This window comes from Quercus robur, chromosome 6 (assembly GCF_932294415.1).
Source record: "Quercus robur chromosome 6, dhQueRobu3.1, whole genome shotgun sequence".
Lineage (NCBI taxonomy): Eukaryota > Viridiplantae > Streptophyta > Magnoliopsida > Fagales > Fagaceae > Quercus > Quercus robur.
This window is the reverse complement of record NC_065539.1, coordinates 11,739,688-11,810,376: the sequence shown is the minus strand read 5'-3', so window position 1 is coordinate 11,810,376 and position 70,689 is coordinate 11,739,688. Positions and strand designations below refer to the sequence as shown.

Below are 70,689 nucleotides of genomic sequence, written 5' to 3'. Positions count from 1 at the left end.
GACAAAAGCACATACACCAATTCTTATTGCAAATCTCTCTCTCTCTCTCTCTCATCATTTTCCTCAGGAAAGAATAAAAGTGTATAGTTTGTCTGTATTTTTTAGTGTCTCTCTTTTTCTCTCTCTACGACTATTAGTGGGCTTTTGGGTACCTCTCTTTTTTGGGTTTTCTCAAATTTTCTAGAAACCCCATCTTCTTCTGTTTTTTTGTGTGTCAGTGTGAACGGCTTCTCTCCACTTTATAAAAGTGCACCTTGTCAAAACTAAGAAGAGGAATATTATCCTTAGACTTAGTTTTGGGAAGTTATGGTATTGTTACCAATTGAAAAAATAGAACTGGTTTTGGTTCTAACTCATGGAAGCTGATCGTAGAAGCAAGCCTTGTCCCAATCCTGTTCACTTTCGTTTCTTTCCTTCTGGGTTCTATTGTTGGGATTGGGAATTCTTGACCGCTCTCTTGCTTTTTAGTTGTTAAGCCTTCATTCTTCATTTTTCTTTTTTCTTCTTTTCTTATTGTAATTAGAAATTCCAAAAAGTTAATTTCCTTTTTTATTAGATTTGATTTTTGATTTTCGATAAGGAAAAAAAAAAAAAAAAATTTAAAAGCCATTTTGGTTTGGTGAGGTGAGGTGAGGTGTAATAAGTCGGAGAGAAAGAAATGGCGCAAAGGTCAGTTCCGGCGCCTTTTCTGACGAAAACGTATCAGCTTGTGGATGATCCCATCACCGACGATGTGATATCGTGGAATGAAGATGGTTCCACTTTTGTGGTTTGGAAGACTGCCGATTTTGCCAAGGACTTGCTGCCTAACTATTTCAAGCACAACAATTTCTCAAGCTTTGTCCGCCAGCTTAACACTTACGTAAGTGTCTTATTACGTTCTCTCTTTTCATCCTCACAATTTTGTTTGAATCTACATGTTAATTCTATCACAATAACCTAGCTATCTCATACCTAGATTGAAACTAATTGAATTACCAATCTTCCCTGAATTATGTTATTTTTTTTTTAAGAGATAGTTTCGACCTCTGCACTGATGATTGCTTTTTATTAGCTGAGCAAAACACCAATTAGTTTATTGTGTAAGCAGATATCAAATTCTAAATCTGTTACCAATTTCCTCATAATTATGTTGGTTTTTTTTTTTTTTTTTTTTAAGATAGTTTAAACCTTTGCTGCTGATGATTATCTTCAGATTAAAGTACTAATTGATTTTTTGTTTAAGCAAAATAGACATTAAATCTTAAATCTCTTATTCTTCGAAGATAATACAAGGAAGTTGAGCTAATTGTAATTACGCTGATGCTTGTTCATTTGAAAGAAGAAAAAATAGCAATAAAATAAAACTAATCTAGCCATTGAGATTTGAGGGCACTCTGTGTACACCTGCATCGATTAATTAAAAATTAAAAATGGTGTCATTGTTGTTTGTTGGGTGTATGCATTTTTCTTATATGCTTCTCATAAACAAACAAAAACGATTGGTTTGATTAAATTATTTATTGGATAGCTTTCAGAAGTGAATATCATGCTGAATATTTCATGCCTTTTTTTTTTTTCTTTGACCCTTTTCTCTGTTTCTCGTGTCCATAGTTTTCTATAAGAGAAAATGAATGCCAGTCGAAAATAATATAAACTATGATACTGTTGATTATTAAATTAAACACCAGAAACTCCCTGTGATACTTTTGAAATGTCAATTCACCGGCTTGAGTTTTGCCGTGTTGAGAATGAGAAAGTAAATTATAATAGCAGAAGCTTCCGGTCCAATTAGTGGGTTATTAATTATTACTATTATAAAATTAATACAGTTTTATTCTTATATGCACAGGGTTGTTGAGGGGTATATTTGTCTTTTTAGATAATATATATAAAAGTACTGTACGTACTTCTATTCGAAACCTTCGTGACAATTTGACATGTCAAACAAATACAACTTGTGCAGCTTATATCTCAGCCGGGCCCCACTCTGTGTTACTAAGAAATTTCTGGACACATACAAAATTAACGTTGCGTATAAAACTTTATAGTATAATAAAGAGTGGGGAAAAAAAATCCATGGTCCGACTTTTTGTTTGTATTTTTCTATTAAAATCTTGAAGACTGCGCTGATTTTTGTGGCCAACACAAATCGGCATGTAGCACGTGTAGGTCTGAGATTATCTCTCAACTACTCCTTTTGAGATTTCCAACTCAGATCGTCGTTTTCCAACCTGAAAGCTGCGAAATCCACATACAAATTCTAAGAGTTACAGTTCTATAGGGCCACAATTTTCAAATTTTGTGCCAACATTTTTTATTTACTTTTGGTGATTATTTTTAAGATTCGCTTTACTGTGTTTTTAAGATGTTTGTTAAAGAATTATTTTATAATTTATTTAATAACTATTTTAGAAAAATTTTAATATTATTTTTGAAATTTTTATCTTGTGCGATAATCACTTCACAAGAATAAATGCTCTTAAGAGATGAAAACAAAAACCGAAATTCAAGTTTTCAGAAAAAGTTTCATACATACACACTTAAATTAAGTTAGAATAGAATTTTTATCTCGTATGATATATATATATATATATATATTTTTAGAGTATTTGTTTTTTTATCTAGGCTACAGTTTTTATGCATCACCAAATAGGTCAACCATATTAGAGCACATTCTCATGAGTCTGTGCAATTTTTATATATATATATATATATATTAATATAAGTATCTATTTTTTATTATAAATATTTTACATCACAACTTATCAAAAATACCCATATAAATTTATCAATTTTACCCTAACTTTTTTTTTTTGAAGGCTACCCTAACTTTTATTAAAATACTATTTCATTATTAATTTTTTATTACTCTCCCAAATCATCATCTTTCTCATGAATAGAGAAAATAAAAATAAAAATATTTGCATAATTCACGCTAGAATCTCATTTTGAATTCTCTTATGGTTGTAACTTGTAATAAAAGTTGTTACCATGAATTGTGTCTAAAGAATTTCTTAATATGTTTTATTATTATTATTATTATTTTTATAATATTATGGTTCAATAATTGAAGATTTGAATGCGTGGGAAAGTGGAAACACCAGAAATAGTAGGATTTTTATTTTTAATTAAAAACATAAAATATCCTAATTTGTCCAATCCAAAAAGTAAGAAACACAACATGCTTTATCTTTCATTTTGTAATTAATTAATTCAATTGAATCGAAATGTTGTACAGGGTTTCCGAAAGATCGTGCCGGACAAATGGGAATTCGCGAACGAGAATTTCAAGCGAGGCCAGAAAGAGCTCCTCTCAAAGGTCCGCCGCCGGAAATCCGTGACGTCAGCTCCCGCAAACACTCCAGCATCCGGGAAACCCGTCGGCGGCGGCGGCGGTGGTCCGTCGTCGTCATCAAACTCAGGCGAGGACCTGGGGTCCACTTCCACGTCATCCCCGGATTCAAAGAACCCAGGGTCGGTGGAGACAACAACGACCCCGACGGCACAAGCATCCGATTTATCGGGCGAGAACGAGAAATTGAAAAAGGACAACGAGATGCTGAGCTCGGAGCTAGCACAGACGAAGAAACAGTGCGAAGAGCTGGTAGCTTTCTTGACTGAGTATCTGAAAGTGGGTCCCGACCAGATCAATCATATCATTCGTCAAGGAGGAAGCTGTGGGTCCAGCTGTGTTGATGAAATAATCGGTGCTGGTGGGCCCATCATCGGCAAAGTTGATTCCAACGATGATGACGACGACGACGAAAACAACGTTGTCGAAGATAACGGTAACGGCAACGGCGGTGAGGGTTTGAAGCTGTTTGGGGTTTGGTTGAAAGGGAATAGAAAACGGGGCCGTGACGAGAAAATGGGGTTCAATAATGGGTCCCACACTCACCCTTTGGCAAAGGAAATGAAGGTTTGTAATTGACCAACCAGCGTGTGCCACCTGGCAACATGGGAGTGCGTAGGATAAGCATAAGCCTGGTTCACCAACTTCTTACACGCTTATTATAGAGTCCCTTTTGTTTTTAATTTAGGTGAGAGAAAATATATAATCTCTCAGCTACCGTAAGGTTTAGTATTAAAGTTTGTTTGTTTGTTTGTTTTTTTTTTTTTTTTTCCTCATTATGTGTAATTTTGTAATGACTAATAAAGGCTGCATGGTTTTGAAAATTCAAAATCTGTATGTAAAATGGAATTATTATATAGGTTGGAGGAGTAGTTGTTGTGGAAGGTGTAGGTCAAAAGGCATATGGGCCTTCCCTCTTCTAGACTCTTTGAAAGTTGATACTTTTACATATACAATTCATGTAAGACTTGCACTTTAGAGATTAATGGACAACTTGATGTTATATGATGATTATGTATATTTCTGGTCTCCATTACTTTTCTTCTTAATTACTACTCAATAGATTTTATATTTTTGGCTCGCTTGATATAAGCATGATTTGGTAGATGTGTGTGTCAAAAAGTAAGCGTATCAATTAAAAAAATGTTGGCTCAAAATCATTGCCTACTGCGAAAAATAAATTTAAAGGTTAATTACTACATTTTAGTATTTTACTCGCATGTAGTTAGTTTAGGGGGAATTTGATTTTTCAACATGTGATTCTGAAGGTTAATTCTTAAAAGTTTAATATGTTCAAAGTTTAATATGAAAAAAAAAAAGTCTAAAAAGCATGATCTCTTAATCATTAATAGAGTAGTGCTATTGCTTATCCCTTTTGGTCACAAAATTAATAGGAATTTCCATTGGGATCCTCTACAAAGAAGAAAATGGTGGCATATATTAGGATGGGAAGGAGTTTTTAAAAGTAAGAGGGGGGGAGGGGGGCTGAGGTTATATTTGATCCAGTCATCAAACCTAGAAACAAAGCCCTCTTCTCAAAACTTAATTAGAGACTCATGACCGAGAAGGAAGCCCTATAGGCTTAAGACCCTTCAAGCCATACATTGGCCTGAAGGCCCAAACCATAAGAATCCTTTTATATAACGCTCTTCAAATAATTAGAGAAGAATTTAAGGTTGGCTTTTAGCACCCTAAAAAAAGGCTTAAGATGAGTGGTAAATAATGGCAAATAAGTTAACTTTTGAAAGGACAAATCACTGGTTAGGAACCTCTAAGAGATCTCTAACCTTAGAGGAGCAAAATCTTTTAGTGATCTTTTGTTTGGTGTTCGCGTGTGAAATTTTGATAAGATTTCGATAACTATCCTTGACAATCTTGCACTAGCCCTTAAAGCTACTAATGTTTGCACCTTAGTAGGTAAGGAAGATCATCCTACCTGGAATTTGACTAATGGGAATTTTAACCTTTGGAACCAACAACCTTTTGATTGGATTTGGAGGACCAAAGCTAGCCCTAAGATCCGCTTCTTCCTATGGGAATGTTGCCATGGCTAAGTGTGGCAGTAATAGCATTCCTCATGGCTTCTTTGCGCCACTGTTAGTGAGTTACTAGGGATTGTCCAGCTGCGTCTTCTTTTTGGAATAAAGTGGGAATTCCAAATCCTTGCTCCCACTCCTTTTCTTTTCCCTTTCTTGGTTGAAATTAAACTGTTCAACTGTAACTCATCAAAATAGTCAGGTTCCACGGTAAATATTACTTTCTCCCTTGGTGTTTGGAATCTTTGGCTTAGTCGAAATAGAGTGGCATTTAATGGTAATACTCTCCTCCGTGTATTACTCCTTGGTAGATCATGCTAGGAACTGAAGGGTTACAAAGGCCATTTCTTTTGAATGGAATACTCCACCATATGCTTGGGTCAAGCTTAACATGAATGGGCAATGGTTGAGAGGCTTCTCACGGGCAAGTGGTGTCACAACAAGCCTCCAACCCGAGTTGAAGGCTCTTAAAGATGGGTTGATTCTGGCCCTAGATATGAGGATTACATGCTTAGAGATTGAACTTGACTGTAACAGCTATTGACCTAATTAATTCAGACAAGACCACTACTGTGTTTTTGAGTCTTATTGTTGAGTGCAGGTGCCTATAGAGAGGCTTGAGCAGCACAACCTACCTCACATCTACAGAGAAGCCAATGGATGCGTGAATATTCTTGCTAAAGCAGCTGTACTAGATGCTTGAGAGTTTTATGTTTATGAGATTGAACTATTAATGCATTTTATTCCTTTGTTACCAAAATAATAATAATAACAATATAACTTCATTGCAGGTGGCTCGAGTTTTTTATTGGATGATTGCATGACTCTTTGGATCCCTTACACGTAAGTTAAGCATGTGATTGCAACAAGCTTCCATCCTTTAAATTTCATCTCAACAGTATCCTCATCAACTTTGATGGCATACATTGCTCAAAATTAATACTTTTTTTTTTTTTTAACCGAATAAGTATTTCATTAACCATAAAAAGGAGAGAGAGTGAAGGGAAAGCACCCCCATCTCTAACCGGGGAAAACAAAACTTTCAACATGAATAGAGGAGAGAAATCATTCCCTCCTCATTATACAAAATAGCCATCCTACCAAATTTTGGGCTACAAAATTAAGCTCTCTAGTCTCTACAGGCATGAGATACAAAAGCTAGAGGCTTGTAACAATCTTCTAGCTTCACCAATAATAGGTTCAATTGACTGATTGGGGAGAAGATGGGGGGGGGGGGGTGGGGTTGGGTGGGTGTGGGGGGGTGGGGTTACAGTATTGAAGGGGAAATGACATTGAGAGCATCTCTTGGAAGATCCTCAGGAATAAAACCTACCCTTAGGTTTAAGGACCAAAACTAGAAGTTTTTTAATTTAAAGACCAATTGAAACCTACCCTATATTTAAAACAGACTAAAAATAGTTGAGCCAAATCAATAAAATGGATTTTACCATGTTCTAAAAAAAAGTTCCTAGTATACATAGAGAGTGTTCTCTTAAAAAAAAACTCATACATAGAGAATGAAAGCTGCAGAAATTAACGCACCTAGAAGGATTGAGATGCTTCAAGGATTGGCTGTTCAACAAGTTCCCTATATCATCCTTCCCTGCCATGATAGAGATTATATTGAACTTGAATGGTCAATGACATTCTTTTTGTTGTCGTTGGCAAGGGATTGCATCAATGCCCCACAGAACATCTAGCTCATATAAATTTTACACTGCATTTAATGTAATAAAGAAGAATCAAAAGAGAAGAATTTGAAAGCGATAACACCCTCTTTGGTTGGACCCTATGACTCCTGCCTTTTGGAATAGCGTGCCTAACAGGGCCAACTGGACTACTGTATCCAATGCATGTTTCATTTTATAGCAAGGTTTGCCAGGCACCCTGCTATGAGGATGATCCTTCTGCTTTTGCTCTCGTGTAACCCAGCTGTATTAGCTTTTGTACCAACATCTTCTCAGCCTCTGCCTAAAATGCCAAAGGAGATGGAAGAATTAGATGAATATACACATCACAAGGAGATCCAGATCAAACAGCCAAATGAAGTATTAAATTAAGTAATAAAAACATATGGTAAACTACATTTTTATACCTCAAATTTTGGGGAGAGTTTCTATTTGGTCCAACTTTTGATTTTGCCCAAGTTATGAGTTCAGGGACCAAATAGAAACTTACCCGAGTTTGAGGTGAAAAAATATAGCTTGCCCAAAAACATACTGACACTAAATCCAGAATAACAACACTGATAAACACGTGTACTTGTGTGTGTGACCATGCAAGTTTATGTTAGAGAGAGAAGAGACCTCAAGCATGGGACTATTCTTAGGAATGTTGCAAGCCAAAATTATATTGAGACCAGTCTTCAACACTGCAAGAAATATGGCACGTCAGTACAAGCACAAGATATTTGTATATAATCACAAAAACATCAAACATGATTCAGAACTTACCTAATCGTCGAGCAATGCCAGCTCCTGTATTATCAGAAGCTCCTCCAAGTATGGAAGTAACACTAATCATATCCTTCTGCTTACATCGCCAGACAGTAGAACACAAGGTTAATTTTTGAATTGTGAAAATAACAATATTAAGCGTTATGTAAATGCAATTCTCAACATTCAAGCTTCTCTTCTCAGGGTACAAGGACTAAGAACATACAGGTCGTGTAGGTGCAGCTGCATATATGCGTCCCAATTTGGCAGAGTCACAACCAATCCACACATATATCTACAATCACAATAGGTTCAACATAAATAACAAATTATAATTAATCATTCACGGCAGCACTTTTCAGAAGTCATTCTATAAGATATTATGATGAGTATAGATTGAATAATACTTGGATTGTTTATTAGAATTCAAAAGACATGTGCTCAATGGTTAAGCAAGCACTAATCCTTCATTTACTTCTATCTATTATCATTACCCAACAGCTTATAAGTTATAACATGCTAGTTACCAATAATGTCCATATGCTGCACATTTTAGTATTACATATATACGATGCAAAGGTGAAATTATTTAGTGCACCCACCTTCCTCTCACACAATGGTGTGCTTTAAATGTAGGTCTAAGTATCTTATATCAAATGATACCACATCATTTGTATCAAAATCCAATAAATGAGAGATGCGTGCAAAAATAACTACCTACTAACACGTCTTCCATTTGTTACTTACCGTTAACAACTTAACATGGTATCATTTGATACCAAATACCTTCTCTTGTACATGACACCTACATAGTGTGTGTAGACTAATTTCTTGCAAGCAAAATGTGGGTAAGAGTCTCAATTAAATGCACAAAATTTCAAGTTTCCCAATTCCCAATTTTGTGAAATTGCTACTGATCCAATCCGAACAGTTTCAAAAATACACAGGAAAATTCTAAAACAAAGTTACCTAAATGGTGAAACAAAAAGAAACAACGATAGGTTTATCAAATTAGTGAAATCAAAGGCACCCAGAAAAAAAGAAACAATGATAGACCCAAAAAAAGAAAAAAAAGGAGAGAGAGAAGAGAGTGATGGATTGAGACCTGTTTGGGAAGGCGTAGGATTTGAAAATGAAGAGTGACGTCGTTCACAACTTCACTGAAGCACGTGATCTGCACGCCACCACCGTCTTTAACTTCATCATTGGAAACGAGGGCGGAGCTTATCGCTTCGTTCAAAGCCTCCACGTCCGGTTCTTCACGAGCCATTATCAAATTCAATTACAGAACTCAAAAGCTTTCTTTCTGTAAGGGTTTAGAGAGCAAAGTTATCAATTCCGTTTTAACTCAAATACGAAGTTACACAATACCTCAACAATGGACAGGACACGATAGCTCAATAGCTCAGTTCAAACCCAAACCATTAATCACCCCTCAATAGCAAAAAATAGAAACAAGAAAAATGAAATTTACCTAAAAAAAATTGATAAAGAAACAGAGTGATATACACTTGAAGTTGAAGTTCTTCACCTCTTCGAGTCTAGCCTTCAAACTTCAAAGATGGCTGGAGAGGCGGGTGCTCTTCGCTGTTCGTCAAACCGGCGATGGGTCTTCAAATTAGAAATCGCGACAGGATGTGAGGTTTTAAGTATAGGCTCTAAATAATGAATTTCAATTAAAAAAAAATACTTAATTTTTGTTTATTTATAATCAAATTAAGTTTGAGTCTTAATTAAATGTATTAAATAAATAAGTTAAGTACAAGCAAAAAAAAAAAAAAAAAAAAAAAAAAATTTGTTCATATAAATAGGCTTATGAATATCAGGGTTAATAAAAAATCAAGCTGAGCTTAGACTTGATATAAGCTTTGACAATTAAACTCATATATTAGTAAGTCTTTAGGAATAATGAGTTAGAATTGCAAATACAAACCAAATAAGTTTGATATGGGCTTGATAAAGTCTTTGTGTTGGGTCTCAAGCTTAAAATGTTTGATATTGAGCTTTAGCTTGACTTGACTATTTAATCAAGCCGAACCAAGTCAAGCTCGGACTTTTTGACAAGTTTGAGTTTAAACATTATTTATAAGCCTAGTTCAAGCTCGATCCAAACTTGAACATATATTTTTTGTCAAACCAAGCTTGAACAATCACTTTTTTCTTTTAAATGATGTGTGTATTAAAAAAAATGAGAAAAACAAAAAGATTTCTTTTAGGACAAAGTTTAGCTACAAAATTGGTTGTAGCCTCTACAACCTTACTCAATAAAATAAATATTACTACATATTTTGGAAATATAACCATTAAATTGTATATTCTCTACGCTCTTAATACACATGTCAAATTTTGTGTCAATTGGATATTATTTACTATATGATCTATAAGCTCATATTTTATGCATAATTTTAAACTACAAAAATTTGCAATTTAAACAATTTATTGATGACATATCTATTGATCTTTAATTTTCTAGAAATTTTGCAAACATGAAGAATATAAGAAGAAAATGTGATCCAATTATGGATTTGTCAAAATTCACCTTTAATAAAAAGATATTGAATAAAATTGTAGTCTTAGGCTACAATCAATTTCAAGTTACAACAAATTTCGTAACTAAACTTTGACATTTCTTTTATCTAAAACAAAGACCGACAATGCGTTAATTCAAGCTAAAAAGGGAAAAAAAAAAAAAAAAAAGATTTTAGAATTGTAAATTGTCTAAAGTTGATAACAACAAATGAAATTTTTATGTCTGTCCAAAAGATTGATAAAGTATCCTTTGGATTATTTTCTGACTCTTTTTTTATTTCTGTGCATTATTTTGTATCTTCCACAATTTCTAAAGTATTTTATCTCTATGACTCTATCCACAATTTCTTGAAACATTATTGTTACTTTATCACAAAAAAAAAAAAAAAAAAGAAAAAATAGTTTGATATGATCAAAAAGGTTGCATATCTTGTTAAAACATTAAAGAGAAGTTGATAAGAATAAATAAATTGTTGTTTCTATCTAAAAAGTTGTTGTAATTTGGTAAAACTATTTGACTCAACTACGGCTTCTAAGTTTAATATATAGTGTATGTGATTTTTTTTTGGTGGTAAATTGACATGTTATGTTATGTAATGATGATATTAAGAATGTAACTTATTTGATTTTGAATTATAATTTGATATGATATAACTTTATGTGTTGAAAACTTAGGTACATTTATTGTCAGAGCTCTAATGCATAACAAAATTAAAACAAATGCAACCAACATTCTAAAATTTCATCTCAAATTGTTAGAGCTTTAATCCCAACAAAATAAAACATCCTAAAAATTATTTCTCTAGTAAAATAATTAAAACTATTAAAAATAATGACAATAAAATCCTCAGTTCCACATCCCCCTTTCATCCCCTTTCTTTGGGATTGGAACCCACCTTTCATCCCCTTCTTTATGGTAGGTCCTTCTTTGGAACCTAAAGGTACACTCCCTTACTAAAAAACTTACTTCTTTCTTTTTCAGATCCTCAATGGTATACTCATTTGCTAAGGAGTTACCAAAAGTGCACGATCTCCTTTTTGGGACCGTCCTTCACTAAGTACTAGCCGCAATATGACTGTTCCTTACTAATGACCAAATACAATACTAAGTTTTTAATCACGACTTGCCATAAAGTTCAAATCAATTTTCAAAGTGCTCAGAATAAATAAGTTTCACATAAAATTAAAAATATCATTTATAAGTGTAAACCACACAAATCCAATAATAATATTCAAAAATACGAAAGCTTATCCACATTTCCATATTTAAATTACCACGTATCATCTTCACACTTTTTATATAGAATATAGAAGTATAAAAAAAAAAAAAAAAAAAAATTCATAATGAAGTTATATCTCAATAACATCACCAAATGACAAACTTTACCATTATTGGTAAATAATAAAACATAAAAATTTTATTTGACTTGCAAAGATTCCGTTTGTAAATAGCTTATTTAGTTGAAACTAAAATTTTTTTGCTGAAAGTATCATAAATAAAGCTAAAAAGTAGTTAAATAGTATAGTGAGACACATGAATAGTATCAAAAAGTGCAACAGAGCCAATGAATTGTAATCTAAATAAGCTGAATAGTAGCAAAAATAAATTAAAAAGAAACTGATTTTTTAAGTCAATGCCAATACAACCAAAATACAACAGAAGACTGAACCATAAAAGAAGATAAAAAACAAAGGCACATAGATCCAAAATGAAAAGCTTAAGCGAGTGTTTTTTCAAGGCAAGCAATCTTTCATTCTCGATCTGTTGAAGAAACAAATGAGAGGAGCTCCGGATCATGTTCAAACATGGCCATGTCTTCTTCATTCATGTTTACCCACGTTTCAATTCCATAACCATCTTTGGAACTCATAATGACCACCAAGTTCTTATAAGGCCTGTTGGGACTACCCACCCAAGTGGGCTTCCCCATTCCAAAATCAATTTCATAGATAGGGAAGCTACACCAGCTAGTAAAGTTACAAAAGACCGTCTCACCTGTTGCGAGTTGATTCTTAAAGTTGTTCATAAAATTCAAGTAGTCCACTCCATCTTGTAGTTTCTTCACGTAGTCAACATTGATTTCCCTAATTGCATTCCTAAGTTGGTTCTCCCATAAACAATCGTCTTTCTCAATCTTAACCTCTGATAACGTAACCGTAACAAGATTCCCAAATGAGTTCACTGGAAGGCGTGGAGCCATTCTCTGGCGCAGGTTCACAGCATGAAGTGCTGTGAATAGCTTTGCTTTGTTTCCAGGTTTTGATTGAGCTATTGCAATGAAACGCCTGCAAATGAATGCTGAAATGGCCTCCACACGTGACGGGCCCTTGTCTTCTGGTCCAAATGCAAGAGAGGCTTCTTTTCTTAGGGTGTCTATGCTTGATTTGTCGAACACAAATCTTTTGGTCACAATCTTTTCTTTTGCAATTGTAGTACTCAGAGTGAACCCAGATATATCTCTTGGAGGAAAATGGATGGCTGCATCAAAACTGGGGCTCATGATTTCACTAGCTCCTCGAGACATACCAGCCCATGCAGTAATGAAGTTGACTGCTGATGCTCCATCAACAACCTTATGTGAGAAACAAAAGGAAATCGCTACTCCACCACAGTCAAAAATATTATATTGGACAGCCAGGAGAACTTCTTTTCCAAATTGATCGCTACAACTACGATAGGGCTCAAATGGTAGCAATTGGATCAAAGCTTGCCCGTTGTCTTTCTCTACCACTTGTGATAGCATGCATGGGACACGGGCCTGAACATAGTCTACACCCTCATCGTTACAGTTGATAGAGAAATCTTCATTAATAAGTGTTCCGGCCAATGGATAGAAGCGAGTAAGGGTTTCAGCTAAAGACTCTTTTAGCGAACCAGTTCTTTCGTAGTGATCAACATCCACATATTGCTTACACTGATAAAAGAAAATGATAGGGATATAAGTGGGAGGTGCAATTTGGTCTAAGAAGGAAAGCTTGAAGTTCCTAAGGTGATGGGGGGTTGGAGATGATGGCTTAATAATCTCCTTCGAGATTATCTCAACATTCATCAACATCTTTATTAAATTTCACTCTCTCACTCAGAATAATTACTGATCAATCTCTAAATTGAAATGGAGAGCAATCTTATTGAAATGAATGAAAGTGAATGAATGAATTACAATTTAGATACTCTTTCTTATATACGAGTAACAGAGCATGACCAAATTAAGAAAAGGAAAATAATTGAATTCTATACGCACAGTAATAACTAACTCCTTAATTCCTGGTTAGCTCTATAATCTGCGGTATACTTAACTGTTTCTAACTCTCTATCTTATATATTTGAAATTCAACATAAAAGTGACCATATTTTTTAGGCAATGTTTTAGTGGGAGTTGGAGTTGTATTTTTACTAGATTTTCCTTAATTTAGTTGTCTCAACTTGAAGGTAATGGTGTAGGGGCATCTTTAAACCAAAAAAATGAGGATCTCAAATAAGAGAAACCCCTTAAATAGTAGTACTAGCAAAAAACACCTGTGTTTTTATTTTATATATATAATTTTTATTTTGATAATCTAATTTATAAGTAGATAAAGTAATTTAAAAATTAACAGGAAGAGTAATCCTATTTTTAGGGCAATATTTTAGTGGAAGTTAAAGTTGTATTTTTACCTGATTGTCCTTTAGTTTTGTCTCAACTTAAACATAGAGGTGTAGAGGCATTTTTGAACTAAAAAAATGAAGAATCCAAACAGAGAAAGCCTCTTAAATAATAATTTTTATCTGATTGTCTTTTAGTTTTGTCTCAACTTAAACATAGAGGTGTAAAGATATTTTTGAACTAAAAAAATGAAGAATCCAAACAAAGAAAGCCTCTTAAATAATAATATAGAAGATAAATAAAGGAAAATAACTTAAATCTATGCAGTAATAACTAACTCCTTAATTTTCACTTAGCTCCATAATATGTGGTATATATATGCTTAACATGTGTTCCTAACTAACCCTTTTCCTATCCCTTGTGTGTGTGTGTGTTTATTTCTAAAAAAAAAAAAAGGTAATTGTCTCACATTGCTTAAGAGAGTGTGTTGTCTATAGTATAATTTGCCTCATCCTCCCTTAAAAGTTACCATGACTTTTGAGTGGAGTTGTAATGTGTCTTTGTGTTAGAATCTATTTTCCTCTCCCTTGTGTGTGTGTTTGTTTCTTAAAAAAAATAAAAAAAAAAACATTTGTTCCTAACTGATTTAAGTTCATCCAAGAAGTTGGCTTTTATAAACAAAACTGCAGTGTTTCTTCTCAGCTTCTTATTACGTGTTTCACTTAATGGTTTCTTATTAGAGCGACAACGTTGCAATGCCCTGCTTCCTTTCATTAAGCAAAACGTCGTTGCATGCGATGTTTTTTTCTTCTGTTTTACAGTTTTGCTATATATATATATATTGTTAAATTACCAATTGTCCCAAAAGCTTAAGTTGTTAGGAAATGATTATTAAAATAAGTGGGTGCCCAACAAGTGGGAATTTAACATTTTAAATGGGAGGTAGAGTAAAGTCAGGAATCGAACTCAGGATCTCCTACTTTGATACCATGTTAAATTACCGATTGTCCCCAAAGCTTAAGCTGTTAGGAAATGGTAAATTTAATCACTTAACCATAAGTCTAACAGGTATCAACCAACGTATAGGGAAATATTTATAAAGGAGAAAGGACTCTAGTAGCTAGGTATTGTATCACAATGCTTTTCTGTTTGCGGACATGTATAGAAACTGTAATTTGTAGACCAACTATTATATATATAATCAGGGTGTAAGGTACTGTGGGAACATTAGACATTGAATGTCCGCGCAAATTGTTTTTAAGACGTTTGAAAGATTGTTTTTTAATGGAAGAAAAGGATGAATACATTTCAAACATAGGGACATGCATCTTTTGTATGCGAGAATAAATTATAATATAATGATTATTGATGTGTAATACCCATTTGATTGTCTTGTTGATTTTTCAATATTATAGAGAATAACTGGGTTAACGGGTGCTCTTAGGACATTTGATAATAAACAATTAAAAAAAAAATTTTAATACCACTTTCATTAAAAATATAAAAAAATTGTAAAAATAAATCCGTTATTTTTATCTTTTCCCATAAAAAATTTTAAAAATATTTCATAAATCAATACTCTTAGGATATCCTTTAATTTTTCCATTCTCTAAAATGTGTTGTAATAAACTTTCACATATGCATGTTTGTGTGTGTATGCAAGCTTACACATATTTGGAGTAATTAGCATGCTATTGCTCGAATTGTCTTTGTCACATTACACCAAGTTTGGATTTTGTTAGATGAAAAAGAAGAAAGCTAAAAGGTGAAAAATTCCTTTTTCATCCCTTCATTTTGGGTCAATTCCCATTTTAATTACCACTTTTTTAGAACTTCTATTTTGGTCCCTACATTTTTGAAGTTGTTTTCAATTTAATCCCTAAATCCCTACTATAATTGTAAAGATTATCCTTGCATTTTATAATAGTAAATTTTTCATACCCTAAATCCCTACTATTCAAATAAACAAATTAATACTAGTTTATTTAAATGCATGAATATTAAGAATTTTGTTTTTATTGTGATATTATCTTATTAAATACTTGAATAATATCATTTGGTTCTTGCTAAAAATTAGTTTGATTTGATGGGATAAATTTAATTTTAATTTCAAGTATATTTATATTAATGAAACTGGTTTTATTATAAAAAAATTGTAAAAATAGTTATGGGACAAATTAACATGAAGCAGAAATTTTCTCTATCATATGGGGCAGGATGAGGATGGGGCAATTGCAAAAATTGTTGATCTTAATTGCAAAAAAAAAAAAAAAAAAAAAACACAACCACCAACCGTAGCTGATCTTAACCACAAACACCTAACCACCATCATTGCACGCACACACACACCAAAAAAAAAAAAAAAAAAAAAAAAACAAACAAACAAACCATCATCAGTCACTAATCTCAATCGTAAACACCCATAGCAAACTCAAAGTTGATCACAACCCCACCACTATAAACAATGCCAATCTCAACCACAAAAAAAATAAAATAAAATAATAATAATAATAAAATAAAAAGCCACAACTAGAGAAGAGAGGAGAGGGATTGATGACATGGCTGTGAGAGAGTGAGAGACAGAGAGACGAGAGGGTGAGAGAGGCATAGAGAAGAGAGAGTAAGAGGGGAGAGAAATATGAAATAAGAGAGAAAATAGAATAAAAAAACAAAGTAGCATTGCTAGTAGTAGTACACTGTGGCAATTTTTTTTTTCATTATTTGGTATTTAACACGATAGGCCACAAACTGAATGACCCATTGTGATAGAAATTAATTAATTAATTAGCTAAGTTATTAATTAATCAATTTATCATGCAAACGCGTGGTAGCACAAACAAATCACCAATAAACTAAATACGCAGCGGAAAATAAATAACATGGTGATTTGTTTACGAATGGAGAAAACCTAATGGCAAAAACCCCACCGGGTGATTTTCAGGTCACCACTCCCGAAACTCCACTATTATCACAACAAGCGGTTACAAGTAAAGGAATCCCAGTACCTTACCAACCTACAGTTGAACCCTTACCCCAATACCCAATTGGACTTGTTCTGTAGTGACAGTTCCCCTTTCAGATGCACGACTCCCAGTACGTGACTAACCAATTGCGCGGATCCCAGTACACGACTTCAATCACCAATTAAGAAGGTTGTTGGTTGCAAAGTTCTTCAGTTCATCCAAACGATGAAGATCAAGAAGATGCTTGGTCACAAAACCCTACGGTGCACATACACAACAACTTCTTCAAGAGAGAGAGATGAACTAGGGCAAGAACTTCGTCTTCGGTCACAATTTACTTGAAAAGAGTTTGTTCAAAACTTGTGCAACTTGTGAACACTTTGACGGCCTTTAAATTGATCCTTTTATATATCTAGGTTTAGGAGGAAAGAAGGCCCAAAAACACATTCACAGATCCCAAGAAAATCATATTGAAATTCTGAAAATCTTAAATCTCGACAGATAGTAGGTGTAGAGCAAGTGTCGAGCACACTGAATGAAGAACAGCTTCCTTAAGCTCGATAGATGCAGTTGTCGAGCCAACTGTCGAGCTTTAATGATTTTGCACTCTGAACTTGTTTTCTTGAACAAACTTAAAAGTTTCAATACTTGATCTTGAAACAGGGTTTCTTGAAGTATTTAAAACATCCTAAATCTACCCAAATACAAGTAAAGTGCATTTTGTCAAAAGATAGGCCAATTACATAAAATCATGACATATGTTCTTAACAAGTGAAACACATATGTCCTAACATAACATATACAATAGAGGTCATTTTTTGGTGTTCGGTTTTTTTAAATGCTAAAATTTAGGGCTCATTTGGTAGAGGAGTTTGAATAATGTTGTTTGTAGTTTTTTGAAATACGTGTGGGTGAAAATGTGTGTGAAAATGTGTAATATTGTTTAAAAACTGAAAATATGTTGTTTAGCTACTCTACCAAACAAGGCCTAATATCTCTCACTCTCTCTATATATAGCATTTTCCATATGGACTTGGTTTAGAAGAATATAGAAGAAAAAGTAAATTCAGTGTACAATTTGTAAGATTTCAAGAAAACTTTATGTGGCCCACATTTAAGTGATAAATGAAAATTCATGTCTTAAAGATTTTATTTGTAAAAGATGTTATGGTGAATAACAATTTTTAAGTAACTCTCATTTGGTATAACTCCTTTGGTTACTAAACACCTTGAAGTTACTAGTTTTAAACTCCTTGATGGAAGGAGGGTTATGAAACAAATCTTAATTTAAAACGATCCATAGTCTAGCCTCTATATATAGCCTGTCTCCATCAAAGGAAATATGTAAAGTAAAAGTCATAGACTAGAAGACACCTTTTATAAACACTATTATCGTATAGTGAGTCTTCTTTTTCTCTAAACACTTAAATAACTATGGTTGAAGGTATGTTTATGTTGTTTTGTTTCCGCTGCACTCTGAATTTTGTCTTACATTTGGTATCAAAGCCATCTTTCATGCTATGTTGTTTAGTGATCTTAGTTTAAGAAATTTCTATTATTTCCAATCATAGTATATTTGTACCATCTACGGTAAAAGTTTGTATGCACTAATTTAAGTTGTCTTGAATGCAAATATAGAGCATGTGTACTCTAAATCCTAGAGAACAAGTTTTGTTTTGCATCTTTATTGGTATATGTGTAACGAATTACCATTGAGGTTTGAGATTGGAAGTATTAATTTGGAATCCACGTGATTATTATCTATATAGAACTAGACATGTTCAATGGTAGTTACGTTGTATGTATTTGTTTTTCATTACATGTGCGACTCAAGGATTTTGTTTTCTCTAATCTTAAATTGTCCACATATAGTATTTTACAATATGCTAATGTGGACTAGTGGGTAATTTGACTAAAATACATGCCAAGGCACTTAAAGTGTTCATAAATTTGATTTTGATATTCATCAAGTGCTCATCCAAGTATTTATGTTTGTTTCCTAGATAGAAAATCTTAATTATTTGGAAAATAATTTGTAACAGTATGGTGGCTCATATGACAAACATGCCTCAATAATTTGTACAATTTTCAATTGTAAATTGCTTTAGAGACAATTTTTTGTGGATCAATATATTTGGCATGATAATACAAATGATCCTTATATTTTGGAAACCGTAACTTTTTACAATAAATTATGGGGATAAATGTGTTGCATTTAAGTTTGCAATTATTTCATAAAGTTTATTGTTACATTTGAGATTTGGATCATTGAAGTGAAGACTGTGTTTAATTAAGTGCATTTTAGGTTTCTTTGCACTTATCATGTTGTGAAATATTATTTCATGTCATCTTGGAATGCATACTGACATGATCAATATTAGGATTGATTGATCTTTATGATGCTATTTGAAGTAGTGAATATCAAAATGACTTAGGAGTAGCCATAGCATCTTAAGCCATGATGATAATCACATCAAGAAATTTTTACAAGACTTCATTTGGATAAAGGCATCTAGGTGGCAATTAATTCATGAAGATAATGACTTGGCCCCATAGGGAGGTTATTATTTTTATGATTTAATTGGAATAAAATGGTGAATGTAGCATTAAGATGAGATTTTTCCAAGGCCCATAGGTATGGAAAATTTGATTCTTAGTGTTTATATTTACTAGTTTTATGAATAAAGTTTTATAGTGAATCCATGCATGATGCGCTTCTACCCATAGGAAGGTCGGATTTACTACTAAATTGACATTGGTTAATTTGGAATTAAAGTTTAAGTTTCATAGCATTAAAGTTTATTTTATTTTGGTTTGTGGATCTATGTTTTGGTACTCATGTGGATGAATCACCCATCTTATTGAATAAAATATGTCAAATGAGAAACTAAGTACGAGGGTAGGAGTGATTTGATTGCTTGAGAGTAAGAACTTGGAAATTTATTCCTATAAGGTTAAAGGTTTTGTGAAAGCTATTAATGTTAGTTTACAAGATCCATTAGGTTTGGCTCCCAATGAAAGTTTTATATTGCAAAAGTTAGGCATATAGGTATCCCACTAATGGTATATAAAGGTTCACTAACTTTGTTGCACCATTTGGTTTTACTGGGCACGTTGTTAATCGGTGTATATATCTTAAGATCAGTGGGAGTAAATGCATTGTTTTTACGCCTAAATATGAATGACACACTACTTGGAAGTTGTGATTTGATTATGTCATGTATGATATCCTATAAGCTATGAAGCTATAAGACAGGCATTATGGATAGGTCTTAAGGTTGTCAATTTTATGATAAGACCTTTAAAGATTTTTCGAAGATAACTCGGCTATAATTTTCTTCTCTAAGGACAATGATTGTGAAAGCCGAAATAAATTTATTGAAATAAAGTAACTCAGTCTAAGAGAGAATTTTAAGAAACTGAAAGTGTCCATTAAGTTAAAATTATTGAACTAATATATATTAATTCCATAACTAAAGGTTTGCCGACAAAGTAGTATAAAAGTCTTTTGGACATATGGAACTTGTTAGCTCATTTGGTGTTTAATTTCTCTCTAATTATTCTACGTCTTGGGCACATATTTGGTTATTTTTGGAGAATAAAATATATGATTTTTATTTGTTGCACATAAAGTATATGTATTAAGTTAGATATATCTGTGGAGATATATAAAGATGATATATTCGTGGGGATGTATAAAAGAGGACCCGAATGGCTAATAGGTAGTCCATTTATAAAGAATTAATGGCTCATAAAATACTCATATAAGGATTACTATACATTATAATACATGGAACGAAATACTCATTATAATTAAGGGTATTACAGCCATGATTTGTGTATTGGATTCTTTATTTGAGAGGGAGCATTTCACAACTAGTTGACATGAGTAATATCATGGCCATGTTAAAGTTAATATCATTTATCAAGTGATTTATGCCATTAATTTAATACCAAATAATATTTTTTAATAATATTTTAATCACCACATCAGTGCCACATTAGCACCACATCAGCTAATAGGGTGTTCCGTCTGCCACCTCAGCTTTTCCCATTAGTTGGCTGACGGTAAAGGCGTTAATTGGTTTATGGATTAAAAGTAGTAAAAATAAAATATAGGGACAAAAATGGAAAAAGTGCAAAATGTAGGAACTAAAAGTGTATTTATGCCTTTCTTTTTTATTTGGTTTTCACATTTCAACCAAACAAACTGTTTTAGCTCCACAAAAAACAAAAATTGACTAAACCAAAAGCACTATAGATTAAATATTGTAGATTTAGCATATTTAAAAAAAAAAAAAAAAAAAAAAAAAAAGATTGAGCTCTCTTTTTATATAGTTAGTAGACAATGTGGTTAAAGAAGAAACTTTATGCAGTACAATATTAAAGTATGCGAGAGGATAGAAAATGAAGAAGAGATGAAAAAGTTGGATAATAGAAAATATTTTAGTTTTCCTTATTTGTGTTTGGTTGGCAGTGAAAAAGACTCATTTGTATTTGGTTGGGAGTGAAAAAGTAGAAGGATAGAAAAAATGAATTTGTATAAATTTATTCATAAGCTCTTATTAAAAAATGACGTCCAATTAAAACAAAAAAGTAGAAAAAACCAACAAAAAAAATCACCAAAATTTATTGAAAAAGAAAAATCATGTCAAGGAAAAAAGTAAAAAGTAAAAGAAGAAATATTCACATACAGTTAAACTCGAGAAAAAAAAAATACTTCAAAAAAATATTGCAAAAAAATCTAACAGGTGCTAGCATGTAAGAGGAAAAGAGAGAGTTCAGTTATTGTCTGCAACTATTCCTCTTTCCTCTATTTTCTCCTCAAATTAGGAAGATAGAATTTTGGTGGGGCAAGGGAAAAACACCTAAGCCCTCTAATTTTCCACCCTCCCCTTTTCTCCAATCAAACACCCATAAAATTAGTTTTCTCTCAACTTTTCTATCCTCGATTTTCTATCTTTCTTGTTTCACCCAACCAAACAAACCCTTACACCCAACAAAGACATAAAAAGTAGATAGAAAGGTCTTATTGAATAGAGAAATGTAAGAGTGGAAGTATGATGCCCTAATTTAATTGATTGTGTGATGTGTATAGGTGTGTGATGAGTCTCACATCTAGTATTTACTGAGTAGATCTAGGCTTTATTAACAACTACAAGGAGCCTTAATTGTGACTAGTCCTTTTGAGCTATAACGCAAATAAATTGGGGAGATAGAATTTTGGTAGGCCTAGGGAAAAACACCTAAGCCCACTAATTTTCCATCCTCCCCTTTTCTCCAATCAAACACCCATAAAATTAGTTTTCTCTCAAATTTTCTATCTTTCTTTTTTCACCCAACCAAACAAACCCTTACACCCATCAAAAACATAAAAAGTTGATGGAAAGGTCTAATTGAACAGAGGAATGTAAGAGTGGAAGTATGATACCCTAATTTAATTGATTGTGTGATGTGTGTGGGTGTGTGATAAGTCCCACATTTGGCATTTACTGAGTAGATCTGGGCTTTATTAACAACTACAAGAAGTCTCAATTGTGACTAGTCCTTTTGAGGTATAGCGCAGATGTGGTTAGTGTTTTTCCTTGGGTTGTTATATGAAGTGAGCTTCAAAATAGCTTCTAAGTGATGGTTTAAGAGTACTCAAAATAAGTGGGCCATTTTTAAAGCTAAAGAGGAATACTTGAATGGGGATACAATTTTGTGGTGGAAACTATCCAAAAAAAAATTGGGTTGGTTGGAAAGCAATGTTACTATCCCTTAGTGGCATGGAAGAAGATCACCAGGCCTAAATAGGAAGGAAGGAGTTTTGGACCTTCACACTACTTGAGCTTAATTTAGGCTCGGCAAGTTAAATTATGTTCGATTCAAGAGGACAATTCTTTGTAGTTCCAATTGACTCTTCTTGCCTAACCCTTTTCTTTTTTTCTCATCTTACAACTTTAGAGTAACACTTATCCTTGGTAGATGGAGTGCACCTATCAGTCACTACATTGGAAAATAGCCCTCTAAATCTTAATCATGTGAAGATTATCCTAGTAAGCACTAGCTCTTATCCAAGTTAACCTTATCCATTTCATCATGTGAAAGTAATAATTAAGGGTTTGAAACTTTGACGAGGCATCCCTATTCACTTATCTTGTGAAGTTGTGAATGCACTTCAATTGGTCATTTTGTATAAAAATAAATTTGAATAATAAGTGATAGACCAGATAATTACATTCGTCCAGACGAGCCAGCTTGAACAAAGAAGAATGTCATAAAGACACCATTCAATGCCCTGACGGTTATGTATCGATGAAGAGACCTTTGTAACCTCCATTAAGGCTACATTAAGCAAGCCTGAGACGTTATGAAGAAGGCATTCAAACCACTGTTCAAGAGGGCCAACAACTAGTGAGAAGAAGAGCATATTTATATGCTCAACCAAGCTCAAGGCAAGGTAGATACAGTATTCACTCTTATTACGAGTTCTCTCAATTCTCTGATTAACTCCAACACTTTATTTTATAACTTTGTCATCGGAGACTTTGTGGCCGGCACCACATCGGTGACCACTTGGGAGAATTTCCTATTTGCAACCTCTTGCAAGACGAACCTAACTACTGACGATTTCAGCATCATTAATAAGTATAAAAATAAATATCATGTATGAGATGGTTATTGTCTTTCTTTGTACTATTGAACTTCAGGTATTGAATAATGAATTTCAGCAATGATATTGTTTGGAAAATTATTAATTCTATTTTTAATTTTAATAGAGGGAAAAAGTTAGAGTAAATTTTTTGAGAGATTTAAAATTGTAAACTTATTGTCACAGGCTCAACTCTAATATCTATTTTTTAATTTGAATTTTAGATTTACAAAATAATGTTTTACTATTGTATATACAAGTATATACATAGATAAGTTGTAATAATGATATTTGAGTTTAGAGAGTATTGTTTTATAAAGTCGATAAAGTAAAAAATTCAAGTTCTAGAATTTTCTAAATGAAAATTTGAAATTTAGTATTTTCGATCGAAACTTTTGCTCGATCAATCGAAATGATAAGGAAATCTATCCTGGAGTCTCTAGTTGTCTCAATCGATACTCGATTCCTGTTCGATCGAAAGGAACTCTCGACCGATCGAAACTCGTAAAAATGGAGTTTTCTGTAGAATTTTCTGGTAACTGTTTTGATTGTTTGAAGAGGTTTCAAGCATTGTGAATGATTTTATGAAATATTTTAACTCTTCATACATGCCTTTTGATGAAATATAACCCTATGGATATAAATAAAGGCTTATTCTCTAGAATAGTAAGTTAGAGAAAAACACAAGAAAATCTGTGGTTATTCTTTAGAATTGCTATCTGTAGAACCCAACATCTTGGTTGTATCCTATGGGACAAATTTGCTAGAATTTTTTAACAATAAGAGTGTGGGGGCAAATATTGTCTAAAGATAATAATTTTGTGCCTCCAAGTTATCTATTTTTGTTTGTCTTTTGTGTTATTTTATTCTTCTTTTATTACTTTGTGTAATATTCCCAACAATAACATATCAATTTGAACAAATCAGATCTTTTTTTTTTTTTCAATAAAGCAACCCAAGTTCATAACACTAAACAAATTTTCATTATATTAGATGTTATCTTTTATGAATTAATTAAATAATTCATTTTTCACAAATTATATAATTAATTAAATATATATCAAATTTTCTTTCTTTCTTATTTTTTTACAATTTTTTTCGCGTATTGCAGGGTAGCTACTAGTTCTACAATATAATCATATTGTCGGGCTACAAAGGCCAGATATTCAAGGGACTTGTTAAACCATGGGCCATGAGCCTCTTCAAGCCTCAATTAGGTCCTATAAACGTGCCCACAAAATAGCTCCTACATGGGTCTCAATAGTCCTAGAAAGTTCCAAAGAACCCAAAAATCTCACAACAAAAAACAGGCCTAGACTACACTAGAATCCTCCTAGTCATCTTTATAAATACCCAACCATCAAATCCTTCAACCATCGAAAAAAATTCAGCAAAAATCTGAGTCTCTGAAGTTATTTACAACAACATCAAAGTTCAAAAATGTCGATGATTCCAAGCTTCTTCGGTGGCCAACGCAGCAATATCTTCGACCCATTTTCTCTAAACGTATGGGACCCATTCAAGGATTTCCCAACCCAAATTTCCAAAGAGAATTCTGCTTTCGTTAACACTCGTATTGATTGGAAAGAGACCCCAGGAGCTCATGTGTTGAAGGCCGATCTTCCTGGGCTAAACAAGGGGGAAGTGAAAGTCGAGGTCGAAGATGACAGAGTGGTTCGGATTAGTGGAGAGAGGAAGATAGAGAAGGAAGACAAGAATCACACGTGGCATCGTGTCGAGCGGAGCAGTGGCAAGTTTGTGAGGAGTTTCAGGTTGCCGGAGAATGTGAAGATGGATCAGATCAAGGCTGCTATGGAGAATGGGGTTCTCACTGTTACTGTTCCTAAAGTGGAGGTGAAGAAACCTGATGTCAAGGCCATTGAAATCTCTGGTTGATTTTGTTTGTGGGTCATGTTCTGTTAGCTTCATGGAATGGAAAAGTGTGTGTCTGCGTGTGTGTGTCTGTATGTGTGTGCCTTGAGAAACATGATTAATCTCAGCTGTGAATGTTGTGTGTGCGAAGTGTTCGCTTAAAATATCTATGCAAATAATACTTTTTGGCTAATTTTGTTGATGTTCAAGTATTTTTGGTCCTTATTTCCTTCTTTTGTTGTGAAATCCTCTTAAATTGATTTTTTAGACTGCATTTTTGCAGACATTTTCAATAGGAGGATTAAAGGTTGAATAAAATTAAAAGTTTGAGGACTGCATTGAATGAATTTGAAATTTAAGCATTGAATTGAGTTTTATTTAAATTTAGAAGGTACAATTTGTAATTTAGCCCAAAAATTAACAACGGTTGGTTGCATTCTGGGTTCATATATTTTTTGCTGAGCTTCCCAGCCTAAAGTGTTATGGGCCTTATAGCTGAAAAATCTTACTACCAAGTTGGAAGCTCACAAACATGCACTTCACAAAAAATATGACATTTTAACCTAGAAAGAAGAAACTCTACAAAATATAACATTTATACCCACCAAAAACATAAAAAGTAGATAGAAAGGTTTTATTGAGTAAAGGAACGTAAGAGTGGAAATGAGCTTTAGAACTAGAAGAGGTTCTGAGTGAAAGTTTGAGAGTACTCAAAATATGAGGGCTATTTTTAAGGCTCAAGAGCAATATACTTGGATGGCCGTGGGGATACAATTTTGTGGTGGAAACTATCCAAAAACAATTGGGTTGGAAGGAAAGAAATTTGTCTATCCCTTGTTGGCATGGAAGAAGATCAGCAGGCCCACATAGGAAGGACGGAAGGAGTTTGGGCCTTCACATGGAGCAAATACGTGTATATTTCTCTCTCTTCATGTTATAATCAAATCAAGACATCAATCGATTTTTTATGTAGGTGGATATTAAACTCTAAATCTCTTATTTAATTATTAAAAACTTTACTAGTTGAGCTAATTGGAAAACAGGTATTATATTATTTTTAATATTACATACACACACACACACACACATATATATATATATATATATATATATATTTCTTTGTTCTCTCTCTTAGGTTTCATTTTTTGGTTAGAATGATTATAAAAAGTATGGAAAATGGAGAAGAGAAAATGAAGTTTGTGGTTGTTTGGTTAAGAGTGAAAAAAGGGAAGAGATTTTGGCAGGGTTTAAGAGTTTTCTTTCCTGGTCTACCAAAACACAATATCTCCAAACTGGGGAGAAAATGAGGACAAAAATATTTGGACAAAAATGCTCATGTCACAAGCTTCTCCTCCACTATGTTTGTGTGTGCAGCTGTGGCCGCTGTCTTTTGTTTTTTTGTCTGTATGTACATTTCTAATTCACTTAGTATTTATTGTGACATACTCTATCTTAAATAAGATTTTATCATTTTTAATTTAGGATAGCTATAGATATAGTGTAATATGTATTGTTAGTTAATATTTTATAAGTGACACATGTATTAAAAAAATTTTTTAGCCTTTTTACATAACTTAATACGCTAATTGAACTATTTTCATATATATATATATATATATAACATATTTTAAAAATTTTAATTCTAAAAATAAATTTGAATAACCATTATAAGGATAAATATCATGTATGAGATGGTGATTGTCTCTCTTTGTACTATTGAATTTTAGATATTGAATAATGAATTTTGGTAATGACTTTGTCCAAAATACTATTAATTTTAATTTTGCTAGTGAGAGAAATGAAGAGTAAATTTTTTAAGAGATTTAAAATTATTAACTTATTGTCACAGACTCTTTAATATTTATTTTTTAATTTGAACTTTAGAGTTACAAAATAATATCAAAACATATCAATTTAAACTAATCAGATCTTTCTTTTTCAATAAACCAACCCAAGTTCATAACACAAAAACAAATTTTCATTAAATTAGATGGTATCTTTTCTGAATTAATTATAATAATTTAAATAAGTCTTTTTTTTTAACAAATTCTCTAATTAAGTCCTAATTAATTATATATATCATATATTATTATTTTTTTTATTTACATTTTTTTTTTGCGTATTGCAAGCTGGCTACTAGTTCTAAAATATAATACTGCGCATTGGGGTACAAGTCTCGAGTACTGAGATACAAATCTTGAGAGGAAACTTCACACACACATACACTTAGATTAAGTTAGAATAAAATTTCTATCTTGTATTATATAAAAATAATAATAAAGAACTAGTTCTAAAATATAATCACTTCTATATATTAAAAAGATTCAAAAAGTTAATTATAGTTTCGTAAAATGTCAAAAATACCCCAAATCTAATTAGATAATTTTTATTCTTAAAAAACAAAACAAAAAATAGATTTAAAATTGTAATTCAACAGAATTTTAAAAAAAATTACCAGATAAACTTTTTTTTCCTAAAAATTAACACACTCTCTATTTGAATATATCTCATGCACTTTTGATATATTTTTTTCCTAAAAACTAGCACACACTAAATCTTGCAATTTATTCCTTTTCAAATCCTAAATTTTAGTTTCTTAAAAATTCATTCCGTGTAACCTCACTAATAATAGATAAATTCAAATTGAAAAATTATATTAAATTCAAAATAATAAAAAAGAGCCTCATCGCACGTGTGGAGCACGCCAAACTAGTATATATTGTTGGGCTTAAGAGCAACCATATTAGTTCGTGCAAATTTTCTGTATATTTTGCAAGAAAAAACCTACTTTTTCTATTTTACACATCTACCTTTATAAAACACCCACATCAGTTTATCTATTTTATACATTTATTCAATAAAATATTCATTCTTTTTACATTTTTTATTATTTCCTTCCCTCTAGAACAAACTCACAAACTCGTCTTCTCCGTCGAGCCACACCCATACCCAACTAGCCACCCTTCAACAAAATCCGTCAAGCCACACCCACACCCATACTTCAACAAAATCACCCACACCCAGCCAGCCATCGTCTTCTCCGTCGAGCTACAGACCTAACACAAACCTAAAATCACCCACACCCAGCCACCATCAACGATCAAATTGAACAAACCCGTTAGAATCACCGACGTTCATTGAGTCAAGGCCTTGGATCGTCAGATCATGGTCCGTCATTTTCATGGTCCGTCAGAATCACCGCTGTATTTGATCAGAGAGGCTGATTGGCTTTAAGAGAGAGTTGATTGGTGAGAGTGAGGTGAGAAAGGAAATGAGAAAAAGAGAGTGAGGTGAGTCAGAGGTAGAGAGAGGAGAGAGAAAAAAGAATAAAAAAGTCATTTTCACGGTGAACAGTAATCGTGTATATATATACACGGTTATTGTTTATTTACACGGCCATAGTGTATATTTGCACATTTTTACAAAGACTAATGTGGGTGTTTTTTTGAATTAAAATGTGTAAAATTGATACTTTTTTCTATTTTAGAAAATTATAGATGAACTGATGTGGTTACTATAAATGCGTAATATACAAGGGACTTGTTAAACGAAGGGCCATGAGTCTCTTCAAGCTTCAAGTAGGCCCTATAAACGTGCCCACAAAGTAGCTCCTAAATAGTTCTCAATGGTCCTAGAAAGTTCCAAATAACCAAAAATCACCAAAGTAAAACAGGGCCTAGACTACACTAGAATCCTCTTAGTCAACATATAAATACCCAACCCATCAAATTGGATAAAATAGGTAACTAACACTAATTTTTTAACTATTTAGTTAATAGGCTTAGTTATCAAACTAATTGGTTTTATAGCATCTCGAGTATAAGAGAGTCGATTTTGCCTATAAGTCGACTTTTTGAAGGTCGATTTTCATGGTTTGATCGGGTCCGAGGTGGCACTTGTGTCAGGAGAGGTCCACCTGTAAATCGAGTCTCTAAGACTCGATTTACATCTACAGTACACATTTTCAACTATCAAGTGTTTGGTGTGTTTGGTTCGTTCTTCTCCATTCTCAAACTTCCAAATCCAAAAAACCCAAGAGCAGTTCTTCTCCATTCTCATTTTTCAGACTTCCAAAAAACCCAGGAACAAAATCAAAGTGTCTGTTCGTCGTTCTTCCATTCTCATTTCAAAAAACCCAAGAACAAAATCAATCTGAAAACCGCGCAAAAACTGACCCAGGCCGCGCGGCCTGGGTCGCACGGCCAGGGCCAGCGCGACCTGGCCGCGCGACCCAGGCCAGCGAGACCCAGGTCGCGCGGCCAGGGTCGCGCGACCCAGGCCAGCGCGACCCAGGTCGAGCGGCCAGGGTCGCGCGACCCTGGCCGCGCGACCTGGGTCGCGCGACCCTGGCCGCTAGACCTGGGTCGCGCTGGCCTGGCCGCTCGACCTGGGTCGCGCTCCTGGCGCGATCTGGGTCGCCGGGGCGCGATCTGGGTCTGGGTCGCCGGGGCGCGATCTGGGTCGCCGGAGAGATCGCCGAGGCAGTATTTGAAATTTGAAAGAGATTGGCTTCTGGGTTCTGTTCTTTGATCTTGGGTGATATATAAGAGTTGTAAATCGAGTCTAAAAGACTCGATTTCCACCAATCTGACGTGGAAAAAATGCCACATCAGGCCATGAAAATCGAGTCTTTTATACTCGATTTATAGGCCAAAATCGAGTCTAAGAGACTCGAGATGCTATAATACAAATTACTTTCATAACTGAACCATCTAACTAAATAGTTAGAATTTGAAGGTTAATTACCTATTTTATCCCATCAAATTCCTCAACCATCGAAAAATTTTCAGCTAAAATCTGAGTCTCTGAAATTATTCATAACAACATCAAAGGTAAAAAATGTCGATGATTCCAAGCTTCTTAAGTGGCCAACGCAGCAATATCTTCGACCCATTCTCTCTAAACGTATGGGACCCATTTAAGGATTTCCCAACCCAAATTTCCAAAGAGCATTCTGCTTTCGTTAACAGTACTCGTGTTGATTGGAAAGAGACCCCAGAAGCTCACGTGTTGAAGGCCGATCTTCCTGGGCTAAACAAGGAGGAAGTGAAAGTCGAGGTCGAAGATGACAGAGTGGTTCGGATTAGTGGAGAGAGGAAGATAGAGAAGGAAGACAAGAATGACACGTGGCATCGTGTCGAGCGGAGCAGTGGCAAGTTCGTGAGGAGTTTCAGGTTGCCGGAGAATGTGAAGATGGATCAGATTAAGACTGCGATGGAGAATGGGGTTCTTACTGTTACTGTTCCTAAGGTGGAGGTGAAGAAAACTGATGTTAAGGCCATTGAAATCTCTGGTTGATTGTACTTTTTGGGAACATGATGATTAATCTTAGCTGTGCATGTTGTATGTGCGATGTGTTCGCACAAAATATTAAATATCTATGCAAATAATAAAATTTGGCTAATTATTAGCCAAAAAAAAATGATAATAATAAAATTTGGCCTTTTTTTTTTGTTGATGTTCTAGTATTTTTGGTCCTTATTCCTTCTTCTTTTCTGAAATTTCAGTGCATTCCTCTTGAGTAAATTACCCCTCCATTTTTTTTTAATTTTTCAAAAAATACTTTTTAATTAATTGATGGGATTTTTAAGACTACATTTTTGGGCACTTAATAGACATTAACAGGAGGATTAAAGATGAATAAATTCTGAAATTTAAGCATGAGTTTTTGGTAAAGCTAAGTGAACAATTTGTAATTTGGGCCTAACATTTAAGAACGGTTAGTTGCATTCTATAAGTTTTATGGGCTTATGGCTGACAAATCCTTTTACCAAATACTGGTATATATGTTGGAAGGTCACAAATATGCTCTTCACAAAATATGACACTTTAACCTAGAAACTAGAAAGAAGAAACTTACGAAATATAACATTTATGATCTATTCGGATATCACTTATTTGTTGAAAATTAAAAGTTTATTGTTGAAAGTATTGTAACAAAATAATTTTTAAATATGTAAATAGTGTTATGAGACCAAAAAATACATTGATATGAGCGTTTTACTGATTTTGATGATTTTATGAACAGTGTCATGGGACCCAAAAAAAAGGCCAAACGCACACTTATACCCAAGAAACATAGAAAGTGGATAGAAATTAGAAAGGTTTTATTGAGTAGAGGAATGTAAGAGTGAAAGTGAGCTTCAGAAGAGGTTTTGACTTCTGAGTGATGGTTTGGGAGAATTCATAATAAGTGGACTCTTTTTAAGACTAAAGAGGAATACTTGAATGACCATGGGGATACATTTTTATGGTGGAAACTAGCCGAATACAATTGGGCTGGTTAGAAAGCAATGCTACTATCCCTTAGTGGCATGGAAGGCCTAAATAGGAAGGAAGGAGTTTTGGGCCTTCACTTGACTCGAGCTTAATTTGGGCTTGCCTAGTTAAATTGGCTTTTTTTTTCTTTTTTTTGAGAGATTTGAAAGGAGTATTATTTACTTCAACAAAAACTTTTGTCAACACAAACAAGGTAGGTAGCATCACTATGGATGTTCTCTAGCCAGATTTGAGGGGCAATAGAATGTTTTACCAATTTGGCTAACTTATCAGCAATAGCATTGCCATTGCGTTTTACATGAGAAATAGAACATGAATGGAAATTTAGAGCAACACACTTTGAGTCTTCCACTATATTGCTAAAAGATGCCAGACAATCAAATTTAGAGCTGAAGTGTTTGATGATAGTTTCAGGGTCCCCTTCGATCACCATGTCTCGCAATCCTACCTCATGTGCAAAAGACATGGCTTTTCGGCAAGCCAAAGCTTCTATATCTTCTATAGTACGGGGCAGAGAGGTTTTTTCCAGAGAGAGTAGCTATCACTTCGCCCTTAGAGTAGCGGATCACAATCCCAATACCTGTCATTCGAACATCCTAAAAAAATAGCCCCATCGAAGTTCAGTTTGTATGTGAGACCTGTTGGGGGGGGGGGGTGTGTGTGTGTCAATGAGGAGAGTGAGTGCTTGAGGAAAGAGGGAGAGTCGAGGGCTACACCTGAGCCATTTGGAACTCATGTAGTCGCTCAATTGCATCTATGTAAATCTTGTGGTTTAGCAGGAAGCTCTTGCCCATTCTTTTAGCATTTCGGTTAAACCAGATACTCCAAGCTAGAATCGCAAAGGTCTCAGCCAGCATTGGTCTTTTGTAAAGGACAAAACGTTGAAAAAGACAAAATCTTGAAAAAGGTACCTAAAATTTGCAAAACTTTTATGCAGGTGGATTTTGCAGGTTTGTTCTTCCCACCAAATTTCCTTAAGACTAATGCAGCCCCACAAAGCATGTATCGTATCTTCCTTTTCACAATGGCATCGGTCACAAGTGGGATTAGCAATGACTTTCCTTTTGAATAAATTCATTTTTGTTGGCAGAGACTCATTACAAGCTCTCCACATGAAATGTCTAACCTTGTTTAGGACATCAAGGTTCCAAAGTTTCTACCAAAAAGCCTCATGAGCCTGAGGATTTGATGAACCTGGTTTTGCAGCAGCTGAAGTTTCTGCAAGTAAACGATAGCACTCTTTGTGGAATAGGTATTGTTTTTTGTTCCTCGCCATATGAGGGTGTCCTTAGTGGAGCGGGTGCTTAATGGCTTCAGCTTCAGAGGGGAGAAATTATTCTTGTACCGGATTAACAATCTAGCTTGGGTTATCCTTATCAATGAGGGTGCAGAATCGAGAGTTGCTTGGGAAGTGTTTCTGGGGAGACAAAAATTGACTTGCTTGCTGACTCAGAAGCCATTTATCACCCCTAATTCAAACCTTCTTCCCATCACCAATCCTCTAAGCCGCACCTAGCCCGACCACTTCTCTTGCTTTCCTCTACCATGCATAGGAACCTTTCTGCCTTACACTGTCACCCAACACAGAGCAGTTTGGAAAGTATTTTGCCTTAAATACCTTGTAGAAGAGCGAGTCCATGTTGTGTAATAGGTGCCACACCTGTTTTCCCAATAGAGCCAAATTGAAGTTTTCAGTGTCCTTAAAACCCAGTCCACCTTGGCATTTAGGATGACAAAGTTTATTCCACCCAACCCAATGATTTTTTTTTTTTGTTATCTCCCTTGTATCCCAACCAAAACTTCCGAATAAGAGATTCAATGTCCTTACATAAACTCTTTGATAGTTTAAAGCACCCCATGGTAAAGGTGCAAAATAGCCTTAATCAAGACTTCTCACCCCGCTTTCGACAATAATTTCTCTTTCCAACCTTGAATTTTGTGCCATATTCGTTCGCAGATATAGATGAAACTTTTTGTTTTTGCTCTTTCGATAAATTATGGGAGGCCCAAGTAATTTTCATAATGGGAAGTGGCCGAGACACCAAGCAAAGCTTTGATATTTTCCTGCATAGACCGAGGTGTGTTGGAACTAAAAAACAGTTGTGTTTTATCTCAGTTGATTTGTTGACCTGAAGCAAGTTCATATTTAAGGGTATTACAGCCATGATTCGTGTATTAGATTCTTTATTTGAGAGGGAGCATTTCACAACTAGTTGACATGAGTAATATCATGGCCATGTTAAAGTTAATATCATTTATCAAGTAATTTAAATGTCAAGTGGGCCAAGTGGGAGAATATAAGATTTCAAGAAAACTTTATGTGGCTCACATTTAAGTGATAAATGAAAATTCATGTTTTAAAGATTTTATTTGTGAAAGACGTTATGGTGAATAACAATTTCTAAGTAACTCTCATTTGGTATAATTCCTTTGGTTAATAAACACCTTGAAGTTACTAGTTTTAAACTCCTTGATGGAAGGAGGGTTATGAAACAAATCTTAATTTAAAAGGGTCCCTAGTCTAGCCTCTATATTTAGTCTGTCTCCATTAAAAAGAAATATGTAAAATAAAAGTCATAGACTAGAAGACACCTTTTATAAACACTATTATCGTATAGTGAGTTTTTTTTTTCTCTAAATATTTAAACAACTATGGGCCGAATGTATGTTTATATTTTTTTTTGTTTCCGTTGCACTCTGAATTTTGTCTTACACAATTCACAAACTCGCCCAATTGAAAGTCACAAAGCCCAATTGGTCATTTCACAAACTGTGACTTCCTGTGACAGAGCCACTGAACTCATTCCGTATGGAACGAATTAGCCAAAGTGATTTCCATGGAGCTCTAAACCCCTGAACTCAGTCTGAATATCTTCGAACCAAATAGCCAATCGCATCTCAGCTTGAACCTTTAACATCTGAATCAGCCCATTCAGAAAGCCAGTCCATTCAGTGTCAGGAACTATAATCCAAATGGAATTGTCAACGAGCTTCAGAGTATTTGGTGACCTTTCAAATTCAAAAACCTGAAAAAAAAAAAAAAAAAAAAGAAAAAAAAAAAGAAAAGAAAGAATCAGTAAATGCCACAAATTATTTTATATATATATATATATATATATTTAAAATACCTTGTGTTCGATCCTTCGTTTGAAGGAACCAACCAAGTTAGGAGAGTTCCGGGAGTCAGATACTGCATCGTAGAAAGCTTGAGTAAGCGCGGCCGGTGGAAAGTGTTTTTTTTTTAATCTTCAGCCAATGCCCTCCACTGTCATCCCTTAGTAGATCCAAAAAATACCTTGCATCCTCTGAGACTGACTGAAAGTTGTATGAGCTGAGTTTATGGGAAAACCTTTCGGATGGAGGTGGAATGTCCTTGTAGACAAATACAGTACATTATAACGACAATTTATATAGTCAGATTAATTTTTTTGGAAAAGTAAATTCTCAAAATTTATTTAATTATTAATTTTTTTAGTAAAATAAAAATCAAACAAAAATAAATAAAAAGGTCAAATCTATAATAATATTAAGTGTCTGTTTGGCTAGGTTTTTTTTTTTTGTCAACTTATTTTATTATTCAGCTTATTTTTGCTACTATTCATTCCCACTACACTTTTTGGTATTATTTATAAATCCCACTGTATTATTTCAATTAACATTTACCTTTATCTACAATATTTTCAGCAAAAAGTTTTCAATTTCAGTAAAATAAACGGATTTCAAACAAACCCTAAGTCACATTTCACCATTAAAAAAAAAAACATAACAGAAACTAGTATTTCAGGACCAACACCAGTGGACTCATCGCAAAAATCAATAATACTCATTGCCAAAATCAACCTACAATATAGGCTCATGGACTCGAGAAGGTAAGCTCATCTCACCCAGAATTTTCTCCATGGACTCAGATAGGCACGTGGACTCATCACCAATATCAACCAACAATATGGGCTCTTGGACTCATCTCCAAAATCAACCAACACTAACATGCCCCGAGAAACTAAGGGGCTGTTTGGTAGTGTAACTAGAACAACAGTTTTCAGTATTTAAACAACATTATATGTATTTTCACACATTTTTCACTCACGTATTTCTAAAAAATACAAATAACGTTACTAGAACAATATTATCAAACACCCCCTAAAGAGCTGTTTGGTAACGTTATTCTAATAACGTTATTGTATTTTTTGGAAATACGTGTGGGTGAAAAAATATATGAAAATACATGTAATATTATTTAAAAACTGAAAAGTGTTACTTAAATTGCCATACCACACGGTCCTTTAGTATTTAGCACACTCAAACCAGTGCTTTGGAGTAAATAACAATGGGCCAATTAGTTTCTACATGCTATAGTGGTACAAGTGGCATTATTAAAATGGTTTAGTTGGTGTGTTGTCTTGTTATAAGATGGCTATGGTGAATAATGATTTCTGTTCAATTTGTATCGTTCGACTTGTTTACCTTTTGTACCATCATGATTTTACAAATGTCCCAACATTCATGTTTATTTACAAAAAAAAAAAAAAAAAAAAAAAAAAAAAAAAAAACCGAATTGTTTTAGTTTTTTAATAACTAATCTAATTAGTTTATTGAAAGTTTTTTTAAACCTCCCCTTTAAAATTATTAATTTATATCATATTATATATATTAACAATAATCTCAAAATAGTGCATCAAAATAAGTCGGTATGAAAATATTCTGTCCCATAAGAGCATTCTCATCAATACCCTCAAATGCTATAAATGCTACATTTTAGCATCAAAAGATCAAAAAGCATATTCTATCAAAACTCTTAAATCCTATTCATTTTGCAATCTAGCTACAATGGGCTGCTATCTCTAGCAGATAGCAGCCCACTGTAGTAAGATTGTAAAAAAAAAAATTTATTTGTTTAATAAAGAGAAAGATAGAGGAGAGAAAGAGAGCAGATAGCAGCCCACTGTAGTAAGATTGTAAAATATATATATATATATATATATATTTGTTTAATAAAGAGAGAGATAGGGGTTCCAAAAAAAAAAATAAAGAGAGAGATAGAGGAGAGAAAGCAGCCCACTGTAGTAAGATTGTAAAAAAAAAAAAAAAAAATTATTTGTTTAATAAAGAGAGAGATAAAGGAGAGAAAGAGAGAGACAGAGGAGAGAGAAAGAGGAAAAATAAAAAATGAATTAAAAATAATAAAGAAAGAATATTTAAATGAAACGTTAAAAAAATAGAAGTTTTGATGTAAGAGATATTGTAAAATGATGTGTTATATATTATAAAATTAGTTTTTAAGATGATAAATGCTAAATTTTTTTAGAAGTGTTGATGGGAATGTTTTAAAGAAACAGACAACAAAATGGTATTCAAAACCTTTTTGTACATAAAATTAAAAAAAAAAAAAAAAAAAAAAAAAAAAATTTTAAAAAAAAATTTTTATTTTTGATGCAAACAGCATCCTATAATCACTCCACAAAACGCACCGTTTCGGCATGCATGCAATAGACAAATTAGACATATAGATAGACATGGGACAGCGCGGTGAGTAGAAAGGAATAATAAATGGCTGTGAGACTCACACTGCCTGTGATCTTCTTCAGCAGCCACTTCTCGCCAAGTTCCTCAAGGTCAAGGTCTAAAACCTTCTCCTCCTCAGCATCATCATCTCAGATGGAGTTGAACAACGAATTCGGGGTAACAAAATTCAAGGAGTTCCCATACTTGTCGGCCCCACACAGAAACCTGATGGTTGATCTTGTATCAACGGTGGAGAACCGCCTTGGGTCGCAGCTCCTCCCTTGTAGTCTACCGCCGGATGTACAGTACTACCAGAACCAAACTGGGTCCGCCCATGCTTCACTTCACACCAGATCTGGCAACAAGCCTTCCCACTCTCAGGTGTGATTTCATTTTGATAAACGGCACACAATTTATGCCGTTTTAGTTGTTAATAATTCGTTATCGTTTCAACCGCTAGGTCCTTTAAATGGCACGAAAACTAATATCATTTTTTTTTTCACTGAAAACGAAAACAAGGTTGCTCATCGAAAGATTACAGTTAACTATGAAAACTTACTTGCATGAATGTAAATTGATGCAAAAACATGTTGGAAAAATAGGATTTAGCAAGTGTTTGGTTACCTAATTTTGAGCCAAATTTAAAGTTGGACCCATCCTTTGAGACCGGTCCAAATTGAAACGAATTCTCCATAGACATGGTGATTTGGCTGTTGCTCATAGCTTGTTTGATGTGCTGCCTGAGAGATGTAGTTTCTGGCATACAATAGTTGGTGGGTGTTTGAAAGGTGGGAATGTTGGGTGCGATTTTTGAAGTTGTTCAGGGAAAATGGCATAAGAATTTGAATAAGTAGTAGCAACATTACGCAAAATTCTGTTCCCAAAGATTGCTAGCAAGTTACTTTATACAGTGGCCCATGGGTCTGAAATTTTTGGTGTATGGGGAACTCTTCAAGTTAGATGGTCCAAAGATATATCACTACAATAATCTTCTAATAAATCAATCACCCCTCGTATAAATTTAATAGCGGTTCATCTTCATGTACTTGTTTAATATGAAGCAGTAGAGCCAGTGGCTCCGGATTTAAGAATCATATGCTGGGACACAAATCCCATAGCTATGGCGATTAGTGAGTATAGTTAGTAGGGTAGATTGGTCAGGCTCTTGGGAAGAGTTGAACCCATCCATATTGTATATATAGAAATTGAAAACTTGTACCATAGGCTTATACCGGCTCATGCTTGTATGGACATCATTTCTAGTAGTCAAATTCACCTTTATCTTAACATATAAGTGTAATATAACAGGAGAAATAAAATCAAGGTAATTTTTTTTCATGCTCGCTTATGGGAATTATTATCATAATTATGATTGCAACTGTGAGATTAGTCTTGGGGAAATTGGCATCTACTTTACCTTACTAAGGTGATCATGGGATTTTGCTTTTTAAGTCTGTGGCTTGGACTTCATTTGCAATTGCAAAATTATTTAGGTTGGGTTGCAGTTGTTAATTTAACAAACAGTGTTTTCTCCGGGATGATGATTCAACAAGCCCAAATTGTTGTAAGCTTGAGCAAACAGCCATTGGATTCAGCCCTTTGTTCTTCAAGGCCTGAATGCTGTTTGCTCGAGCTGTTTGAATCAAGTGTGTTTCTTGTTGGTTAGCCAAAATGTAATGTCTGAATCAAGTGTGTTTCTTGTTAGTTAGCCACAATGTAATGTCTGAACTTCCTTAGAATGGGGGATAGTTTTCTGGTCTTGCCATGCTCAACCTAGTTCTATCCCAGTTATATTTGGGTTCAGTTGTAATGAGTTGGTGTATTGGAGCATGGCATCATCTGTTTACTTCTATGTTCCTTGTAGGGCAACTGTTTCACAATAATTGTTCTCCATCGATCTTTGACAATTGGTGTGAACAACATATATCGTATGTTTTGTATTTAATGCACCTTAATTTTTTCTTTACTTTTGAAAAGGGCGTACCCTTTTTTTGGGGTCTGAATTCTAAACATTATTTTATCAGATTGATTTTATATTAGGTAGCTGGATACACTGCGAGCTACCAACGGGAGGAGCATTGAACATCACAAGCCTTTCAGCCTTTCTGAACCCTTTAACAGATGCACCAAATTTTCTTATTGAACTCATTCAGAGCAGCCCAACATCATTAATCCTTATTCTTGATTTGCCTCCTCGAAAAGACCTTGTCCTCTGTCCAGACTACCTTCACACTTTCTATGAAGAGACCCAGCTGGACACACGTAAGCAGATACTTGAGAAAATTCCTGAGGTTAAACCCTATATCTCTTCATCACTTTACATCCGTTCCTTAGTCTCTCCCACTGCTATTATGGTTCGAATTGAGACAGAGGCAAGTCAGCCAGGACGAGTGGAGGAGGTCATAAAAGATCATGTGGATCCCATTGCAAAGGAAGTGCTGGGAATCTGGTTGGATCAATGTGCTTGTGGGAAGAGAGAAGTGGGAGAGGCAGAGAGAGCTATTTTAGAAAAGAGGGATGGGTTGATTAAGATCAAGACTATTGAGGTTGATCTAGGCTCGAACTTTCCGAGGTTGTTTGGGCCAGAAGTAGCAGACAGAATTTTAGGAGCCATGCGAGATGTTTTCACTGTATGAGAAGTTAATTTGGTCAGTGTATTATGTATGTTTTGAATTTTTGTGTAAATAATATGCCTGTTAACCAAAAAACCAAAGTACATAATGTAATTGTTGAATACATATGCTCTCCTGTTTTATATTACAACTGAACAAGGTTTCTTGGTTTATTCATTTGTTAGAACTATGTAGTTAAATAATTAAATTTACTATATCCCAACAGCATAAACTTTTGGGATAATTAGTAATTTAATACAGTGATAGGCCCAATAAATGCCATTGTCCAGATGAACCCATCAGACACCATTGTCCACATAGACCTAGCATGGACGATGAAAAAAAAGCCATAAAGAGGGCATTCAATATCCTAGACAGTTACAAATTAGCAAGAAGACCGTTGGGATACTCATCAAAATCCACATTGAATGAGCCCAAAAGCATTACAAAAGAAGCACTTATGCCACCATTAATGGAATACAATGGCTAGAAGAAAAGATATATATATATATATATATATATATGCATTTCAAAAACAAAGTACACACAAAAAAATACTAATCATTTCGCTACTCATTTTAGCTCTCACAACCAAGCCTTCTCTGCAAATTCCATTCACTGACTTTATCATCGGAGACTCTGTGGCTAGCACCACACCGGTGACCACTCAAAGAGGACTTTGTTCTTAACCTTGCAGGTACGAAGACACGCCAGTGCTGACCTATCTGGACGAACTTAAGTAACTGACAATCTTGACATCATCACATGGTATCAGAGCGATCCCTATGTCCTCCACTTTTGGGACAATCGGTAATTTGATATCATTCGTGACCATTAACTATTATAAAGTATAAACTAGAAAAGTTTCTGTTAATGGAAAAAATTTCAGGTTTTTTGCTGAAGTTTCCTAATATATATTAGCTCATTTAATCCTTTTATCTCCCAACACTGAAAAATTTATCTTAAATATCTTTCAAAGGTTAATTCGAAATAGACAAATAAATACAAATACATATTTTCTCAAAGTTTTATTTTTCGGCCTTCTAGCATCAAATGCAACTTCACTTTGCAAGGACAGTGTCAGGATTATACATATATAGTTGACATTTCGGTGCCCTCGCTATGTTTTTGAATGTTTGGATTTGTGTGTTAGATTTTTGGGCTGATGTGCGTGTGGGTTTATCCTTTATCATTTTACCATTTATATGGAATCGTCGTCAACCATAGGATTTTATTTTTTAAAGGTGAACACCTATGCCTAATTGTTTTTATTTCCTAGTAAGCTAAGGAAAATTTTGGGGCTCCTAAACTAAACTAAGATCAAAATCACGTCCTGAACTAAAAATTATGTACTTCCTCAAAAAAAAAAAAAAAAAAAAAAACTAAAAAACTAAAAATTATGTAAACTCTGAGCCCAAAGTTTAGTCTGTTTCTAGTTTGACCATTTATGTTTCAAAATTTTCATTTTCATTTTTTATGTTTGATTACATTTTCATATTGATCTAAGTCATCTAACTGTCCATTTTCATTAGTAATATGATTGTTCATAATTGATTTTCTGCCTACAACAATTAAACTCTTGCAATAATTCCACAACATAGGATGACTTTGGTACAACTTATTCTAATGAGATTTCTTTTCTTTTCTTTTTCTTTTTTTTTAGTTGGAATTGAGTAAGCTGTATCTAAGAAAGAATGAGGCTTTGATTAAGTGTAGCTAACAAAATAAGTTTGCTTAGTTTCTAAACTAAGCTATAATAAACAACATGCATATTGGAATAATTTATTTTAGTGAGAGAAAAATAATTTGAGTTTGACTAAGCTTATATATCTAAGAAACAAATGCTTTAAAAATTGTATATCTAACAAAATATGTTCACGTAATTTATAAAGAAAGCCTTAACAAATTACACGTAATTCTGTATATAGATAATATATCTAATGTATTAGATCTATGGATTCTCTCTCATAATGTATGAAAGAGGAAGGGTGTATATAGAACCACTAGGCCAGTTAGGCAATAGAAATTTAGAATATATTATTTGTCTCACATAATTACAGCACACAAATTTCAATTTAGACCTCTCTTTTAGTTTATAAAATACACTGTCTATCTATCTTGCATTGTAAAATTTTTAATTAATGTCCAAATATTAGCAATAATTAATGTCCAAATATAGACCTCTCTTCTCAAAAAAAAAAAAAAAAAAATCCAAATAATAGCCAATAAATGAAATTTATTAAAAAAAAAAAAAAAATCCTCTCTCTTTAGATGTGCACTTTTTTTGCAACCATTTAGGATTTGTTTGGATAAGTTATTTTAAAAAGTGCATTTAAAAAAAATAATGTTTTTAGAACGTGCGTTTTGAAAACACTATTTATCAAATCAAACTTAACCATTTGGTAAAATCATGAAAAAGTGTGGTTTCTATAAACTTAACATTTGGATAAAATTGGTGTAAAATGTATGTGATAGGTGTAATTTACCAAAATGGACATAACTATGTTGTTAAGGCTCATTTGTCATCTTGTAACTTGTAATAAGGCATATAATAATAGCATCTTTTTTTATTTTTATTTTATTTTTATTTTTTTTTATTTAAGGGTAATGACTTGTTATAAAATAAAATAAAAAGTTTTCTTAAAAATTAAAAAAATAAGAAAAATAAAAGAACAGGACACCCACTTTAAAAGAATCTATCTCCTAGACTCCTACTACAATTTTTGCCCATGTGTATTGTGGGGGCCGGTTAGTCAGGAGGTACTATTAAGGTCGTATGAATTGGGCTTATGGCCCAATCTGAGGACATTAGCTAATCCGAGGATGACCAAATGAGGTTATAATGGGAATGGCATAAAGAGAGAAATAAAAATAGTACGAGATAATTCCAACACACATCCGAGGAAAAAAGCCATCTTGGGAACAAGGATCCAAGGTCAGTAAGAGTGTCATATCACCCAAGACCTTCTTCAAAGTTATATCACAACTAGGAGTTGGACAATGGACAAAGAGTAAATAGAGGGAGGCAACAAATATCTTCAAAGGCTGCTACCTACACATTAAATACCTCCCAACTAACTCTCTGGCCGCATTAATGTGGATGTGATACCTGAACAATGACCAAGCAACTTTACAACTACTATTTGATGGTTCTGGGAGGTGTTAGATGGGACAGATAGGAGCTCCTAGAATCCAACCTACACATGTATGGTAGAGATAACACCAAGATTGTAATATATAGCATAAGAAGGTGACCTAAAAAGGGGATCGGGAAAAAACTATAAAATCTAGACAATAACATTATGGGTTCTAGTAACTGTGTTCATCATTAAGACATTATAAAATAAGTTTCTTAGGCTGTGTCGAGGAGAGAATTTCTTACATTACTTGTGTTTAATAAACTTAATTTAGCAACTTTATGGTTCATCTTTTAGAGTAGAACTAGTTCTTTTACCCACGCTCTATAAATTCATTGTTTGGGCTTGTTGGGCTTAAACCCGATCCCATACTGGGTCTAATTCAAACGCGGTCCTTATATATATCTTCTTCGGGCCTACCCCCACATCACTACTTTTCTACTTGCTTGTCTTCCTTTTCTCATCCCTACTGCGCCACCCATTAATCTTCTTTAGCTCCAATTTTCATACTTGCCCATAAGATTCTAGTCAAGCAAAACAGTGAGGACAACTAACCCTTGCAATGGCAATGAAGCAACAAGCTAAGAGAGACAAGGGAACAAAAAGTGAACAACTGGAGGCAGACAGGAGATAGACAGAGGCAACCGAGTAAAAGCACAGAGGAGATTGATGGTGTCTAGTCAATAAATTTTTCTTAAGTATTTTGGTCATTATGCGATTTTGTGAGGATATTTTAAAAAAGAACTTTGATAGTAAACTCATATTTGCGTTTTCACCATTGTTTTTGAAAAAGCTTGAGCTCATTGTGTTTTGAAAACGTGAGTTTTTGGCAATTTGAAAACGTGATTTCTTTATAAACACAACGCCAAACGTTTGACTTCTAGCATTTTCATACAAAAATGCTCGTTTTGATTATCAAAACGATTATCCAAACGAGCTCTTAGTAATACTCTAATTTAAAAACTTTTAGAGCAATAAAATTTTCCAAATGAACATAAGGTGAATGGTCTCTTTCTCTCTCTAAAAACATGAAAATCAAGATTAAAAATTTTGCCAAAAAAATTTATTAACTGAAAATAAAAGGCCAACATAAAAAAAGCACACTTTTCTCTCCGTTGGCCCATCTTTGATTCTTGAAGAAATTTTTTTTGCTTACTGCTCTCCATCTTTATACGGTATTCAATTACTTTCTCAAATCTTCGTTCATCTCATTTATTATTTTTTTTTTTGAAAGATTACTATAGATGAAAAATTGTTAGGTATTCTTAGCATGGAAAAATAGTGCTTCAACATCTCATATATATATATATATATATATATATTACTCATCATGAATTTAATAAATAGATCACACTATAAATGTGAGAGAAAAAAAATATCATTCTTTATGCATCGAGAATACTTAAAAATTACTAACTAAAAATGATAAAAAAAAACTCAAAAAAATCCTAGCTCAAAAAATCCTACAAAGAAAAGTAGGTCACGCACGAACACCAAATGACACTGTGGCAATTCAAGTCACACACGCATCAAATTGTTTAGAAAAAAAATCAAAAGAATAATTGTGTGGTGCATATATGTGCGTGTGAGAGAGTGAGAGTGAGAGTGAGAAAGAGAAAAAGCGTCTCACATCACAATGTCTTGTACGTTTCTTCCACCATGTGCCTGTCCACTAGCACCTGCAAATCTTCCGGCCCCAAAAATACCAAGAACAAGACCATCGTTTCCTTGTCGATTATCTATGGAGAAACAGCAGCTAATTAGAGGGTCCAAACTCATGGAATTCCCATACCTAACTGACCCACATAGGGATACCATGGTGGACCTCATCTCAGCGATGGAGAATCGCCTTGGTTCTCATCATCTTCTTCCTTCTTCGGTCCCTCCTGACGTTGAACACTACCAAAATGAGAATGGCACTTCTCAAGGCACTCTTCACATTAGATGCGGCATCGACTCCTCTCCTGTATGTACTGTCTCTTCTAGATCTCCACACATAAATGTTCATGCTTGCTTGCTAAAAAGGATGAGATGGTTTTTTTTTTTTTTTTTTTTTTTTTTTTTAATAATAAGTTCTCTTTTTTCTTTTACAGAAAAATTATATGTTTATATGCTTATCGATTTCAAAGCCTTAATTAAGATTTTTAAGGCATAATTTTGTGATAGCTTTTAAGTGTGTTTGAAACTTCTGTTGCGTATAAAATTAAAATTAGAGATGTGGAATAAAATCTTAATAATAATTCCTAGCTATATTCTTACTTTTAAGTTTTAACCCTGTACATGTCCACTATATTTTTGTCATGCTCTGTTCTCCTTTTTTTTTTTTTTTTTTTTTTTTTTTTTTTTTTTTTTAATTTCAACTTAAAGTAAGAATTTATTTTTTAGAGTAGTTCTCCTTTTTCTTGTTTTTGTTGAAAGAAATCAATTTTCATATGTTAGTTGAGGTTGTTAAACTGGAACTATAGAATAGATCTCTCTCACTGGAGGGAGGCAACAAAGATTTGCTAGTTTGAGTTGATTGGAATTAGCAATTATGCCAAAATGATATTTTATTAAGTTAGAAAGAACCATATATTAGTTGTCTTTCCAAAGAGGAAAAAATAAAAAAGAGGAGGAGGAGGAGTTTTTTAGCTGGTGTTCGAAAGTTGCATATTCTTATTAGAATCGATTTTATTATTAACCTATCACCGATATTATTTTTATAATACATTAATGATTTGTGCAAATTACAACTTATTTACGTGTGATTTGACAAAAATTTAAGTTGTTTATTTGTGGTTTAAAATTTGACACTTTATCGACTTAAAATTTGACTGAAATTTATATTATCAACCTGTAATTTGAAATTTCATGATAAAACTTAGACTGAATTCTTTTTTATTTTATTTGATCTTATATTTTTATTTTTATTTTTAAAAAAAGAGGTTTAAAAATAAAGTAAAATTACATATTTAACTATATTTTTATATTTTTAATAGATATATGTTACAAAACTTTAACTAAACTAACTTCAGCCGACGAGGATGTCAACTTCGCAAGGATTACTTTGCATGTTAAAGTTTGGCAAGATTGACACATTTAACACATCACTAATTGTATGTGACAAAAATAAAAAGTATTTTTGTGTGGAAAGTTTGCAAGATTGACACATGTCAGTATGTCACACATCACTTGAATTTGACAGAAATAAAAAATAGTTCATGTACGCAATAAGTGATATGTCAATTTATTAATAGTCAAATTAACGGGAAAGTTGACTAAATGTTTTTTATTTTTAAAATGTGTAGCAGAATATATAATATTTTTTTTCAAAATATCTATCAAAATGCCTTTATTTTGAGAAGTTGATTTTAATAAAATTAAGTTTCAGGTGGAACTACTATTGTCGAGTTATAATTAAAAATATATATAGAATTCTATTTTAAGAATATCAAATTTTATTAAAATCGAGTTTTAAAATAAGAATATATTGTTATATATTTTAAAAACAATGTTATTTAGTCATTTTCCTCCAAACTAAAATGATTTTTTTTTTTTTAAAGTTATATTATGACTCGTAACAACTCAAAAAAAAAAATTATAAAAAGAATTTTACTAACAAATGCCTTAGAGTATATATTAATAAACTATTTTAAGAAATATTTTATAAAAAAATGAAAAAGTAATTAAGTTTTTTTTATATATTTTTTCAACTTTTCATAATTTTTTAAAAAAATAGTCCATTAATGTATGCGGCATCCGTTATAAAAATATTGAACTTTCTCAAATCAAGAATCCTATAAGGCGTGGTCCTGCTGTGAGTATAATGATTAATTTCTTGCTTACGCAAGTAGCTAGCCCAAATATCTTACTTATGAAATTAGTCAAATATTGCCATATTGGACAACTGGCAGCCATTGATACTTCATTTTTTTTTCGTTAACGCTAATTAAAAATTCTCTTTCCTCTCTAATTTTATACTTCGGCTGCAAAATTAACTATACTTCTCAAGCATGGCTCAAATATTTTTCTTGTTTTATATTAAAAAGAAAACTAAAAATGCCCCAACTATATCTATTCTATTACTATCACTATCATGCTGCCAATTTCTATCATTTAGAATTCTTCTGTCAATGAACTAGTGGACAAATTAAAAACCCCTGTGCTTTGCTCGCAAAGAGCCAAGACTTACACATAGTAACAATATTGCTGCCGTAAATACTTGATATGAATGGTGTATAATCTATATTGTATGGTCCAGATTGATTTCGTACTAGCAAGTTGGCTTCACTTGGAGCAACCAACCGGTGGTGCCTTGGACATAACCAACATCGCTGGCTACCTCAAGTCATCAACAGACGTGCCCCACTTCCAATTCGAGCTTGTAAAATGCAGCCCCACATTTCTTATCCTCTTCCTTGACTTGATTCCTCGCAAAGACACTGTTTTCAGTCCAGACTACCTCAAAACCTATTATGAAGATACCCAACTCGAAAAATTCAGGCAACGACTAGACCAACTCCCTGAGGTTCAACCCTACTTCTCGTCCTCCCTATATTTTCGTCGCGTGGTATCGCCTACTGGAATCGTGGTTAGCATAAAATGTGAGGATGGTGCTGGACCAGAACGTGTAGAAGAAATTATTCGGGAACATGTTCGTCCCATATCGAATGACATTATGAGAATTTGGATTGATATGTGTGTTGGTGAGGGTGTGGAGGTAGGGGAAACTGAGAGAGCAGTATTGGAAAAGAGGGATAGCTTGATTAAAAGCAAGGCGATAGAGATGGACTTGAGCTCTAGCATGCCCAAGCAGTTTGGACAAGAAGTGGCAGATCGAGTCTTGCGAGTTATAAAAAGTGTCTACAACGTATGATGTACTTTTAACACTTGCTGTCTTTTAAATTATTCACTCGATTGAATATGTAAATACTCTATATTTATCTTTGTATAATGCACCAATTATCTCATGAAGTGGTCTCCGGGATTAAGAGAGATGTCTCATAAGATCAAAAGATTTATAAATACTTTTTCTTTAAAAATCCATGGTAGCTCATTGCCCCCATACAAAAAATCCGATAAGATCATCTTACCAAAGCTTGGGACATGATAAAACCGACATAGCAAAATAACCTTTGATTATTTTTACCTTAAATACTAAGCAATTAAGCAATTCCTCCTGAATTGAATTAGTTAATGACTATTAGCACATTAAATCAAGAAAAATTTACACCACAAGGCCATACTATTCGGACTGTCTAAAAAATTGGGATCCCAATTCCCACCTATTTCGGCAATATCATTTAAATATCCTTTGTCCCTTCTCAAGGTGAGAATGTCACCTTATCTCTTATCACTCTTCTATGTGAGCATACAAATTACGCTAAAATGCAAAATTCATATTCTAAGTTTCAACACAATTAATTTTAGTTCTTTAACTTTATTTTGTTTCATTTTAGTCATTTAAGTTTCAATTTAAACGGAATATTTCATTTAAAAAAAAATATTTATATTAAATTATTGACCAAATGATAATCACATCCTCAAGATTTGTAGTTGAATGACACACTCCTCTTATGTATGCAGTATTTTAAAATATTTCATTTGTGAAAATTAAATTGTTGTATGTTTGCCTTTGGGGTTGGGGTTGGGGTTAGGGGGGGAGTGGGGGAATGTGTCATTTTCGTAATTTTGTTATAACCTTGAAAATTTGTAATCTATTTAGATTTTCCATAGTTTGAATGATTAGATTTCATTATTATATACCATATGAATGTATATTAGAATTTAAATAAAATAATAAAACCAGTTTTATAATAAATACTTTTGTTATTTTTCTTTCTTTGCTAAGTGAATGAAGGTGTATATTAAACATCACCTTCGTTCCCTTGTTATTTTGCTTGAAAACATAGCTAAATTTTAAAAACAAAATATTAAATATTAAATATCAATTAAATTATTATTTGAGTTTTAATAATATCTTATAAAATAAATTAAGATAACTTAAGTATATATGCTACTAATTGAAATGTTATTAAAAAGATAACATATATTGCCATTCTTTTAACCCAAAATTTTGTATTCAAATTCATAATATACTCAATGTCTATAAATTCATATTGTATATATTCCATCTCATTTTTGGTGATGTTATTTACCTAATAATAATAATATAACACTATCATACCAAATTTTAAATGAACCACAAAAAAAAAAAAAAAAATTCATAATTTTCAATCATATTATTTGTGAAACTCTTAGGTCGAGTTGGCAGAATGTATCCTCTTCTCACATGACATCATGGTCAAAGTCTTCTAATTGGACATAATAATTTATTAGAAAAATTACTTAAAAAATAATAATAAGTGTGCAATCGACATTGGCTTAAAAGGTCAGTTTTTTTTTACTATTTAACTTATTTTTGCTATTATTCATGAGTCTCATTGTACTTTTTGATATTATTCATGAGTTCCACTATACTATTTTAATTTTCAACTACCTTTTAGTTTTATCTATTGTACTTTTAATTTTATCTACAATATCATATTTCAAATTATGTCCCAAATTTTTAATTTTGTTAATTAAAGTCTCAAATTCATGTTGTTCTTAGCAATATTAAAGTTGAGAAAAACGGGAAAATATCAATTAAATTCTGCATTTGACCTTGCCTGTTAACAAATCAATCTGGTAACCATTTGAACAAAAAGGATTCGGAGAGAAAAAAAGAACATTTATAGTGGGAAAGTAATTGCAAAAACAAAAAAGAAGAAGAAGTTAATTACCTAAGTGAAACATCAAGTTTTACCGCTAGTTTAATTTTTTGGTTTTCTCTATTGCATTATTGCCTAGAATAACGAAAATAAGTAACAACAATGAGCATATACTTCAAATAGAAATTGTTTCATAAGTTTAAGACTTTAGTTAACAAAAGTAAAAGTCTAAGACCTAATCTGATATATAGTATAAACATATAACTTAATTTTCCCTAAATTTTGTAGGTGATAAAACTCAGAAGTGATTTATTTATTATGTCAACAACTATTACCAAATTGTGTTGAACATTTGACTTAAAGGCAGGGTACAATTGTGGAGGCCTAGAGGGATTTGAGCCTAGCAGGCCCAAGACTGGGTCCCAAGGAGCTTTAGGGGCAGTACCTATACCCAATTCTTGGCTCCCCATGGGATAGGCCTTGAAGGGGTAAAAAATATGGTATGACGGGCCTTCTTTAAATTGGGCTTGACGGATCCTAGTCCATTGGCCAATAGTGCGTAAGTCCAAGGCACAGTTGAAACTTGATTGGAAATGCTTGTTACACACGCCTGAATCATCATAGAATCCCAAAGAAAATAGGAATCCTAGCATAAAGAGAATTCCGGAAGATACGCACGCTAATGAAGATCTTCTCTACAAGGAAAAGTCTTATCCATCACGTTTTGGGACTATTCAAGGGGATTCCTATAAGGAAAAAACTTCTACACCAAGGAAGAGAGACCAACCTTCTACTATTATAAAAGCCCCAAAACCCTCACAAATTAAGGTACGCATAATTTACCCTTTTCTAGCATTCTAGAGTTGTGAGAATAGTTCTAACTTGACCTTCGAAGGGTGTTTGGCCGGCACCATACCGATGCTCTCTGTTAGGTCTTCTCCCCTTTCTTCGTAGGTATCATTACAAGCGTGCAAGATCGTGTAGCTTACTAGTGATATTTACGGCATCATCAGGCCTGATGGGGAACTCCAAGGTTATCACCATGGCCCATGGTATTAGAATTGATTAAATATGGTTATGTCTATTATTTTGTAGGGTGTCGAAAACTTAGGTTTTAGACTCTTATATAATTTAATCTCATATATAGTTTGTTTTGATTTTTTTTTTTTTTTTTCTAAAAACAATTTGTTTTAATGTAAAATACATTTAAGGGAATATTTCCACATTTTACTATGTTTATTTTGCATTAAATAATTGGTCAAAATATAAAATAATTTAAGTGAAAGGAAAAAACTGTAAAATGTTTTCCACCTTTCTCCCCCTCACTCCCCAACACTTTCTCAGTATCTACCCCCCCCCCCCCCCCCCCCCCCACGTTCAAGTTCTTGATCTCCCCCTTTCCATCTCTCAGCTCTCTCACTCACAAGGTCACAGCCCTCTCATTTCCGCCCATCTCGCACAACCAATCTCACACAGATGACCACCCACTGACCTACGCCAACCACCATCATCGGTGCTACCAAACTCATTACGCCTCTTCCTTGCACAAACCCATCTTCTCTTCTCTCTTGCATCACCCTTGCGTCCGATTAACAAGCTACGACAATCTTGGGTTTTTGGTTGCTACCCGATCTCGCCTCCACTGGGTTAGATTTTCAAATTATGTTCTTTGTTTCTTGGGTTTTTTTTTTTTTTTTTTTTGGGTTTTCTATCTGGGTTTGTGGAGTTTTTTTTCATTTTTTTTTTTTTTTTTTTTTTGTGTGTGGCTCTACGATCTAAATTTTTGGTTGTTGGTGGTGGTTTGGTGGCTGGTGCTGTTTTGGTGGCTGTTTTTTCTTCCGACATGGAGTGTTGGGTGGTAGTGGTGGTGTGTCCAGTGTTGGCTGAACCTATAGGCCATTTAGGCCACCGCCTAAGGCCCCCACTTGTAAGAGGGCCCCCAAAATAGTAATAATATATTATATAATATTGCTTTCTCATCTTAAAAAAAAAAAATTAAAAAAAAAGCCCGTTTCTCACATTGGAGTGACATGAAGGCTAATGCCATCACCATATCTTTAGGCTAATGCCATCACCTTAATTGAAAAAAATATATGAATTTATAATTAAATATAATAAAAGGCCCCGTTTAAAGCTTTCACTTAGGGCCCCCAAATTCGTTGAGCCGCTCATAGGTGTGTCCACCTGTGCTTTTGGAGAAAATACACCCTGTTTCGGGTGTATATTTCTCCCCTCTCACAACTGATAGATCCCACCAACTTGTGAAAGAGAGAGAGAAAGCATGCACCCAAACATGTATCCTTCCTCGTGCTTTTGGTGGGTTTTGAGGAGAGAGAACAATGAAAAAATTTTCATTTTACAGTGAATATCCTTTATCTATTTAAATCTCCGACCGAACCTAGAGTCTAGGACAAGCCAGTACACCAACTCGGCTAGGCCTGAGTCCAGAACTTACCAAACCCAGTTACTCAAAAAACAAAAAAGACTTACTAAACCCAGGCCCAGCCCATGACCCAAGTCCACAAACACTTCGAGCCCACACATTGAAATCAACACTTTTTTATTTTATTTAATTTTATTTATCTATTTATTATAAAATGTTGGAACACATTTATATTTGATCCCATTCCCAAGTATACAAAAACTTCAAAGCGAAAAAAGAACGTATTGACATTTGACATATTATTTTTGGATTTCCCAGGTTTCTTCGAGGACAATCCTTGGCAACCTTAACGCGTTGCGAACTCACCGACCCAAACTATGGTAAGTTTTCCTTACGAAACCCCTAGTTTACTTCCCCAATTTAATGATTTTGTCTTTGATAATTTCAAATTTAGAGATTTAAAGTTTTGATCTTTCCGAAGTTTATTCCTTACTCGCTGTGAATCTTAATGATTCTAATATTTCTTATCCTTGGTAATTACTTGATAGATTAACATATTTGAAGTGATATTTTATAGGGTCATATGTGTAGGAATGGTCATATGGTTAAAAGCAGTGTAATTATATGATATAATTATCAATTGGGATTAGTTAGCAAAAAATTATCAATTGGGATTTTTTTTTTTCTTACAGTTAAAGACAAGGGAAACAAGGATTAATCAGAAGAAAGAAGGCAGGGTTAGTTTAATTTCATAGGAAATCCTTAAGGTCATGATATGTTAAGAAATTTTCTTTTTTTCGAATATGTTTAGGATATTTTTAGGGACATTGAGTTGCTAATTGATTGGTATATTCTCGATTTCATTTTCTTTGCTGATATAAGAAAAAAAAAATATAAGGTACTTTTTGAGGGGGGATTCTGAGAGTCTGCTCTAACGGCCCGTGACTGTGTTCTTCGTGGTTTTCAGTTTATTGCGTTTGTATTAGTTAGTTGTGGAGGATCACATGAATACAGGAGATGAATGTTGAGAATTTTTTTTTTGAAAACATGGTGTCACTTTGGATCATGTACGATATACATGCATTACACCTGCTATTAAAATGTTAATAAAGCCATATACCTTGTTCTTGATCTTTTATAGAGACCTATACTTGGTTAATGATACTCTTTTTTTCCCAAATATTCTATCTCCTCATCAGTCAACTCAATATAGAGGGGCATCTAGGAAAGATAAAACCAGAGGACGCAATCATGGGTTAACTCAGCAGAAAAGGCAAGAGATCAAGGAAGCATTTGAGTTATTTGACACTGATGGCTCAGGTATTGAAATTATCTGTTGTCGTGTTTGTAAATTTTTTTTTTAAATTTCCAATAATTTTTTTGTTTGACCTTGTTGTTTAGGCACTATTGATGCCAAGGAGCTGAATGTTGCCATGAGGTAAGAAGTTCATGTCAAATTTACTAAGAATTTTCAAGTTGATTCCTCATGAAACATTACAACGGAGATGTTTTCTTTTGACAGGGCTCTTGGTTTTGAAATGACAGAAGAGGTAGTTTCTTTGCACCAGTTTATTCCCTTGTTATTTTTATTTTTTATTTTTTTCCTGTGTGGTCAAGTGCATGTGTCTGTGTACAAGTGTGTCTGCATGTGTTTTTGAAGAGTGTGGTTTGTTTATATCTGAAGGACAGTTCTAGAAGAAAAGAAAACAGGCATTGGTGATTAGAAATGGAGACAGAAACTCTCTCTCTTTGTGGCAATAGTGCTTGTACGTTGTGTTATTTGCTCTTTTTTGATAAATTTTGGTTGCAGCAGTAAGTCTACTTGATTAAGACGGGGGCATATGCTGGACTTCCTTCTTTAGGGTGATTCTTAGTAGCTAATGTGATGTATCTAGTTCTCCTTTGGTTGTCCTAGGAGAATCTCTGCATGTTGCTTGAGGGGTTCTTGACTTATATTGAGTACTATATAGTTTTCTCTCACACTTGGTCTTAGCCAAAAGGCCCATAAAATTATAGCCATATAGTGCATCTTTCTATCAAATTATGATTTTTTAGTTTTGACTACATGGCTAACATAATTCTGTATTGTGTCATTCTAGCAAATCAATCAAATGATTGCAGATGTTGACAAGGATGGCAGTGGAGCAATTGATTTTGATGAATTTGTGCACATGATGACAGCCAAAATTGGAGAAAGGGACACTAAGGAGGAGCTCATGAAAGCATTCCACATTATTGACCAAGATAACAATGTAATGTTCTGTTCTGTTTATATATATATAGATAGATAGATATATAATTATTTTTTTTCTCTGTTTCATCTTGTCTTTAACTTATTCTTTTTCCCATTTGCATGCAGGGGAAGATATCTGTCTCAGACATTAAGCGCATAGTAAAGGAGCTGGATGAGAACTTCACTGATGATGATATAAAAGAGATGATTGAGGCAGCTGACCGTGATCGTAAGTTTGCATACTTTTATTTTGGATGTAGATTTTATTGGTTACCAGTTACCACTTTGCTTTACTATTTGTAGGGTCTAGATAAAGTTACATTTGATGTAACTCTTTGATAATGCTACACCTTTTACATGCTCTTTATGTTCTTAACATGCATGTCATACTTAGTATTAATCAGTTGTTATTTACTAGCCAAACTATAAATTTATTTTTTTATGTGTAATTTAATGTACACAAATATATATATATATATATATATAAATATTTTATAGATGAGATAATTATTAAATTTTGATCATTTTGCAAAAATGGATGGCATAAGGAAACAATATCAATAGTGGATTTGACAACTTCAATATAATTTTATGAGGGATGTAATATTGGCAAAAAGTTACAGTAGGTATAACTTTTTCTTTTTAATAAGTAACATAAAGATTTTATTAAAAAAATAACACAGCCCAGTACATAGGAACACTAACTATAACTTGAACCTCTCTATAGGTAAAAGATGATCTTCTAGTTTGTGTAAATATCATTTGGGGGCCCCTGGATTTTCATGTGAGTGTCATCATGTCAATTTAGTCCATGCATTTCAATTTGAGCAATAACTCCTTGGACTTTATGTTTGAACTTCAATTTAGTCCTTGCATCTTCCCATGGGCACTTTTTTGTAAATTAATTTCCCCAAGTGGCATCAATTATTGCATGTTTTTTTTTTCCCTCGAATTATGTGGTTCACATCCTCTAGTTTAGTCAACATCTTGACTCAATCTTGTAAGCACCATTCCCTCACCACCCCCCCCCCCCCCCCACCCCAACAAAATCTTTTTTGGGTACTTAAATGTGTTTGATAATGAGAATATAATATCATGTAAGAAGTATGAGTGATATGGCAAATTCATGTACATATAATGTGGTTAGCGCCATTAAGATTTAATGGCACTTTCTTGTTTACAATGGAACGGAAGGGAAGGTTGTAGATTCAAGATCCATTAGGTGTGTGTCACTTATCAATTGAAAAAAAGAAAGGAAAATTGTTGCAACCATAATCTCCAAGGGGTGAATTATTCTAATTGAAAATGCAAGAACCAACTCTACACTTACACATAAAAATCCAAGGGTGAAATTTGTCTCTTCAAGAGCTTCAAGTGTGGAACAGTAAGCTAGACCATGAAATTTTGTAGATTTAACAATGCCAAATTTTTTTTTTTTCAAGAATTTGTTATGAAATGCTGATTTTGGATGTGATGGCCTTTAAAATGTACAGAGGATGGAGAAGTTAATGTTGAGGAGTTTATGCGGATTATGAGGAGAACTACATATGGGTTCTAGAACTCAAGAATATTATTGGGAGATTGTGTTGAGAGTTTGATCCTTTGCAGAAGGGTTGTTTCTGGACAATGCTGTCGCTGTTTATGTACCATAGCCCCCGCCCCCCGCCCCCCACCCCCCCCCCCCCCCCCCCCCCCCCAAAAAAAAAAAGAAAAAGAAAAAGGTTTATTAGACTTATTATGGGTACGGCAGACTATCATTTACAACCGTGTGTAATTTATATTAGCAATATGAAGTTCCTTCCGGGACATTTGAGATATTAGCAATGTCAGGTAATCCAAGGCTCTTTTTTGGCTGCTAAACAGCCATTTTATTTGTTTGTCTGACAGTTTGTTTGTCTTCTTGAATGAATGAATTATTTTAATCAAAGACAGGATATGGTAATTAGTTTAGTACTTATGCATTATAATTTGAGAGTTTAAGAGAACCTTTGAGATCATGCATTATATAGTTTTTATTTATTTATTTATTTTTTTAACCTATGAAATCCATAAAAATGGAGCAAGCAATGTGATATATGTTTCACTAGAGCAATTGGTTTTGGGTATGGTCTCAATCCTCACTTATTTGATGCAAAGTTGACACTGGCGTTGTCTTTGTGACAGCCAAAGACAACCAAAAGCTCAGATATTGGTTGAAGCTTAGGAAAACTACAGCGTTTGCATGCTCTCTCTCTCTCTCTCTCTCTCTCTCTCTCTCTCTCTCTCTCTATATATATATATATATATATACATACACACACACACACACAAAACTGCATGTGGGTTTTTCCTAAAATATGGAGCCTCTTAAGGTCTTGAGTGTAAAACTCGTATAAAACTTAATTCTCCTCAGGTTTTTTAGCAGAGCACAAACACCTATGTGATAAACACTTGTATAAAACTTAATTCTTGTAAGGTTTTTAAGCAGAATACAAACATCTATGTGATATTGTTTTATGTGAAAATGTAGGCTCAAAATTTCACATAAGCAAAAATATAAGGAGTTTGTCTTGTTTTACACTCAATAATCTTAATAGAGTTAAGTGCAACACAATTAACAATTTACACAAAACAAGACATATGGGGTTTAGTGTTATGTCCAAAATTTTAGGGTTTTTATTTATTTTTTTATTTTTTTTATTTTTATTTATGTTTTATGGAGAAATCAAATAGGGGTTTTTGAATTTTTTTTTCCCTTTTTAAAATTCCCCTTTTTTGCATAGAGGCCTTATCAATATTTGACAAGTTAGCTAAGTAATAGTTGATTTAAATCCACCATTCTTTAAAAGTTACCATGACTTTTGAATGGAGTTGTGGTATGCGTTTGTGTTAGAACTCATTTTTCTCTCCCTTATGTTTGTGTTTGTTTTCCACAAAAAAAAAAAAAAAAAAAAAAAATTCCAGTGTTGTGTCATGATGGCTCGGGCTCTCTTGATTCCAAGTCTTTTGTTATCTTGGTGAATTCTTGACTACGTTCATCCTACAGTTGTCTTTGGAGTGATGGTAACCTCTTAAATTGGTTGGCTTGGTTTTTATTTGGAATTGAATGCCTTCTACAACTCCCATATCCCTTTCCTATAGAATATCCATTAACCTTTGTAACTTTCATCCATGCTATCTTTTATAACCACACAAAGTAAATGTATCTAACAATCTTGATAAGAAATTGTAATAGATACCTTACATGCATATACACCACAAAGATGGTTAATTTAGGATACAAATTTTCTTAACGTTATTATACTCCTTGTCTCGATTCATATCCATTCAATAGATGATTAATTCAATTACACAACTTCTACTAAATTGCATGTAAGTAACTAAGGAAAAAAAAAAAAATCAGTTGTCCATATCTTTTTAAAGTAAAATTCTGTGTAACATGTTAGTGCACGAATCTAATTTGATGCTAGATTTCTAAGTTCCAATTACCTCAGACCAATTAAACCCAAATACCCAAAGCAAAACCTCTTAACCTAGATAGGTCCTTATATAATGGATAAAAGAAGGTCGTGCTTGGATTTTTTTTTTTTTTTTTTCTTTCTTTCTATTTGATAAAGAGCCAACTTGGAACTCGGAAGCATGGACCAATTGTCAGTGTTCCATCCATTTTTTTTTTTAAAAAAAAGGCGAAAAATACATTTTGGTCCCTACATTTTCAGCTGATTTCTGTTTTAGTCCCTAAGTTTTTTTTTTACCGCTTTTAGTCCCTCTCCTGAAAAACGCTTCCATTTTAGTCCCTACCGTTACATCAGAAACGGATATTGCAGACGTGGCAAACGGCAAAGTTAAATAATAATAAACTAATGTCCACGTGGCCTAAATTAATAATAAAAAATATTTTTTAATGCCACATCAGCATCTAAATTAAAAAAATTAATTTATTAATTTTAACTAAATAAAAAAAATTAAAAAAATTAAAAACAGAATTAAAAACTAAAAATCTTATGAATTGAGATCTAAGCATGCCTTGAACAAGAACAACAAGAACACAAACCCAGATCCAAGAACATAAACCCAGAAATTATTAAAAAAAAAAAAAAAAAAAACTAACCAAAGCCAGAAATCAGAGAAAGCCAAAGCAAAGAATGGAAACTCAAACTCAAAACCAAAAGAAAAGCCAAGAAACATTGCCACAGCAACAGCAGCAGCAAAACCAGAAGAACATGAAGAAGTCTTCGTCGAAAAACTCCGATTCATCGGCTCACTACAATGACTCGCCTCACTCGCCCCTCCGATTCCACTCGCCACTCCGATCCGAACTCGGCGACCCTCCCGAGACGCCTCCGTACCACTCTCTGGAGGCCTCGCCGGAGAAGCCGCCGCTGGACTACTCCAAAGCCGTCGTCGCCGTCGACAAGTACACTCAGTTCTCTCCGCAACAGTCGACGCCGGAGAAGCCGAACCTCACTAACAACAACAACAACAACGCCGCGACACAGACGGAGAAGTCACCGTCGCCGTTGATGGTGTTGAGCAGGGCGATGTGGGAGGAGCCACAAACCCACAACAACCCAGGCCAAGAAAGTGTACACGTGCCTGGGTTGTTGTGGGTTTTAAGTTTGAGTTTTGGTTTTGGTTTTGAGTTTGAGTTTCCATTCTTTGCTTTGGCTTTCTCTGATTTCTGGCTTTGGTTAGTTTTTTTTTTTTTTTTAAATAATTTCTGGGTTTGTGTTCTTGGTTCTGGATTTGTGTTCTTGTTGTTCTTGTTCAAGTCACACTTAGATCTCAATTCATAAGATTTTTAGTTTTTAATTCTGTTTTTAATTTTTTTTATTTAGTTAAAATTAATAAATTAATTTTTTTAATTTAGATGCTGATGTGGCATTAAAAAATATTTTTTATTATTAATTTAGGCCATGTGGACATTAGTTTATTATTATTTAACTTTGCCGTTTGCCACGTCTGCAATATCCGTTTCTGATGTAACGGCAGGGACTAAAATGGAAGCGTTTTTCAGGAGAGGGACTAAAAGCGGTAAAAAAAAAACTTAGGGACTAAAACGGAAATCGGTTGAAAATGTAGGGACCAAAACATGTTTTTCGCCCAAAAAAAAAAAAAAAAAACAGAAAAAGTCAGTGTTCCATTTGTAAGAGAGAAGGATTCAAAGAAGAAATGGAGAGATTTTAGCTCACCCTGTGTTTCCCGGAACTCCAATGGGCCTCTAAATGAACCCCAAAAAAAAAAAAAAAAAAAAAGAACTAGGAAAGAAAAATAAAACTAACTCACTCCACAATCCACAGTTCACATTGTTGCTTTGGCGGCCACTCTTCCATTCCATGAGTGCAAATTACAAATGTTTAGGTTTCAGTTGGTAAGGACAGTAAATGACGGGAAATCCGGAAAACATGTGCCATGGTTGACAGCAAAGGTGAACTTGGTTTTGACCCTTATTCCATTGAGTTTTCTTCCTGTACTCTCTCTTCCAAGTCTATCGTCACCCTCTTTCAGATTCTTTGCCACGCTTCTATCTCCCTCAAAACTCTCTTGTTTAACAGCTAAACGATCCGTGAACAACTTTCCTTTACACTATGCAAATGCAAGCAATCCCATAGGAACCGAATGTCTTCGTCTGATAAGGCTTTGCCGAAACGTAGGAGATTTGAAGCCTATGATGTCAATTCTAATCGTGAAGGGTCTAGTTGAGCACGAGTTTATCAAAGGAGAATTCCTTAGGACTTGCTTTTATCTGGGCGCTCCAGATTTAGCTCTCTCTTTATTCCGACGAATTGAAAAGCCGAGCTTGGTCTTGCAGAATTTGATGATCAGGTGTCTATGCAATAATTGTCTATATAAAGAAGTCTTATTTCTCTATCTGAGTTGTTGGGTTTCAGGTTGCCCTTCTGATGATTACACTTTTCCATTTGTCATCAAGGCGTGTTCGGCTCTGAATGCATTATGGACAGGAAAGGAGGTTCATTGTGTTGTTTTGAGAACTGGGTTTGAGCAAAATTTAGTTATACAGACTGCTTTGATTGATTTGTATGCGAAGTCTGGTTCTATGGGGAACGCGTGTAAGCTGATTGATAGAATTCCGCAACCAGACTTGGTTTGTTGGAATGCATTGATTGCGGGTTATTCTTCAAATGGGTTTGATCAGGAAGCCTTGGAGGTTTTCAGTCAGATTCTTGTGATGGGTTTGAAGCCTAATGTCAGCACTTTTGCCAGCGTAATTCCTGTCTGCTCTCGTTTGGGATGTTTAAATATTGGTAAATGTCTTCATGGATTTGCTGTCAAATCTGGATATTTTTCAAATAATTTTTTGGTGCCTGCTTTAATTTCAATGTATGCTATTGACATGGATTTATCAGCTGCTAGAAGTTTGTTTGATTTTATTCTGGAAAAGAATGTTACTATTTGGAATGCTATGATATCTGCATATACACAGAGGCAAAACAATTTTGAAGCCTTTGAGATGTTCCGGCAAATGATCCATGCTGGCTTGCAGCCTAATTTGGTCACTTTTGTGTCCATCATCCCATCATGTGAGAACTCCAATAGCCTTTGGTTTGGTGAATCCCTTCATGCATGTGTTATAAAGCATGGGTCAGGGTATCAACTTCCTGTGTTAACAGCACTTGTATCTATGTATTCAAAGCTTGGAGATGTCAATTCAGCGTACATACTTTTTGATCAGATGTCCAATAGAAATCTCCTGTCATGGAATTCAATGGTTTCTGGGTACGTGCATAATGGGCAATGGTATGCAAGTTTGGCCACATTTCGTGAAATGCAGTTTGCTAGATGCAATCCAGATCCAGTCTCCATTGTTAGTGTTCTTTCTGCCTGCTCCAAGCTACAGGCTGTTTTGCTGGGCAAGTCTGCCCATGCGTTTAGTGTTAGAAAGCAACTTGCCTCAGACCTTAAGGTGACAAACGCACTATTGGCCTTTTATTCTGATTGTCATCAGCTCTCCTCTTCTGTTCAGTTATTTAACACGATGGCTGTAAGAAATGCTGTATCATGGAATACTTTGATATCTGGATATGTACACAATGGTGATGTAGAGAAGGCTACTGCTCTTCTTCACCAGATGCATAAAGATGGCATGGGGTTGGATTTGGTTAGCCTGATAAGTATTCTTCCTGTTTTTAGCGAGAGAAAAGATTTGTTGCAAGGAATGGGTATTCATGGTTTTGCTATAAAAACTGGGATTGCCTCTGATGTTTGTTTACTAAATACCCTCATTAGCATGTATTGCTATTGCAGAGATCTTGAAGCTGGGAGGTCACTTTTTGAAGTCATGCCTCAAAGAAATGTCGTGTCTTGGAATGCTCTAATTACTGGCTGCCGATATCACAACTTACAGAACGAGGTTTTGGTCTTATTTAGTCATATGATAAAAGAAGATCAGAGGCCAAATTATGTAACCTTGCTAAATTTATTACCTCTATGCTGCACACAGTTGCAGGGTAAGTCTATACATGCTTTTGCGGTTAGAACAGGAGTTGTAAAAGAAACCCCTCTTGTTTCATCTCTTATATTCATGTATGCCAGATTTGAAAATATAAATTTATGTCTATTGGTATTCCAAATGGGGAAAAAGGGGGATATTTCTTTGTGGAATGCTATTATGTCTGTACATGTTCAAACAAAAAATGCCATAAAAGCAGTTGCATTCTTCTGTGATTTGCTTCAACTGGGACTGCAGCCTGACAAAATTACAGTTCTGAGTTTAATTTCGGCTTGTGTTCAAATAAATAGCATCAATCTTACTCATTCTGTACTGGCTTACCTAATACGCATGGGCTTTGACAGATACGTGGTCATCTGTAATGCATTAATAGATTTGTATGCAAGATGTGGCTACATTTTAAAAGCAGAGAAACTGTTTGATGGGTTGGTTGAAAAGGATGCTATATCTTGGAGTGTAATGATAAATGGGTATGGGTTGCATGGGGATGGTGAAGCTGCCCTAGACCTTTTGTCCCAGATGGAACCTTCAGGTATGAGACCTGATGATGTTATTTATTTGAATATTTTATCAGCTTGCAGCCATTCTGGCTTAGTTGAGCAAGGTCGCATGGCATTCAACTCTATGCTAGAATACGGAATAGCACCAAAAATGGAGCACTATTCTTGCATGGTTGACCTTCTTGGGAGAACAGGTCACTTGAATGAAGCGTATGAAATTGTTAAAGGACTGCCTTGTAAACCTTCTGTAAGCCTGCTTGAGTCTTTGTTGGGTGCTTGCAGAATCCATGGTAATGTTGAACTTGGAGAGAAAATTGGTGGGATGCTCTTAGAAATGGACCCAGAAAATTCCAGATCATATGTGATACTTTACAATATCTATGCAGCAGTTGGAAGGTGGACAGATGCCAAAAGAGTGAGGTCTGATATGGAACAAAGAAAGTTGAGAAAACTGCATGGATTTAGTCTAATTGTGGGAAATGGACTTCCAAGATGAGGCATTGTCCTGAATTATGTTGTGGGTTGATTAAGCTGGAAAGATTCATGCACAATATCACGAAGTGATATGATACAGAAGCTCCAAGAAATCTTGTAGCTCATAGTGGTCCTATGCTGCTAGCAACAGGTTCAGTACAAAGGGAGACGCCATATCTATAATGTTTTGATGGTCAGCTAAATCCCAAATTGGGTCTCCAATACCAATTAAGTTGGGTATCTGGTCAGAGAACCCAGATATGTAGGATTCTCTTGATCCCTATTTACTGTTGGTTCCTCAAATGGAAACACTTTTATGAGTGTCATGGTGTGAAGGCTCACTAGATGAGTTCTTGCCGGCCCAGAAGTGGTCAATATCATGGAGTGTGGGCTTAAGAATAACATAACAGCCATATGAGTCTCACTATTTGGCAGTTGAATTGTTTTGCGAGACACGGCAGAATGAAAATAGCAAAAAATCTACATATATGATAATGGACTGGAGTGACTGAAGGGAAAGAAAAAATGAAGTGATGTCTTTGTTCACGTAGAGTTTGTGGTCTCAAAGTAGGGCAGGAATCAAATTATGCAATTGCTAACAAACCAAAGCAGCCATGGTTTTATAGTTTGACATTTCTAAGGATATGCATTTGGAAATGATGGACATTCAGCCAACTCAGCAGCAACGTCGTTGTTCTAGAAGGCTTTGGGAACGTTTCATTACAAGCAAGCGTCTGGACTTGGACAGGGGATGTTTCATAACATGTCCTTGTCATCTCATCTGCTGTAGCAATAGTTGTTATGGGTAAGTTTGTTCAGATGTGGCAATTATTGTTGCAAATCATTGAATTTCCTTGCAAGGAATGATTTGTGCCTCCTTGCTTTCTTCCATTTTCCCACTTTGTTTTCATTTTTACCATATAATAACCATTGTTAATATGAGTTCTCATGTAGTGTTTAATAAATAAGTTTGGGTCTTTAGTACCGTGTAGGCTTTAATAACACCACCATAATTTCTAAGGGTATTCATTATACCAATCAAACCGATTAAACTGACAATTAGAGGTGGTGGCCAACGATTAATCTATTGCCAGCTTGAAAGGGTATTTATTATACTCTCTCTCTCTCTAGATGAACTTCTAAGTTAGGGCTTTTTTATTTTATTTTAAAATTTATATATATATATATATATATCTATCAGGTGAATTCAATAATCTATCATTGCTTCACAACTTTTAGTGATATAACTTGATATTTTCCATTGTTAGAGATATCAAGGCCGAAGTCTTTTATATAAATTTAGTCCAATTTCATTGTATCTAATCTTGCTTGGAGTACAAGTAAAGTGATTCACTAATTCTAATAATTTTTGGAGTGCGAGCTTAGTAATCCTAGTCCTACTTGTAGTCCAAGTCATGTAATTTTAGGATTTAGCCTACTATAAATACCCTTTGATGGGTTCGTTGTGATACAGAGTTTAAAAGTAAAGATGTGGCCATCAAGAACTTTCCATTGTGAATATAGATGTTTAAAGGCTGAACCACATTCCCTGTGTTCTATCTCTCTCTCTTGTTCTTAATCTCTATGCCTTATTAATTTTCATATTTTCTCATGTGCTTTATAATGGTTTTAAAACTATATCACATATTTTCTGACATGGTATCAAAGATGTTTTATCTAAGTTAAAATCTATCTCTGAATTTGGTGATTGGTATTTCATAGCTTAGGTTTTTCTGTTATGTTGATGTTTGTGTGTGTGCGAGTGGTTTTTTATTTTTATTTTTATTTATTTTATAAATATTTATGTCGATGATTTAGTGTATTAGCTCATTTATGTTGGGTATATTTGAACTTCAGATGTTTGAACCAGGCCTATTCATTTTTTTTTTTTGGGGGGGGGGGGGGGGGGGGGGGTTATTTTTGGGTTGAAGGATGTGGTTTTTATGCTAAATTAGTAATTTATTGTTGTTTTAGCAGTTTTGATGCTATACTTATTGCTGGTAAGGGGTAATTTGTGTGGTTTCCAAGGGTACGTTGGTTTTCATGGTTTTGTTAATCTTCTTCTGCAGAATTCAACTTCTGTAAGATTGTAGCTAGTTGTTGACTCATTTCATCCAAGATAGAGGTATGGATATGAGTTATTTTGTGGATTTCTTGAAGCTCTTTGCTATGCTGATCTGAGGTGGTTTTAAGGGAAGCTATGGTTTCATTGATAATGGCGGAAGATCGTGTTTCAGTCATGGTGTGAGAGAGAGAGAGAGAGAGAGAATAGGAAGTAACAAAAGTGACTGTATTCTTAGTTCTTGATGTTCCTTTACAACTTGTAGTTATTTATACATCATTCAGTTATTCTCTACTAACAGAATACAAGGGTATTATTGTGACTACACTAATAACTAACTAACTAACTAACAGCAATTAAGCCACATTACTCAAGGAATTAGGAAAGGTTGGGAGAAAAGGAAATTAACATTCAAGTACATTCTTCATTCTTCTCAGTAACTCTTGTACTGTCCAACCAACTAACTCTTTGTACAGCTGGCATAACAGATTCACTACTAACTATATGCTGACTGTGCTGCTGACGGAGCCTCCCATTGTCCAGCTCCTCATTTTCCCCTGTTGTTGTAGTTACCAACTTGACCTGCTCTGCTGTCCTAACCGAACCCCTATGGGTCAACTAAAAAAGAAACTTCCTGTTCTATGGGTCAATATATGCATCCTCCCTTTCTCTGTTTGTTGGCTCCACAGCTATGTCTTCCTCCCTCACATCACACATTTTCTAACTTGGTTATTTTATGTTAATGATATTTTTAGTTTGACACTATTTTTCCTTAGTTGTGAGTTGGGTAATTTCATAGTTCAAGATGACTTATTTATTAGGCAAATGGTCATTTTGTTTAGACCTGGTTGAACTTTTGTCTTGGGTTTAAAATTTTAACTTTGGTGGAAAGGGAACTATTTTTGGTTATTTGTTATGCTTTTCTCATAGTCTGTAGCTTGCCTTTTGACATTATTAGGTTTAAGGGAAGATTATTTTATTGTACTATCATTGTTAATAAAAATTATAAAATATCTCTTACTCATTTAAAAAATTGTTCAATTTGGTACCCCGTGTTTTTTAATTTATTAAAAATACTTTATTCGTAGAATATATTTTAATTCTTCATGCTTTTGTACAGAATGGTGCCTTTTTCAAACTACTTCTGTTGTTATAACTTATACTCTCAAACGATAGGTTTTCTTCAACTTTTGTTATTGTGTGAACTGTGAAGTGTATGCAATTTATTTGTATTCCAACATATTAATTTGTGTGAAGTGTGTGAATGTGATTTCTAATTTGTGTGATTTATTGTTTTGCAGATAGATGTGGATTCTTCTTGATATAACCCAACTACTCCAAATGAGCCCAGCAATAGTGAGCCAACTACAAACACTCCTCCAGGTTTAGTTTCATCCACCCCACAACTGCAGGTGAATTCTAAAAAAATCTAATAATTGAGCTTACGGTTTTTAGCTTCTTTGTTTGTCACTTTTAATATATATAATTTAATAAATTTGTGTAGATTTAAAACAACATAAATGATATGTGTGGCAATGGTGGTGATCCTTTCTTGAAGGACATGGTTGAGAGTATGAAGAGGAAATTTGACTAGTATTGGGAAAGTATCAATAAAATTAATTTAATGTTGTTTGTGGTTGTTGTACTTGATCCTTTTTTCTTTTCTTTTTTGATAGGAATTGTACTTGATCCTTGATAAAGTGAAGTGTGTAAAGTTTTTGTTAGGCAGTGTGGTATGATAAGGAACAGGCAAATGATATGTTAGCCAAGATGTGGGGTGTTAATTGTTATAGATAGATTGTATAGGCATTACACAATTGGGTTCTCAAGCAAGGGCGTAAGTGCGCAGCCAAATTTGGCAGATCCATTGTAGGAAAATTTTAATATTTAGACAGAGTAAAGGGTGAATTCAATCATATAATAAATCCTTGCACAACAAGCATGATATGTGTTGGTTATTCATGTTTCTACTATTGCATTTGAGTTTGCTTTTAGTATTGGGGTCGCATAGATCATTTTCAATTTCATAGTCTCCAAAAAACAGTTGTGGTTCTTATTTTTGCAAAAAAAAAATAAATAAATAAATAAATAAACAAATTCCTACACTTTCTATGTTCAAGTTCAGCAATTGATCTTTAGGAGGCAAAAGATGAAGATGAAAGCTTTGAAATTGAATTTGATAATGTACTAATTTAATCTGGTCAATGTAATTTGTCTTTTTATACTTTAGATCATAATCTATGAAAATTATTTTTTAATGCATAAATAACTGATTTTTAATAGGTTTTAAGAGCATCGCCAATGGGCTCTCTGATGCCAATTTTGGAGAGCAAACACACAAAAACATCTTTCAACAGCCTCTTTAACTCTTTTTTTTTTTTTTTTTTTTTTTTTTTTTTTAAGTTGCTACAATAGCTCTCTTGAAGAAGAGAGCACTGTAGCAATTATTGTAACAACTCTAAATATTATTCTCTCATAAAATAATCACCATGTTGAATAAAAAATGGTTTTTTCATCTTTCCTCCATTTCTCTTTCTTCCTCACTCTCCTTCTCTCTTCTTTATCTCAACGTCTACAAAACACAAAACACATCCAAACACACACCCAAAAAAAAAAAAAAAAAAAAAAAAATATCATAAACCAAATGAAATCAAAACAATAAAAGTAAAAGAGTAAATTGTAAATTACACTTCTAAAGTTTGGGGGTGATTGGATTTTACACCCTGAAATTTCAGAATTTGGATTTAACTCCCTGAAGTTTAGGGTGTTTGGATTTTACATCCTGATGTTTCAGAACTTAAATTTGGCTCCCTAAAGTTTAAGGTTTTTTTGGATTTTACACTCCCAAATTCTGAAACTTTATGGTGTAAAATCAAAATACCCCAAAACTTTAGAAAGTAAAATCCAAATTTTGAAACGTCAAGGTGTAAAATTTAAACATCACCAAATCTCAGGAGGTAAAATCCAAATTCTAAAACTTTAGGGTGTAAAATCCAATCACCGTCAAACTTTAGGGATGTAATTTGTAATTTACCCAAAGAAAAAAAAAGAAAAAAGAGAAAAGAGAGATACCCATCTAGGCTGCATGTTGCTGGCGGTGGAAGAGGACAAGCAGCGGTGGAGGACGAGTCTCTCTCTCTCTCTCTCTCTCTCTCTCTCTCTCTCTCTCTCTCTCTCTCTCTCTCTCTCTCTCTCTCTCTCTCTCTCTCTCTCTCTCTCTCTCTCTCTCTCTCTCTCTCTCTCTCTCAAATTTTCATATAATAAACTTTGGACTGTGGTGGTCATTGGTCTGTGGGGTTACAAAATAGTGCAAGAAATGTGTGGTGAGAAATTAACAAGTACTGTGTAGGTGGAAAAGTGGGTTGTTTATGTGGTGGAAAAATGGGGTTAATTAAATTTGAAAGGAATTAAAAAATGAGCTAATGATAATAATAAATCAAATTCACTAAAATAATAATAATAATAATAATAATAATAATAATAATAATAATAACAATCCCAATAAGGGGGTAAAGTTAATGAATTTTTTAGAAAAAAAGTTAATGAGCTAATTTCAAGACTAAGTTTGATAAATTTCAAAATACATAGAATTTTTAAAAGATTTGCACAACGTAAATTTGATAAATTTCAAATTAATAAAAACTAACTTACTATATTGTTTTGTAAGTGCTTCATGAAATCCATAAAAAATAAAAAATAAATAACATCCAAAATTTTAAGATTTTTACTATTGGGAGATTTAAATATATATATATATATATATATATTAAATTTAGATTATAAAAAGATTATAAAAGAATAAAGAAAGATGAAAGAAAGAATGAAAAAATAATATTTAAATGAGATAGAGAAATGATAGAGTGTCTATTGGAATATGTAACCAAAAAAATAGATAGGTAAAATGTAAAAGTAACTATTTACTCTTTAAACAGTATTGTAAGGACACGATTCGTAATGACCCGTAACAGTATTGGGTTCGCACGTAAAAAGGTCCAAACAATATCATTTGTAGAGTGTGGGTTTGAAAGGCTAGGCCTTAGTCACCAGGCGGTGAGTCTTTTCGTGGTGTTCATACATGGCTAAGTCATTTTCGCCCTAGGAGTCTTTCTCTTAGAGGCGGGCTGGGAGGCTCTGGTTTTTGGCTATTTTTCCCAGCCCCTTCTATGAATTACTTACTTTTCCTTTTATACTAGCCTGTGTTTTTTATCTTTTGTCCACGTGTAGGATCGACATTCCAAGATTGATACTTGTCCCATCAGCCTATACCCGGAGTGGTTGGGGGTGGTTGAAAAAAGCTGGAGAGTATGGCTCTGTCAGGTGCAGAATATTGAATGGCAGTAAGGGCAGCTTTCCCTAGTCGTTACACTTTCTAGCATACCCTTTTCTATTGGCACATATATTTTAGATTTTTTCTCAAGTTGTTTCTATACTATTTTTGCCCTTTCTTCTTATGAGATCTCGGACATGCCGAGGACTGAATCGTCCTCGGCTGTGTCCCAAGGCCACTTTGTACTTTTTTTAATGATCCTGGGCTATACCCCTTCTTGGCTCGGGCCTTGGGCCCCAACGAATAAATGAGATTGGCCCACGAATTATTGGGCCCTACAATAGCCCCTCAAAACCCCCTCAAAACCCTACTATCCGACCTCTTGGTTGGAGAGGAGAGTTTTGGTAATACCTAGCCTTTATTATGGCTTGCTTAACTCAGCTTCTTATTAATGTTGGCGTTTCTTTATCTGTCCAGGAAACGTACCGGTTTACGAGACATTCTTCTGAATTCATTCACAATGCGTTCCTGTCGTTTGGTTATCCAAAAACGCGCCTTTAATGACTTACACTTACGAGACCATTTAATTTCGCTGGTTTATTGACGATGTGGGGAAGTGGAACGGGTACATTCTCGTTTACAGATCTTCTTGGAAATCTGGACGGATTAAATATCTTCCGTTCCACCCTCCGTATAAGAAGGAGGGCAAGAGGATATTTCTCCTGTACAGAGACCCTTTCGATCCTTCTGAAGTCTGAAACCTTTAGCTTCCTCCAAAGTTTACTTTATTCACTAGTTGTATCCTAGCTCGTGATACACTCGAGATAGGAGTAAATAATGAAAGAACCATACCCCTCCCAGAAACTCCACATTCTTACACAGCTTAAAATGGCTCGGTCAGGGCAAGGATGACGGAGACTCAAAATCCTTTTTACCCTCCTCTCAGCCAAAATCCGAAGCAGGGGCTCGTCACGTCAAACATTCGGCGTGACTGAACTGGGGTCACCCATTATCAGTACCAGCCGCTCTCTCATGAGCATAGCTAACATGGCACCAGCGTGTTAGGAGTCAGGACTGAGGCAGGGACTAAGTGCCCCTGCTTCTTCCTCTCTTCGTTCACTGGTGTCTCCTTTTGCCTCTCTTTCTTTTTCTTTCCACCACCAGATCCATCCTGGTACTTTTCCTTCTTCCTCTTCTTCTCCTCTTTCTTTCTTTTCATCTCCTCCTTCTTTCTATTCATCTCCTCCATCTTCTTTTGAAGAAGGTCCTTCTCTCAATATGGGCGCTACTAGGGCAGAGTTTGGAAGGACTTCGGAGACGGGTTTAAAAAGGCATCTAGCTGTTTACTTGTTTGCATTGTTGTTGTTGTTGTTGTTGTTTTTATTTTTTTTATTTTTTTTTATTTTTATTGTTTTGGTAATCCACCTTTTGTATAGGCTTGTCTAAGCCCCTCTTTGTACGTTGTAATACATCTTTATATTAATAAAAATTGTTATTACTTTACTTCACATGTTCTATCTCTATATTTCCGAAATGATAACGCGGTGAATAGACGTACAATCTTGTAAATTCTTTTTATTTTTAAACTTTGACCGACGTCTAGGACCAAAGTCCTAGTTAATAAAAAGATCTTGCTCTGTGTTTATAGAAACTATCCGACTTAATAATACTGAATCGAACAAGTGATACTCAGGGTTGAAACCCCCTATTAGGC

The 70,689-nt window shown here is 34.0% G+C and overlaps 9 protein-coding genes across 16 annotated transcripts; 7 read left to right on the top strand and 2 right to left on the bottom strand.

Moving 5' to 3' along the window:
- The first annotated feature begins 24 nt into the window (after window positions 1–24).
- Window positions 25–4,354, top strand: LOC126732767 (heat shock factor protein HSF24). Its single transcript, XM_050435770.1, has 2 exons — window positions 25–862; window positions 3,221–4,354. The coding sequence occupies exons 1-2, from the start codon at window positions 659–661 to the stop codon at window positions 3,911–3,913; spliced, it is 897 nt and encodes a 298-aa protein (XP_050291727.1). The 5' UTR covers window positions 25–658; the 3' UTR covers window positions 3,914–4,354.
- Window positions 4,355–6,789: 2,435 nt separating this feature from the next.
- Window positions 6,790–9,490, bottom strand: LOC126732765 (uncharacterized). 4 transcript variants are annotated; one of them, XM_050435767.1, is made up of 6 exons: window positions 9,337–9,490; window positions 8,911–9,111; window positions 8,032–8,100; window positions 7,824–7,902; window positions 7,677–7,741; window positions 6,790–7,341 (listed from the first exon to the last, which is right to left on the bottom strand). In XM_050435767.1, the coding sequence occupies exons 2-6, from the start codon at window positions 9,073–9,075 to the stop codon at window positions 7,261–7,263; spliced, it is 459 nt and encodes a 152-aa protein (XP_050291724.1). In that variant the 5' UTR covers window positions 9,076–9,111; window positions 9,337–9,490; the 3' UTR covers window positions 6,790–7,260. The 4 variants fall into 4 exon arrangements, with proteins under 4 accessions (XP_050291724.1, XP_050291725.1, XP_050291723.1 ...); XM_050435768.1 differs by having other exon boundaries at window positions 9,315–9,465; XM_050435766.1 differs by having other exon boundaries at window positions 9,280–9,464.
- A 2,595-nt stretch (window positions 9,491–12,085) lies between these two features.
- LOC126689854 (stemmadenine O-acetyltransferase-like) lies at window positions 12,086–13,390 on the bottom strand. Its single transcript, XM_050385024.1, has one exon. It carries the CDS (start codon window positions 13,388–13,390, stop codon window positions 12,086–12,088), a length of 1,305 nt encoding a protein of 434 aa, XP_050240981.1.
- Window positions 13,391–24,796: 11,406 nt separating this feature from the next.
- On the top strand, window positions 24,797–25,580 carry LOC126732764 (17.5 kDa class I heat shock protein-like). The gene has a single exon (XM_050435765.1). The coding sequence runs from the start codon at window positions 24,956–24,958 to the stop codon at window positions 25,409–25,411; it is 456 nt and encodes a 151-aa protein (XP_050291722.1). The 5' UTR covers window positions 24,797–24,955; the 3' UTR covers window positions 25,412–25,580.
- Window positions 25,581–30,156: 4,576 nt separating this feature from the next.
- On the top strand, window positions 30,157–30,839 carry LOC126732763 (17.5 kDa class I heat shock protein-like). The gene has a single exon (XM_050435764.1). The coding sequence runs from the start codon at window positions 30,227–30,229 to the stop codon at window positions 30,683–30,685; it is 459 nt and encodes a 152-aa protein (XP_050291721.1). The 5' UTR covers window positions 30,157–30,226; the 3' UTR covers window positions 30,686–30,839.
- Window positions 30,840–37,183: 6,344 nt separating this feature from the next.
- Window positions 37,184–39,953, top strand: LOC126732762 (red chlorophyll catabolite reductase, chloroplastic-like). Its single transcript, XM_050435763.1, has 2 exons — window positions 37,184–37,549; window positions 39,193–39,953. Exons 1-2 carry the CDS (start codon window positions 37,214–37,216, stop codon window positions 39,802–39,804), a joined length of 948 nt encoding a protein of 315 aa, XP_050291720.1. The 5' UTR covers window positions 37,184–37,213; the 3' UTR covers window positions 39,805–39,953.
- A 4,517-nt stretch (window positions 39,954–44,470) lies between these two features.
- Window positions 44,471–47,866, top strand: LOC126732761 (red chlorophyll catabolite reductase-like). Its single transcript, XM_050435762.1, has 2 exons — window positions 44,471–44,883; window positions 47,158–47,866. Exons 1-2 carry the CDS (start codon window positions 44,554–44,556, stop codon window positions 47,770–47,772), a joined length of 945 nt encoding a protein of 314 aa, XP_050291719.1. The 5' UTR covers window positions 44,471–44,553; the 3' UTR covers window positions 47,773–47,866.
- A 4,348-nt stretch (window positions 47,867–52,214) lies between these two features.
- LOC126732760 (caltractin-like) lies at window positions 52,215–55,882 on the top strand. The gene is made up of 7 exons (XM_050435761.1): window positions 52,215–52,369; window positions 53,189–53,309; window positions 53,391–53,427; window positions 53,512–53,539; window positions 54,089–54,241; window positions 54,349–54,451; window positions 55,716–55,882. Exons 1-7 carry the CDS (start codon window positions 52,367–52,369, stop codon window positions 55,778–55,780), a joined length of 510 nt encoding a protein of 169 aa, XP_050291718.1. The 5' UTR covers window positions 52,215–52,366; the 3' UTR covers window positions 55,781–55,882.
- A 3,479-nt stretch (window positions 55,883–59,361) lies between these two features.
- Window positions 59,362–66,650, top strand: LOC126732758 (pentatricopeptide repeat-containing protein At5g39350-like). Of its 5 annotated transcripts, none has more exons than XM_050435757.1 (3): window positions 59,362–63,451; window positions 66,010–66,120; window positions 66,385–66,650. In XM_050435757.1, exon 1 carries the CDS (start codon window positions 59,555–59,557, stop codon window positions 62,666–62,668), a length of 3,114 nt encoding a protein of 1,037 aa, XP_050291714.1. In that variant the 5' UTR covers window positions 59,362–59,554; the 3' UTR covers window positions 62,669–63,451; window positions 66,010–66,120; window positions 66,385–66,650. The 5 variants fall into 5 exon arrangements, with proteins under 5 accessions (XP_050291714.1, XP_050291713.1, XP_050291715.1 ...); XM_050435756.1 differs by having other exon boundaries at window positions 66,213–66,650; XM_050435758.1 differs by having other exon boundaries at window positions 66,014–66,650.
- The last annotated feature ends 4,039 nt before the right edge of the window (window positions 66,651–70,689 follow it).

Coding starts and splice junctions, on each gene's coding strand:
- LOC126732767 (XM_050435770.1), top strand. CDS start 659: ATGGCGCAAAGGTCAGTTCCGGCGCCTTTTCTGACGAAAACGTATCAG. Junction 863..3,220: donor TCCGCCAGCTTAACACTTAC/GTAAGTGTCTTA, acceptor AATGTTGTACAG/GGTTTCCGAAAGATCGTGCC.
- LOC126732765 (XM_050435767.1), bottom strand. CDS start 9,075: ATGGCTCGTGAAGAACCGGACGTGGAGGCTTTGAACGAAGCGATAAGC. Junction 8,101..8,910: donor TCCTACGCCTTCCCAAACAG/GTCTCAATCCAT, acceptor TTGTGATTGTAG/ATATATGTGTGGATTGGTTG. Junction 7,342..7,676: donor AGAATAGTCCCATGCTTGAG/GTCTCTTCTCTC, acceptor TTGGCATTTTAG/GCAGAGGCTGAGAAGATGTT.
- LOC126689854 (XM_050385024.1), bottom strand. CDS start 13,390: ATGTTGATGAATGTTGAGATAATCTCGAAGGAGATTATTAAGCCATCA.
- LOC126732764 (XM_050435765.1), top strand. CDS start 24,956: ATGTCGATGATTCCAAGCTTCTTCGGTGGCCAACGCAGCAATATCTTC.
- LOC126732763 (XM_050435764.1), top strand. CDS start 30,227: ATGTCGATGATTCCAAGCTTCTTAAGTGGCCAACGCAGCAATATCTTC.
- LOC126732762 (XM_050435763.1), top strand. CDS start 37,214: ATGGCTGTGAGACTCACACTGCCTGTGATCTTCTTCAGCAGCCACTTC. Junction 37,550..39,192: donor ACAAGCCTTCCCACTCTCAG/GTGTGATTTCAT, acceptor TTATTTTATCAG/ATTGATTTTATATTAGGTAG.
- LOC126732761 (XM_050435762.1), top strand. CDS start 44,554: ATGTCTTGTACGTTTCTTCCACCATGTGCCTGTCCACTAGCACCTGCA. Junction 44,884..47,157: donor GCGGCATCGACTCCTCTCCT/GTATGTACTGTC, acceptor TGTATGGTCCAG/ATTGATTTCGTACTAGCAAG.
- LOC126732760 (XM_050435761.1), top strand. Junction 53,310..53,390: donor ATTTGACACTGATGGCTCAG/GTATTGAAATTA, acceptor CTTGTTGTTTAG/GCACTATTGATGCCAAGGAG. Junction 53,540..54,088: donor GTTTTGAAATGACAGAAGAG/GTAGTTTCTTTG, acceptor GTGTCATTCTAG/CAAATCAATCAAATGATTGC.
- LOC126732758 (XM_050435758.1), top strand. CDS start 59,555: ATGTTTAGGTTTCAGTTGGTAAGGACAGTAAATGACGGGAAATCCGGA.